The sequence below is a fragment of the Glycine max genome, chromosome 16 (genome assembly GCF_000004515.6).
Source record: "Glycine max cultivar Williams 82 chromosome 16, Glycine_max_v4.0, whole genome shotgun sequence".
In the NCBI taxonomy this organism is placed as follows: domain Eukaryota; kingdom Viridiplantae; phylum Streptophyta; class Magnoliopsida; order Fabales; family Fabaceae; genus Glycine; species Glycine max.
This window is the reverse complement of record NC_038252.2, coordinates 1,186,078-1,247,025: the sequence shown is the minus strand read 5'-3', so window position 1 is coordinate 1,247,025 and position 60,948 is coordinate 1,186,078. Positions and strand designations below refer to the sequence as shown.

Genomic DNA, 60,948 nt, shown 5'->3' with positions numbered 1-60,948 from the left:
AAACATATGGATTAGTTAATCCGTATGAGTTATACGGACTAAATAATTCGTATAACTCATATGAATTAGGTAATCCATATGAGTTATACACAAATTAAGTAATCCGTATGTGTTACACGGATAGCAAACATAATCCTAAATCACGAAAAAAAAAAAAAAACCCTTACCATGATGGCAGAAAAGCATGGTGGTGGTGTAAACGGCCTGAATAGAATCAATGGAGGTTGACGATAGCAGCGGCGCGACAATGTTAATGTAGGGACAAAGGAGGAAGAAGCTGCGTTAAGCAAGGGTTTTTAAAATTTAAATGAAGGGTATTTTTGCCACTTCATTTAAATAACCGGATACAGAGACAATATTACTTAATGCACCTATCAACAGCTTAGACTATAAAGTATAAACAACTAATAATTAAATATCTTGTATTAGAACAGAAGAATTTTAATTTATAAGAATTTTCTGCCGCTCCAAAATTCCTTCCAGCTTCGTTCCACCGTGTATGTTCGTTGCTGTTTGCTCGATCCCCTCCAACGTGTCCCTCCACCCAGGCAGGGTTTCTATTTCACTTTTCCTTCCACCGATACTACCAAAGAACAAGGAGATCGCAATCGCAATTCTTAATTCTCACACGCACTTTCGCCAAATCGAAGTACATTATTGATTCCTTCCGTGATGAGAGAGCCCAGAGATGGAGCCAATAACAAGCCCTCTAAAGCCGCCGCCGCCGCCGCCGCATCACCGCCTCAGTCCTTCCCTCTCATTCTCGACGTCGACGATTTCAAGGTACGTACCTTCGCTTTTTCACTAATTTCAGCTTAAACAGAATTTCGGTTCCGATTGAAGGAGCTTGTTGTTGTTGCTGCTGTGTTAGGGAGACTTCTCGTTCGACGCGTTGTTCGGGAACCTCGTCAACGAGCTTCTTCCGACGTTCAAATTGGAGGAATCTGAATCGGACGGCGGAGATGCTCTCCCGAACGGCCATCTCCGCGTGCCATCCACCGATGGGTCCAAGTACTCGCAGGGGATTGTGAGTCCGTTGTTTCCTGAGGTCGAGAAGCTCCTGTCGTTGTTCAAGGATTCTTGTAAGGAGCTGCTTGAGCTTCGTAAACAGGTTTGTTTGCATACTTTATTTAGGATTTGTTTTTTTTGAGAGTTTAATTTGGGTTGAGGTGTTGATTTTATTGTTGTTGTGTTTTTGGTTGGAAGATTGATGGGAGACTCTACAATCTCAAGAAAGATGTTTCGGTTCAAGACTCTAAGCATCGGAAGACACTTGCTGAGGTTAGTCTCGAATCTACTTTGTTTGTGTTATACTATAATTTGCAACCAAATGTGTGGATCATCTGACATTGAAGTTGTTTTAGTTTAACTACTCGAGTTCGAGCCTAAGTACGTAGTTGCATTAAATACTCCATTTTGCCACCTATAGTTGTCTTATCTAATAATCTAGTTTGAGTAGAATTGTCTCCTGTAGAGCATACCATGTGGTCTAAAAAAATTGCAATTATTTTCTATTGTAAACCTTATGAAATTAGGGGAGGGGGGAAGAGGGGCAAATATATTACCCTAGTGATATTTGGGAAATTTTTGTTTTCTTTTTGGTTTTTCTATTTGGAAGAATGAGGTTCTTCTATGACTTGCTATCTAGCTAGGCCTGAATGAATGATCAGTTGGAAAGTTTGAGTTGAGATGATATGTTGAATTTTTGTGCATTTGTTTTTGTTTCCTTTTCAGCTAGAGAAAGGTGTGGATGGATTGTTTGACAGCTTTGCGAGGTTGGATTCACGAATTTCAAGTGTTGGTCAGACAGCAGCAAAGATAGGTGATCATCTCCAGGTAGAGAGTTCTTCCATTAGTCTACTATGTTTGATGGATGGATTTTGATCTCACATTTGTTTGTATTATTATGTTTTATAGGTTGGTCGGTTACTCCTTTGTCTTTGAAATATAATCTCTTTTCTAATTTCTAATTCTGTTATATTTTTTCAGAGTGCAGATGCTCAGCGAGAAACTGCCAGTCAAACAATTGAGTTGATAAAAGTAATACCAGTTTGTTCATTTTTTTTTTTTAATTTTACCATCATTTGTGTTAGGAAATTTACCTATGGTTAATTAATTTCTGCAGTACTTAATGGAATTCAATAGCAGCCCAGGCGACCTGATGGAGCTTTCACCTCTTTTTTCTGATGATAGCCGTGTTGCTGATGCTGCTTCGATTGCCCAGAAATTACGTAAAAATGTTTTACAACTCTTTAACCAAATTATGTCATTGCTATGCTAATTATGTTAATTTTCAGGGTCATTTGCTGAAGAAGATATAGGAAGACATGGAATACCTGTCCCATCAGCTATGGGAAATGCAACTGCTAGCAGAGGATTAGAAGTAGCAGTTGCTAATTTACAGGACTACTGCAATGGTCAGTATTTTACAAAAAACTTGAACCATAACTTATTATTAATATTCATATGTTTCTGTCAAACAGAATAATTAAGAGAATCAAAGTTGTACACATTTTCTGTTAAAAGCTGTTGCAATATAGTCAGTTTTTTCTTCAGGAATATTATGACTGACAGTACATTATTCAATCTAAGATTTTTTTAATCTGCGAGGTTATTTACTTTCTATTGAGCAGATAAAATGGTCAGCATGCTTTAAAAGCTGATTAGCTATGTCTAGGTGGAATATCAAAACTCACTTTGATTTATCGATGATGTTGAATATTTCTGTGGTTATTTAACAGGTTCTTCCTATTAGGTGAATAGGCCATAATTAGGCTATTGGTCATGCTAAACTTCTTTATGATCTTCTGACATTTAGTGTATTTTTTTTAAACGACATTTACTGTATTTGTTACAATGACCATGTAGAATTCTGAATAAAAATTTACTTTACTGAACAATCAGGAGCTCACATTTAATTTTCCAGAGGCACTTTTTCCTGCCTTTTTGTGTTCTGCTTTTATCCATGCTGTGCATTCCTTATCTTGAAATGCTTGTGTCTAGATTTAAGGACATCTGCTTTGGTCATGTCTTATCTTTCTTCAATATGGTGTGAGCCAAATGTAAACAATACTCAGGAATTAAATCGCATGGAGTTTTTGTTTACTACATTTTTCTTCTAATTAGATCTGTAGCAAATGACTTAACCTAGTCTTGAGGAACACAATTCAATATTAGTTCAATTCTACCTGTCCCTGTTACCAGGGTTCATGTTCAGAATTTTTGTTTTCTTCTGCCTTTTAAGAATATAAGAACTTTCTGATCCTTTTGGAGAAACTGACCTTACATAAGGGTAAGACTAAAATATTTAGTTGCAGTCCATGAATGTTAAAACTCTGACTTCTTGGTTTCTTTAGTAATAAATGTTTGATTATTCTTTTACCATTTCTGCAGAACTGGAGAATAGATTGCTTTCTCGGTTTGATGCAGCATCACAGAAAAGAGAATTGACCACAATGGCAGAATGTGCCAAAATTTTGTCTCAGGTAATAAAGTTTTGTTGTACATAATTACATTTGAGTGCACCTACTAACATATCAAATGTTGAATTTTTGGTAAATTAGTGCAACTATTTAACTAAATTACTATTTGTAATGCAGTTTAACAGGGGTACAAGTGCCATGCAACATTATGTGGCAACACGTCCAATGTTTATTGATGTGGAAATAATGAATGCAGACACTAAGCTGGTTCTTGGTGACCAGGCTGCCCAAGCTAGTCCTAGTAATGTTGCTCGTGGGCTTTCCTCCTTGTACAAAGAAATCACAGGTTTGAATAATACTTTCTGCTCTTTGTAAAATGAAAATATTCTTGGCAGGACAATGGTTGACAGTAATTTTTTACAGATACTGTTCGTAAGGAAGCTGCAACAATCACGGCCGTATTCCCTTCACCAAGTGAAGTTATGTCAATTTTAGTTCAGGTACCAAATAACATGGTCTTCACTAAATATTGTGGCTTTGAACAGGTTGTATATTTTATTGTGTTCACAAAAACCAATGTTCTCATAATTCTGCATGCAGAGAGTTTTAGAGCAGCGAATCACTGCCCTTTTGGACAAACTGTTAGAGAAACCATCTCTTGTCAATTTACCTTCCGTGGAGGAAGGTGGGCTCCTATTAGTGAGTACAATTAACCAATTTCCTTCATTATTATCATCCAAGTGCCAGTTTTGACAGCAGGCTGATGCCAATATACTTTGTATTTGATTTGAGGTTTCAGTATCTTCGAATGCTGGCAGTGGCGTATGAAAAGACCCAAGAGCTAGCAAGAGATCTACAAGCTGTAGGATGTGGTGACTTGGATGTTGAGGGTAATGAATTAACTTTAAATATGCCTGTTTTTCTTCATTGCATATTGGTGAACTCATCTCTAAAAGGAACATTGGTTTGGAACATAGATGCAAATGGTACTAAAAGGAAATAAGAAATCTTATTGGTTGTTTGTTAGATGTATTTTTTGACAATACTTTAGTACACACATGGTTTTGTAGTGAAACATGACGACAATTACATTTTCATGATTTGCCTACAATATAATCCAGTTTTGTGTCAGTTGTTGTTAGGGATTTGCTATTTAGTGTGTGTTTGGTTAGCTGTTGGAATGGGGCAAAAGGACGTTCAACGCCAATGACAATTTTTTCCTTCTCAGTTTGATGCTTTTGAATGTTTGAATGCCCATTTGCAGCATTTCAAATGGATTCCCAAACATAGCCTTAGTAATAAAGTCAGGGTGAAAATTGAGAATGGTTTTGAATTGTACTTTCTTACTTGACTGCTTGCTTTGACAATAACTTATGTTTGATGGTGTAATGTGAGTGGTAGTCTAAGTGCTCTAGTCTTGCCTCATGGCAACTTTCAAGCAGGACATTTGACTCTATTAATTTTATGTACCTTACCCATCTTATAAATATGTGGTAATGGCAGATATGCTTCATTCTTGTATTATTTATTTCATTCCCTCTAATGATTAAAAACCAGTTTTTAAATAAATGTCAATATGTCTTATAGTCACACGTGCTTTGTGCTGGATTAAGAATATTCAAAATGTTATTAGGTGACTTTATAAAAAATTCTCTGATTATTCAGGTCTAACAGAGTCCCTATTTTCAAGTCACAAGGATGAATACCCTGAATATGAGCAGGCATCTCTTAGGCAATTATATAAAGTGAAGGTTTGTGATTGTTTCAATTTTCCCCCTTACATGCGTAATATGTAGAAAAGTTGTGATGATTCAAAGAGTACAACAAAGATCGCCATTTATAGTTATACAGCTTTGATCATAAAAACTATGCTAGAATAATGGACATCAAATCAAACCTGATTACTACAAATAAATAACTTGACCTAGCAACTAATGAAGAAATAAATCTAATGAAATCTGTACAAGAAATAATACATGTGCGCCATATTTTACAAGTTACAACACTTTTCCTCAGGCTAGTGAATGGGTGTTTATTGTTCTTGTTCATAGCTTGCTAGTAAGATCTTGGAATTGTTCTGTGGGTGGCCCCTTTGTTAGAACATCTGCCAACTGACCTCTAGAAGTTTGTCTCTAGAAGGCTACTGTCTATCTTTTCCTTGATGAAGTACCACTTTATTCCTACATGTTTTGTCTTGTCATGCTGAACTGGATTATGAGAAATGCTAATCGAATTTGATGTTGCAGAAAAGCTTCATAGAAACTTCATACTTAATTCTGTGGTCATCAAGTATGATTTTCATCCATATTAGCTCACAAATCCTTTAGGCCATCAAGTATGATTTTCATTCATGGCTTGAACCCATTTCTCAGGTTTTAAGGCTTCTTGTACTGATTTGGGGATTCACATATTCCTTTCCATTATTTGAGCATTTAATTGATCTTCTAAACTGAGTTTTAACCATATGAGAAAAGTCCCAGACCAATTGAAACACCTCAAATTTGTCTTTCATCAAGTAAATCCATGTAACCCAAATATATTCATTCATAAAAGAAACAAGCCATTTTCCACCAGAAATTTTAGAAATAGGAGCTGGTCCCCAAGCATCAGAATGATCAAATTCTGAAGGTTCACTGTATGATGGTTTTTGGCAGATAGATGCACATCACAATTGAATGACTCAACGGACTCTAAAATAAACAAATGGGGAAACAATGACTTAAGAATTGCGATTACTAAATGGAGGATGCATTAGACACTCATGTTGAAGCCAAATTTGGGAAGCCACAAACTCAAAACTTGTCTGATGACATGAGGTGGACACATTTGGTTCGGCGCTGCTTTTTGTTTCTTTGCATTGCAAATAATATAACCTAACCCATTCCTTAGCAATTCCAATCATCTTCTCTGGCTAGATATTGAAAGACCCAATAGGAAGGAAATAATGTTACTACAACACGGATCACTAGTTATACAACTTTGATCATAAAACTATGCTAGAATTGTGGACATCAAATCAAACCTGGTTACTACATATAAAGAAAGAAGGAAACCTTGACCAATCAATCCTAATGATGGAATAAATCTAACTAAATCTGTGAAAAAAAGAAATAATGCACACACTTCACATTTTACACATGTTACAGCAACAATTAGTTTTGATTGCAAAGGCTTTATGTGGCTAAAAAATGCAGATGGAAGAACTGCGAGCTGAAAGCCAGCAGATTTCTGATGCATCTGGGTCAATTGGACGCTCAAAAGGAGCTTCAGTAGTTTCTTCTCAACAGCAAATATCTGTTACTGTTGTAACAGAGTTTGTGCGTTGGAATGAAGAAGCAATCTCAAGATGCAATCTCTTTGCTTCCCAGGTAATTAATTATTTGCTTCTCTGACTGGAATTTCGGAAGTTTCTTTTTTTTTTTCTTTCAAAAGTATCCTCTGCAGTACTGTAGTTGCTTTGGATAACTGCAGTAAGGATCTTTTGCCAAGTAAGGTTTGTTTAATTGGATTAATGAAGCCTAATGTGTGAAGTTGTTTCTATAGGCTTATGCTTTTTCAAGTTTCGATTTTTCTTCCATCTTTTTTGTCTCAAAAAAAATCTAGTTTAGCAAGTGAATGAGTATATTTGTATGTTTAAATTCATTTCACGTCGATAAACTAATTGTATACGGAAATAGTTAATTATGATTTGGACAAGTATAAAAATTAAATAGCTTTTGTATACTAATTCTAAATGTGATTTTTATTTCATTTTTTTGTATTATAGATTATCAACATGTTTTTGTAATAATTCATCATTCCGTAATCTTTCCAATTTGTTTTTGTTTGGCACTTACTAATGTTTAGGTAGTTAAGATGCTGATCTTTTGATTTGAACTTAATATTAAAATCCTTTGTAGAATAATTGAAACTGTTGTTCTTTTACAGCCTGCTACACTTGCAACCCATGTTAAAGCAGTGTTTACTTGCCTGCTAGACCAAGTAAGTTAATGTCACATTTTTCAGCATTCATATATTTGTTCCTTCAGTGTTTTGGAGTTCATTCTTCTGGGGCCATCCTCTGTCTCTTTTGCAGGTTAGTCAATATATAGCTGATGGGCTTGAACGGGCAAGAGACAGCCTGACTGAAGCAGCTAATTTGAGGGAAAGATTTGTGTTGGGTACAAGTGTTACCCGTAGAGTGGCTGCTGCAGCTGCATCTGCTGTAATTACATGATTTTTTTGCATGCTCTTGTTAAAGTATATAGTACATATGAGCACATTTCACCATACATATTCAAGATTTATTTGTTGATATGCAGGCAGAGGCGGCGGCAGCTGCTGGTGAAAGTAGTTTCAGATCTTTCATGATTGCTGTGCAACGTTCTGGAAGCAGTGTAGCTATTATTCAACAAGTACAATATTGAGCCTTGATTTTTAATTAATATTTTTTGCTATAAACAAAACCCTATAACTGAAATGAGTAATTCTCTGCAGTACTTTGCTAATTCTATATCTCGGCTTTTGCTCCCCGTTGATGGTGCACATGCTGCTGCTTGTGAGGAAATGGCTACAGCAATGTCAAGTGCAGAGGCTGCTGCTTATAAAGGACTACAACAGTGCATTGAAACTGTCATGGCTGAGGTCAGTTGTGCCTATAATATTGTGTGTGATAGACTAATAAGCAGTGCTCGACTATATTAAACATAATGGCTACTCTCTGTCTGCATAATTATCCTTGTAATTATGGGCTTTTTCTGGTTCAGGGTGTTTCCTGTATTTTTTCTTTTTCTTTTCAAGTTTGAATCCTAGCTCCCAAACTCTTAAAATTCCACTTTAAACCCCTTGGCAGGTGGAGCGGTTGCTTTCAGCTGAACAAAAGGCTACAGATTATCGATCACCTGATGATGGAATGGCTCCTGACCACCGGGCAACCAGTGCCTGCACAAGGTGGATGTTACTTGAAATTCAAACTGCAAGTAGTATTAGTACTGATGATATTGATATTTTCTGTGATTTATATCTCTGCATGTATGTGAACTCAGTTGTTTTTAGTTTGCTGAACATTTAAAATTTTATGATTTCATTCTAGATGTGTATTTCTATCTAGCAAGGTTTCAAAAACTGAATCAGTTCAAGGATTCAAGGTCCAACCAGGCTTGTTTAGATGCATACCGATAAATATATGACAATATATAATCAATATAATGTATGTTAAGTATACAAGTAGGAATAATTGAAATATACCTGTAGCACTGGTTCACTGGTTTCTAAGCTTCTGCTTTTAGAGGGTTGACCAGACTAGTCAAAACACCAATTCCTGATCTCCCTTGCTAATCTGGTTGGTTTTAAAAACAAGCAAGGCTATATAGATTATAAACACCAACTCCTGTTCTCAATGTTATTTTAGGGACCAAGTTTGAATCATTTTTAACATAGTTGACTGGGATGGATTTCATTTCATATAATCATCGGATAATGCATTAGAGTGATGCTATCAATGTTTATTTTTCAAGTTTATCTCTCCATCTTTGTATTCCTAACTAACAAGGATATTTGGTTTTCTTTGTCAGAGTTGTTGCTTATCTTTCTCGTGTGCTGGAGTCTGCATTTACTGCTTTAGAAGGCCTTAACAAACAAGCATTCCTGACTGAGTTGGTATGATATTGTATTGCTGATCATTGGATATATTGATTTAATGTCTTATTGGATCAAATAGTTGGCTGCTTGTACAGAATCAAGCAGATTGGTGGATGATCTTTTCGTAAAATTCTTGGATCTTATAACAAACTATCATTAGTGGAAAGTTGTTTTAGTAGATGACAGTCTATATATGGGTATTATTTATTAGAGAGAATCCTTTAGAGTTTATCATAGTTTTAATGGGGTAAAGTTTTTTTTTTATATTATTATCATTGTTTACTTCCTTGTTTGTGACAGTTCTGTCCCTAATCAATGTTTTAGTGATGGAGAAGGGTCCACATAGTGATTCATTTGTTTTGTCTAAGAAAGAGCTTGCCATTATCCAATATAATGTCAACCCAATTGTCTTGGGCAGTTAATCTGGTTCAAGTGACACTGATTTGCTTCTGCCAGAAATTTTTTATTGCTTTCAAGTTTCAACATTATACTTTCATCTACTTATATTTTAATCTTCAAATTTTTCAAAATTTGGAATCCGTTTAGTCCATTAACTCTTAATGTTGTCTTTTTTTTGGGGATAATATCATTTGAACTTTATCTTTCACATTGATGATATGTATTATGGACTCTGTTCATACCACTTAGTTGAGCTATGTTTTTAGACAAAGGTATGGCAAGAAAATATAAAATGAAATTTGACTCGGAAAAAAGTTAACGGTGCATTAGTTCTACAACATGTTTTTCACTTGCATCAAGTGATTTGATTTGTACTAAATAATAATTTTGATGTGCCATGTTAGTTCTATTGCCTGCCTTTCATTTGTACATCATTATTTTACCAGGTGCTGAGATGGTTATGGTGAAATACTTTGCATTGGTTGGGCTCTTTGTCCTAATTTTAATGATAACATGATAACTTTTGTCATTTTAGGGAAATCGCTTGCACAAGGTGCTACTAAACCATTGGCAGAAGTATACTTTTAATCCAAGGTAATAGACCTGGGTCCTGCATTCCTTACTTTATCTATCTTGTTACCATACATATTACTGTAATACATACTTCTTTGACTTGGAAAAAATGTTCATAAGCTAATCACAAATTGATCTTCCTCAATGGTCTTTCTTTTACCCTATGTTTTGTAATGGTTGAACTCTTTTAGCCACATCTATTTGTGTGTTTTAGCTTTTAGGACAAGTGTTTTTGTCTCCAACTTCTTCAATTTTTATGCTGGTGGTATTTTGTGAACTTTATATACTTACTAGTTCTATAATATCTGCTGATTGTTGTGTGTCCATGAATCACTTTGGAGTGGGGGGTTGCGACTGAAGCGTGACATTACTGAATATGGAGAATTTCTGCGTAGTTTCAATGCTCCGTCTGTTGATGAAAAGTTTGAATTATTGGGCATGTAAGTTTAACAACATGCAAATCTTTTCAAATTTTTTCCTGTCTCCCAGTTTTTACATACTAATTTCTTAACACTTTCTATAGAATGGCCAATGTATTTATTGTTGCTCCTGAGAGCCTTTCAACTTTGTTTGAGGGCACACCCAGCATACGGAAAGATGCACAAAGGTATAACTACATTGGATCTGTAAATGCAATAATTTATGTTTTATGGTCTTGTTATTATTACTAGTATCACCACTACCACAGCCACCAACATCATTATAAGTTGACTAATGATGGTATATGTATATAAAAAAAGATCTTTTCCTATTTCTGTTCAATTTCCAGAGATTTCATATGTTTAGGTTCATTGTTCGTATTGTTTCCATTTTTCATTAGGCTATTTATGTTACAATTTTTTTTTTTTTTTTGTGTGTGTGTGGTCTTATGAGCTTATCTTACACTCGTAATTTGTTTCATAAAGCTTTTTTGGGGTGAGAATAATCGCCAATTTTGATATTAGTTGTCCCTCCACACAAACACTTGACACTTAACCACACTTTGTGGTTAGCCGCAAGGTAATTTGGTTATTTAAGATGACAACTATTAAGGGCTCCATTAAGATAAGTGGATCAAATGGATGATTGTTCAATCAAAAACGGGTAGAGGAAAACTTTAGGAAAAACTTGAAAATGATCCCCCCCCCCCCCCCCCCCCCCCAAAAAAAAAAGAAAACCCCCCAAAAAAAAAAAAACAAAAGGTGGTGGCCCAGATTGCTGGAAAAAAAGTTATTTTTTCCGCTATGGACCAAAATTATTAAACTTCGGGGAGAATACAAGGGTGCCCAACTTGCGTCCAACTAAGTTCCTTGTGGTCTTAACAAAATCCGGCTTGTGATCTAAAATCTTCGGGGATGACTACATTCACCTGTTTATTGGCTATGGGCACTGACGCTTGAACTGAATTCATTTGGTGGTGTTAGAAGAGTGATTAACAATTTGTTCTATACAAAATTATAGGTTATTCAATGGCCGTTTTAGTAGAATTGAGTGTTCTTTCTTGCTGAATATTTGGAGGCATGAATAGGAAGGGAGACCATGTAGATTTGTATTTTATTTTATTTTATTTTATAATGCATAGTTTTCCTTTGTGAATGTAGTTGTATTTTTATGTTTGCGGAGTTGTTGATTTTTGGTGCTAAGTGGATCGTGCTTAGACCGAGTAAATATAGCCAATACTTGGATACGTCGTGTAAATTAGTTTCACCCTGTTGTTTATGGAATGCATGTTTCATTATCATGGTACATGCTAGATTGCTAGTATTTGTTAATCAGGCATCTCTGTATTATTTTGAGCGCAAAAGAACACTCATATATCTGAAGGAAAAATGACCGAATAGTTGTGGGTTGAATCATTGACCTCAGATGTGTTCGAAACTAATTTCTGAATTCTGGTTGAACCCAAAGGTAGAAGAGGGGAGAGAAGAGTGCCCAAGTATTCCATTCTATTGAAAATATGAGTGATGAAAATGCAAGTTATAGCCACCCAAACTACCTAACCACTAGCCAATTGACCGTTATAAAGAGGAAGAGTCGAACCCATGTTGCTCATGAAACATCTCCGCTGAGTCTATATGACTAGACGGAAGTTGCTTGTGCTTCTCGTTGATAACCTTAGCGGCCAAGTACTAGCTTTAACCGGGAAGTCCATTATTATTGAAACATCTTCTAGTGCATCAACAAAAAATTGTGATTTCTAATCAATTTTAGTCAAGAGAATGTGTTAAAAAAAGTGTGGTAAAGAGTGTATTGTTAGCATTTCTCTTCTCTTATTGGGAGAGCTACCAACATATTTTTTGTTGAAATTTATTAAAAATTACAAATTGAAGAAATACATTAAATGATAAGTGAGTCTTTTGTGATTTAATAAATCTTAACCAATTAAAAAAATGTTTAAAAGAGTGTATTGTTAACATTTTTCTATGAAAAAATACAACGATATAACAGCTTCTTTTTTTTGTGAATTTCAACGATATAATGACTGTTACATGTATTTATAGGATATAAATAGAACTGCTTGAATAAGTAAAAAAATGCAAGTTACAACCATGGTAGCTGCCTAACCACCTAGCTAGTTAACCGTTGTAGAGGGGTATGCGTAGATGGTATTTGCGCAGAGTATGTACATGTGCATATCTTTGTTTGAACTCTACACCTTATGCTTTATAGTCTCTAGAGCTTTGGGAGCTATTGAGATCCGACAATAATGTATCAAATAACTCCATTGGATTCTTTGGTGCAAGAGAATATTTTTTTGCTTTCATAATTCTTTTTTCCTTCTCTCCTTTTACTTATTCTTATCAACCTGTTTTTTTTATGTCCTGTCTTCTATATCTTTTTTATTTTTTAATTTTCGTGCATCCCTTCAAGAGAATTTGCCTATGGTGGATACAGATTATTAGAATTTATGTACGGATCTTTGTCCGAGAACGTAGATAAATGGGTTAGTAGGTTTTCAGCTTGTGTTTATTTGTCAAAAAATACCTTGAAACTTTAGACTCATGACCTTATTTATATATTATTATTTTATTTATTTCCTATCTATACTTTCTTCCACACTAGTCCTCAAGTCACAAATGCCTTGACTAGTTGTGACTTATCTTCGATCTTTAGCTTGAGTTTTACAGTATGTTTGTTTGAACGTTATATTAATATCACGGTAGAGATTCACGTTGACTTCGAAGCTCGTAGACAATGTGTTGAGAAAAACGTGAAGTGATGGCAGTGTCACTGCTCATCCAAACATGCTGTTAGAGGTAATAGGTCCTACTTTCATTTATTACCTAAGTTTGTATCCTTTTTCTTGTGTTTTTTAAAATACAAAATCTATTTTCATTTCTTGAAAACACTTTCCTTTTTCTTCCTTTTAGGCCTTGCTTTCTTTGGCTGGGTGAAATATATTTTTGGTCTTTTTAAAATCTGAAAAGTTTGGTATTAGTTTATTTAAAAAAATTCTGCTTTTTGCCCCCACTAATCTAAAATATTTGGAGGATAAAACATTGTACATTTCAAAATTTAAAGAACAAAAATAGACAAATTATTAGAGAGACTAAAACTGCAGTTTTCAAAATTTAGAGAAATAAAAAACATAATCACTTAAAGATGCGAATAAAAGAAAATCACTTATGATTTCTATGTTGATGGTACATCAACGGTGTCAGCATGTTGATATAGCACAGGAGAATGAAGGATTGCCATTTTGAACTGCATGACGTGCAGTTGCTGATTGAGTGAGTGATATTCAATGACCGTACTTTTCAGAATTGTCACCGACACATTTTTATTATGGATTAGAATTTATTAGAAAAAAATACAAAATTATAAGTGATAATAATTAAATACAAAGTGAGTCTCACAAAATTATATAATTATAAAATGTGTTTAAAATAATGTATCATCAAAGATGTCTAACTTAATTGATCGAAAAGTTAAAAAAAAAAAAAAAACCTTAGTTAATTGAGCATATGAATATATTCGAATTATTGTAAATATCTTATATATATTTTCAATTTCTACACATAAAAAGAAAAGTGTATCAGAGAGTTAGTTACTGGCCACTAAATTATAGTGAGGTGTTCTCCCACATTTAAAAAAGACTCACTTCAATGTGTCATTCACAAAATTGATACCTAGAACCTAGAAGGCTAAAATCAATTGATTCTACACATAATCAAAAGGGGGAGGAGATACTATTTATAGGAAGTTGAATTTCCTGTTTACAGCATAACAGACCCTTCGGCAATAGTTTGACCTATAAATAAAAGTTCTCTAAATTCCGCAAAATATTCGCTGGTCTGGAAATGGTGAAATCAACAACAAAAAATTGCTAATGTTACCTATAACAGAACCTCATGATTAATTGCGTCATTACTAGAGCAAACAAAACCAGAAAAAAAGAAAAGTAGCTAATACAAATTGATCGATGGGGTATGGGAACAAAGCAATATGAAAGTGAAAGTCTCAATGTAGCACGAAATTAAAGTTACACTTCGTAGCTAGTCTCCAATAAGAAACAAACAGAGCAAAAAAGTCCTATTTTATTTTATTTTATTTTATTTTGACAATTGTATCGTCCTTCAAATTACAAATTGTTCTAATGTTTGAGAACAAAAAGAGATACACATGAGGATGGTGGTACCAAGTCAAAGCGCAAATTACGGTTTGAGTTGTACAAATTTGAAGTTCTTTCCAACTAATTAATCGAAATAATTGAATTCTAATAAATATAATCAGAATTTAAGAGGCACTATCTCCTAAAGTGAAAGAGACAGAGAGATTGCCGAAATTGGCGTAATTGTTAGCATGCCAATGCATGGAGGGAACTAACGGTAAACGTAATAAGTGTCTCTCATTCTTTATTTGGTTGTTAATTATTGGTAAGTGTTGAACTTTGGTTAAATCCCTACTTAGTTTTTTTTTAAAACAAATCCCTACTTAGTTGGCTGATTGAGATTTGATAATATCTGCATATATAGCAGAATTGTGATTGTGATATTTGTGTTTTATTTTTTTATGGCTGCATTACCGTTTATTTGTGAATAAATAATACATTGGTCTTCGTCAAAAAAATAAAAAATACTTTGGTCTAGTTTAATTATTTGCATGCAGGAAATCCTTCACATATCGTGTCTGCATAAACTCTTGCAGAATCAATTCCTTATTCATTCAATCGTAATTTTTCTCTGAACCAAACAGATTCGTTACATATATTGATACATATGCACATTAATATGTGTATTTGATGCTTCCTAAGCTGTATTCTTCACTTTTTAAAGTATTCAAAACTGTATTACTAACATTTTAATTAAGGGATATAATATACAGTATGTTTTTTTAAAATTTCTTTTATAAGTAACACTTTGCCTGATTATAAATAAACATTATACACCTTTTTTTATGATGTCATAGTAGAGGTATAAGTTGGTCAATATTAATATTCATAACTTTTGAGTTTCGAAGCTTTGTCTATATATATATATATATATATATATATATATATATATATATATATATATATATATATATATATATATATAAGGTTTTCTTTACAGAAAATAATCCTATTTGAGTTTTGTCAAATTATGATGAATTATAAACTATTTTCTGAATATTTAAATTAGAGCAATCTTATATCAATTAATTTATATGTTCTTCGGATGGTTGTGTTTATTATATTTATTTATGTTATACCCATACAATGTACTTGAATGCAATGTATGCAAATGGATTGATATGACCGTATGAGTTTACAAAAAAATATATACACCAAAAAAAATAATTATTTTTATTAATAGTTATAGATAGAAAGAGACTAAAGCTTCACTCTAAGTTTACTAACAAAAAACTATTTATTATTAGTATTTATAAAGTAAAAACCTTTATATATTAATAAAAAAAATCACATATGTTAATAATTAAAAAGAAATAATATATTTAAAGTAAAAAATAAAATTTAAAACTTATTTTAAGTATCGATTATCGTTGAACCAGCTAAGAGAGAGAAAATGATAAAAAGTGTGCATACAACGGTGTGTTGGCTCATACCCTCATTCTACTTTTTCAGATACATTCTCTTCTTAATTCAAAACTAGTTGTTACTTTACTAATTTACTAATTAACTTGAGCGTCGCACAGTTTTTGCAAATAGCTACCATCTCTCTCCCTTCAATCTCGACAAAGCGATGACACTATTAACTCTCCATCCAATTCAAACATCAGTCAGTGGCACACTTGTAGTATATAAATTTTGTGCATCACTGCAAAGTGTAAATTAAACCTTTTTAATTTATATTTGGCAAATAGCTGGTAGTTAAAATTTAGAAATTAAAAAAATAACTTATTAAATTATAAGTATTTGATAAAATTAATTGTTGAAATAATTAAAAACTATAAAATAACATAAAAATAATAAAATTATGATTTATTTAAAAAAGTAATTAGGAAATTTAATAAATATATTAAGAATAAAAAAAACATAAAAAGTTAGAAACTAATCACTACAAAACAAATACGTATTTTTGACAGCCGAAATTCGTTGGTAATTCAAAATTTTTGATGAATTTTTTTCCGTTCGTCAAAAATTTCCGACGAAAATATCCGTCAAAAATTTTCCACGAATATTGTCGGTTGAAAAATCCATCAAAAATTTCCATGGGAAATCCTATTTTATAAAGAATTTATTATTTCAATTATTTTTCTTTTTTATTATTTATCATTCATAATTTAGCAATTATTTTATGTATTTATATTATTTATCGTAAAAACTTGAAATAATACATACTTATAAGTAACAAAATAGTGAAATTGATAAATCTAAAACATAGAGTAAAATAGATTATTAACTTAAACTGAAAACAAATGTAAAAGAAAAACACAATGTAATATATCAATGGTGATTGTCAATAGTAATTTTGTGTTAAGTTAGTAATCAAAATAGTCATCAAGAGAGTGCCTCTCCTAGTCATCATATTGTTGTTGCTCATTTGTCTGCTGGTCATCTGTTTAATCCTGCTGCTAATCCGGATGTTGCTGGTGAAATTGTTGTTGATGAATAATGTTCCACACTTTAAGAGGTAGGAATCGAAGAACAATTGACTAAAAAACACACATTTCCTCCTTTGATTGACTCAACTCTTCCCTCACTCGATTAATCTTTGCAGCATCTTCAACATGACTAGAAGATCATTGTGTATGTTGCATGAAGCTGTGATTTCCACATTTATAAGTATGAGCAAGGTCTTCAGTACCATAAAAAGTGTCCCTTACACTTTGGTTCCACAACCGCAACCCAACACTAACTCCTAAGTCTTTATTCTTTAGCAGGGTCTAAATTAGTAGTTGTGATTCACCAACACTTGATGCAACATCAGACCTAGCTTGAGATAGTCTAACCTCAAAACATTTTAAAGAATAAAAAAAGATGCAAGATAATGTTATCACACGTATCTGCCTAGATCTATCATCGACAAATTGACTAGTATCCTTTCGTAAATGAGTTTGTTGAAAGATTTCATCTACATATACAGATCGATCAAGCTCCTTTGACTATTAACAAACATTATAAAATAAATATTAAGTGGTAAATTAAACATGTATTATAATTTTAATGTACATACCAAGCGAATGACGTGATCCTACAAGCTAACCCATTTAATAAAATTGAATAACTAACCCATTTAATAAATTCATTAATCCATTTTCAGCAACAGACAATTTAAAGGAAAAAAAAACTATATTTCCCTTTTCTTATCTAGTTTTCATTAAAAAATTCTTATATATCTTGTTGATCTTAGAGATGTAAATATGTAGGAAGAGCAAGGAATTAAGCCCTACATAGGTAGCATTACCACATGGAGGAAGCAATTATGTGCATTGACTAAACAAAAGCTTTGGGTCAGGATTTTCTTCAAACACTGTACAAGCGTTTTCAATTTGCCAACTTTAAAATACAACTCTATAAACCTTACTTCACATAACTCATTGTATTGCATTCCAATCTTAATATCAGCTAAATGAACTTGTAAATCTTGTTTGTCATGTGGAGGATTACCATTTTTTATTGAAAAATTGAAGGTATAAATATAATGCTTCCTTTTACTCAAAAAGATATAATGAGATACATGTATGAAGTGAATGACGATGCACAAACGAGCCAAAAAGAACACGACAGAAGATGTGCGAATGAGGTGAATAGGACACAACAGAGGATGCCTAGATGACAATGATAGAGGTCGTGATGACAACTTTAGCGCGGCGGAGTGAGTGTCACTGCGACAGAGGAAATACGAATGACAATTAGGGTGAGGGCAACACAACCATAGGGCAAATTGAAATTATAAACCAAATACGAACAACAATAATGAAGAGCTTGTCATCTGGTATTCGTGAAAGGCACAAATGGGGGGAGGAGGGGGAAAAGAATGCAAAAAAAATGATAATGACTCAGACGACTAAGGTTGTCATGCTTTGTTTTGGAAAATTTTAGTTTTTGACGGATCCTTATTCCACTGGTATAATCCGTTGGAAATGTCAGCTTTCTGACGGAAAAATTGACCATCAGTAAGATCCGTTAGTTTTTTTAAAATTTCTAACGCAAATTATTCCTTCGGTACATTCCGTGAAAAAATTAAAAATTTCTGACGAAAAATATTTTATCAATAATAATGATTTTTCTTATAGTGAATATTTTTAAAAAAATATTAATTTAAGTAATGTTTTAAAAAAACGTGAAAAATTACTAAAAGTCTACTAAAAAAATTTTATTTACCAAATTATCAAATAAATTTTTTAACTAATAAAAATTAGTTAAAATATCTTGTCGAATATAATTTTAGTGTTTTTCGGAAATGACAACCTAGGGGAGGGGATTGGCTGCTTGTTAGAAAAGTCCAAAGAAAGAAAAGAAAAAAAAAATTTCCACATAATTAAAAAAAACATTTTAACACGTGGACGGTGCAATAGAAAAAAGAATGAATGCGCATGGTTAACATCATGCATTTGAAAATGCAGTGTCAAAGACAAATGTCTCATTCAAAAATGCATGGGGCCAACAATTAATCGTAACTTGCCAGCAAATTACTACGTACTCTGATGGTGTGTGTGTGTTTGTTTATTTGAAAAAGTTTAAAAGGTGATACATTCAATAATCAATATTCAACCAAACAAACAGCACCTTCATGTTATATACACTGACCAATATGCTAAATTTTATTTTTCAACTTTGGACCATATGATCGGGAGAATCAAGATACAAGATTTATGAAAATATATAAGTGTATCAAATACACTCTTTCACTTTGATGTGGATTAGCATTAATAGCATATACTGTATGCGTTAAGAATGCACGGTGACATTATTAATTGCACAAAGTATTTTGAAAAAATTAAGTGTGTTCGATCATACGATTACAAGTGAAACCAGGGATTATTAATGACGGAATTATACATGTTAAGATTTTTTTTTTTCATTTCTTGTTTTAGGCTAGAATGCTAGATAGCAAATTCATACTTAAATAAAAAAGAATTAATAATATATGTTGCAATCATAGACATAGTAAAAGTTAAAAAAAAAGAGGTGATGGAAGAGGAAATTAAAATTAATTGACTGATTACCTAATAACCAATTGAAATTATTTAACCGATTACCTATTAATTAATTACTAACTAAATAACGAAATTCAACAAATCAAATTTATGCAATATATAGCTCCATGCCAGTTATATATAAATGCCAAGGAGGCAATTGAAAAAAAAATGGAAGATAATTAGATATTCGAGAGTCAGGACAACGTGCAATTCATTGAAGTCCTGCATGTTTTGCCATAATCTATCCCCCATACACATTTTGGTTTTTGATATGTGCACGAAGCAGTAATATATAACCTCATGAAGTTTTATTTCAATGCCAAAACTTAGCATGCATGCAAGTGATCGGGGAGGGTTGATGATAGGAAATAAAAATAAAAGTATTTATTATATAGGTTAAATTACTCATTTGATTTTTATAATTTTATGGTTCTTACTTTTTTAGTCTTTAAAAGTGATCTTTTTAATCCTTATAGTTTACATTTTAATTCTCTAGTCCCTTGTAATTTAAAAATATTCTTTTTAATTTCTATAATTTATATTTTAATTCTCTTTTAGTTCCTGTAATTTGAAAATTATATAGACTAAAACCGTCAGAATGAATTAAAAAGATCACTCTCAAAACTACAGGATTAAGAAAAAATTAAAATGCAAATTATAAGAACTAAAAAGATCATTTTCAAATTATAGAAATTAAAAAAATAAAAATCATAAAACTATAGAGACAAAATGAGTAATTTAGCCTATTATATATATATATATATATATATATATATATATTAAAAATAATTAATTGTTATTTTTAACAATTATAAATATTAAGTAATTTTAGATAGCAAACAAATCATATTACAAACAGATCTTAAAGGGGAAATAATAAATGACCCGACCAAGAACTAACCGAGGTACAGCTTAACATAAATTACAAATATTAATTAAGTATAATATGTACGATACTTTTAAATTATTTTCTTAAGACAGTCGTTGTCTAAACTTTTTATTTTTTTGTGATAATTGGTCATTTGGTAGTATCCCAGTGTCCATACAAAATAAAAATTTTAATATAGTTTTTGAGAGTAAATTACAAAATGCTCCGGAGTGTGCAATCATGCTAAGTGCAGTTAAAAATGAATTATTTGATTCACGATTTTAAATAATTTGAACCTTACTTAAATTGTCCTCGGAGTCCAAATAATAATATAGGGCGATTTTTTTATTTAAAAAATCATTTTTATATATTTAACAGTAAAAATGAAATTTTGATGGATGCATGCATATAGTCTGTCATTATTTTTTAGGTCATCAAACTTAATTCATGTAACTGGCCGGATAGAATACATGAGGACTGAGGTAGCAGACTGTTTTTATTTATTTATCAAGTATTATAAATTTCATACCAGTTCTACCATAATTAACTGTATAATGAAATCCAAATATAATTCACATAATAATATTAGAGTGTTGAAAAAAATTAAAATGTATCAAAGAGCATATATATATATATATATATATATATATATATATATATATATATATATATATATATATACCAGTTACTAATATTTTATTTATAAAAATATTACTCAATAATTATGTTAAGGAAGAATATTTCCATATTCCTTCGTCATTAGCATGTGATCCTTTTCTTAACTTAGGCATCGAAAGCATATATAAAATAGGCAAAAGGGGCTCATTAAACATGCAATTAATTAATTTAACAACTCAGTTTACTACTGCACATGAACGTGCATGGTTTTTAATTAGTCTTAAACTTGACCCAACTCTCTACATAGACAGAGGGTGATCCTCTCTCTCCACACACACACACATCCTTTATTCTTCAAGTTTTTATCAATACTCTAAGATCAGCATCTCAGTTGTATACTTGTTTATCACTACTTTGTATGTATTTAAAAAACAAACAAATACTGCCACATGAACCCTTATGAGATGTACTCTTTTTTTAAAATGATAATAACAACATATAATCATATTGAGACTAGCTTTTGCATTTTGATAAAACTATAGATATGCGTTACTCCTACGTACACGCTTAGAACAAGGTATTTGAAACATTAATTTAAGTATTCAAAACAGTTTCCATTTGCACCAGTTTTCGACTGAAAAATGAATATTAATAAGCTAGACATTATCCCGTGGCCGTGGCCCTAATATACGAACTCTATCTTGGTTGTTAGTCGAGGGGAGAGGGAGAGAAGAGGGAAAAGAATTTTTCACTGTATATTAAAAATATGTTTGAGAAGTCATTTAAGTTATCTTATAATTTTTTTAGTAACTGTAAAACTTGTTTGATTGTTCAAGTAAATAAATTTTTAAATAATTTTTACTGTTTTTTTTATAGTTTTAAGTGTTTTTTGAAATATTATTTAAAGTAACATTTTTAAAGTGTTAACTTTTAGTTTTTTATATTTTATTTTCTTTTTATCCTTAAAATATTTATTCAATTTTTTTAATTCTTTTTTAAATATATCATTTTATATTTTTCAACTATTTCAACCGTTAATTTTATCGAATATTTATGATTTAATAGGTTAATTTAAAAATTATATATCAACTTTCAGCTACCATATTTTTATTTTTATTTTTCCAACTAATAATTTTACCGACCCCCCTCTCTTTTTGTATTGATTAACACCTTAATTTTTGTCATGAAGAGATTTAAGTTGGGTTGTCTACAATATTAAAATTTTATCTTTTTCATCTGTTCTTGCACACTTTAATTATAAATAGAAAGAATAATTTTGCCTTCTATTAAGCAATAAGAAATAGGGTTTTAAGATTATCAAAACATAACAAGCACAAATAACAGTTTAATTTTAATATATTATTGGTGTAAAAGAATATACATTCTCAAATAATTAAAAATCATTCTAAATATGACATTTGAACTAATTATTACAAACTTTATCAGACTTTATGTTAATTATCAATTACTAGTATTATTGACAATATTGATAATCAATTAATTCTATAGTAAAATTCACCAAAAAAATAACAATTAATTCTAAAGTAAATATTAATAATTGATAACTAACTCCTTAATAATCTTCTTCTAAAAAATCATTAATAATCTGGTGCAACCTAAATGTAGGCTTTCAAAATCAAACGTGTATATATATATATATATATATATATATATATATATATATATATATATATATAAACATTACTAGAAAAGGTCATAATGCTGCTTCTTGAAGTATTGATTGGCTTAGTTTGGATTGAAGCTAATTAGGTTGCTTTGTAGATCTACCCCTATATTGTCGCGTAGTGCTTCCCTCTTGGAAGGTGCTCCAACAAATGAATATCCTTAGACCATGTTTGGATCTCTTGGCACAAACAAACACGTCATGAGGAAGCTTCCTTTGAGATATAACTTTACCACTTTATGCATATGTATCGCATTCGTATTCATCCAATTCCATATATATATATATATCCATGTAAATGACCAAAATAAAGCCATAGTAAATGGTCCCATCCTTACTCTTGATGCCGTAGAACAATGCACTTGGCACAAGTTTCCTAGTTCACCTCTTTTCTATTTATTTATTTCCTAAGAAACAACTCTCTTATTTTAGCTAAAATTTGCGTTTAAGTACTAAGGGTTATTTTTCTCATAGTTTTATGTTGTTATAGTTTGCTAATTATATGCCTTCAAAATTGAGTTTATATGTATCCTACGTTAACTTTATTAGTCAATTTTGGATATAATTGCCCCAAATAGTAAGGCACAACTATGTATTGAAAATAACATATCGTTAGTCTCCAAAATATATTTCTACGTACACTAACAAATAGTATGGCCGCTGCTAAGTTCGATCTGTGTCCAATTTTATATTAAAAGAAGGTGAGATTCTTATCCTAAATCAAAATAATGTACAAAAAGATTTAAATTTTTAAATTTTTTTATTCATATAAGAATCAAATACATGTATTAGAAGGTTTATAATAACCAACACATGTAGTGAACTATACTCCATTGTGATTGTTTAGAATATTTACAATGAAGAAAACCATTTTATTCGAACACATGCTAATAGACGAATAATTTAATACATACGCTTGAACGTTATACAATTTCAAAAGATGAAAAAGCTGGACCATAAAATAATGAAAAAGCAGAAATATTTTTAAAATAATTATTATTCGTTCTCTGCATTCCAATTAATTAATGACAAAAAGTGAAAAATGAAGATTAAAATATTGCAACTTGTGTTGCTTTAAAGCTTTACAGATAAACTGAAATATAAAACAAAATAATTAAATGAAGAATTACACTAGATAAGAATGATAAACTCCCAAATAGGTGGTATAATAGTGCTATGTAAAAGTCTTTAAATTAAGACTTTCTTTCACTCATGATTCTATTCATTTCTTTTGACTATAAAATACTACAGTTTATATATAATAATTTTATTCGGGGATATTTATTCTCCCAAGGAACTAAAAAGTTCATATATTATTAGTAACAAATTTGTAGATAATTCGTATTAAGGGTTAATTTATTATCATATGTATAAGAAAACACTTTGATGCAATAGATAAAATTTATTTTTTAAAAAAATTAATTTCTACTTGTTCTTAATTATTATTCATAAAAAATAATATTAATTATTAATAAATACACTATTAACCATTTGTAAGAAGTCAATCTATTTATCTTATTACTACTTTTACTTTTATGTGCTATGATAATGTTATATATTCAATTACTACATAGAGTACGTTTTGTTTTATGAGTAATTACTACATAGAGTGTATATGTGTTACTCACTTTTCCATAACCTTTTCCCACTAAACACTTAGCTTTAAAATTTTTGAGTCAGGACTCAGGACCATTATGTGAATGACATTATTCAGACAATAATTTTTTCATAATTTTTTTAATTTTTTTTTATCTAGCTCTTTTTATATATTATTCATTTTATTTCACAGTTTTCTCTCTCTTATTTCTTTCAAAATTGGGAATTTTTTTAAACAAACTTATTAAATAAAAATCATTTCTCTCTTTTTTTATATAAACAAATGCTAATTGTTAGTAGAAAAAATCATATCTGTAATTTTTTTTCTTTTTTCTTGTTTCTTTTTTCTTAATACGAAGAATATGTTTCATAATAATAACTCCAACGACCAAAAGGAACAACCACCTTACATAAAAGTACGAAAGTCGTATACAATAAAGGAGCGAAAGACAAAGGATAGAAAAGCAGTAACGAGTTGAAATTTGAAGACTCGTGTTATTCTTCTTTTATTTTTCTTTAATACCTTTTTCTTACTCATTTATTCATATTTTATGGATAACAATAATTAAATGTCTATCTCATTTTTTGTGCAGATTGAAATAGAAAATAGAAAGATGTGGAAAGAAAAAGAAAAGATAGAGAGAAAATTAATAAATATAATAAATAATATGATAAAAAAAGGAATAAAAAGAAAATGTGGTAAAACTAAGATTATATATATATAGTAACCCTATTTTATTCATAGCATTTCATATATTTTTTTTCATAGTACCATTTTATAATTTATTTTTCATAATTTTTTCTAATTAACAGCTCCTACTCTTTCACGCTTGTCCGTTTTCTTTAATATAAATCTCTTACGTGTATAATATTTTGTACAAATACAACAAACCCTATCATTTACTTCAAGAGATTCATGTTACTACATACAAGTTTTTTTTCTTCTTCTTCTTACATATCCAAAAATGAGATTCATGTTTATCATTACTCAAATTCTAATTAAAAAATTAACAGGAACTCTAATCCGGCATTATAAGTAATTGGCTTTCCCCTATCTTTTCCATACTCCATCTTTCCCTCCTCCTCCTCTTTCTTTCCTCTTGGTCTTAAACCATGACCAACCCAAAACTAGGTTATGCCGGAATCTCCGATTCCGGCAACCACATTCCCTCCTCCAAGAAAAACCACAAGAAGCTCCTTCTCTCTCTATTGGCCACCCTCCTCGTGGCGGCCTCCGTGGTGGCCATTGTTGCCGGAGTAAAAAACAAAACCAAAAACTCCGACAACTCCGACACCACCAGCACCTCCCTCTCCCTCTCCCACCACTCGCACGTGATCGTTAAGAGCGCCTGTAGCTCCACATTCTATCCCGAACTCTGCTTCTCCGCCATAGCCTCTGAGCCCAACGTCACTCACAAAGTCACCAACCACCGCGACGTCATCCAACTCTCCCTAAGCATCACCTTCCGCGCGGTGGAGCGCAACTACTTCACCGTGAAGAAACTCCTAACCAAACACGACCTAACGAAACGCGAGACAACCGCGCTCCACGATTGCCTCGAAACCATAGACGAAACCCTCGACGAGCTCAGAGAAGCACAACACGACCTCGAGCTCTACCCTAACAAGAAAACTCTGTACCAGCACGCCGACGATCTCAAAACCCTCATCAGCGCCGCCATAACGAACCAGGTCACGTGCCTCGACGGTTTCTCTCACGATGACGCAGACAAACACGTGAGGAAAGAGTTGGAGAAGGGACAGGTGCATGTGGAACACATGTGCAGCAACGCATTGGCCATGACGAAGAACATGACCGACGGTGACATAGCAAACTACGAATACAAGATGAAAGTGGAAAACACTAACAGCAATAGAAAGTTATTAGTGGAGAATGGTGTTGAGTGGCCGGAGTGGATTTCGGCGGCGGATAGGAGGCTGCTGCAGGCGGCGACGGTGAAGGCGGACGTGACGGTGGCGGCGGACGGGAGCGGGGACTTTAAGACGGTGACGGAGGCGGTGAAGGCGGCTCCGTTGAAGAGTAGTAAGAGGTATGTTATAAGGATTAAGGGTGGGGTGTATAGAGAGAACGTTGAGGTGGATAAGAAGAAGACGAATATCATGTTCTTGGGTGATGGAAGGACCAACACTATCATCACTGCTAGCAGAAATGTTGTTGATGGTAGCACCACCTTCCACTCTGCCACCGTCGGTAAGTTCATTCATCCTTAATCACTGCATTGCATAGCATACAATACAAACTAAGTAACTGTATATAATAATCAGTTAATCGATCAAGTTAGGTTGATCTCATTGTTAAGAATAAGACTTTATTGCTATAAAAATATGAGTTTATATTTTAAAAATACGTTCAGAATAAAACAATCTCGTTTCAGATTTTCAAGTTATTACTTCATCTTCAGAAAGCAAACACGCTATTTATTGACTTGTGAGTTGATGAATTTTGAATCCCTACTCATCTTAAATTTTCATCAAATAAAATTTGGTCTTTATTTATTTATTTTTAAAGGAAAAATAATGTAATGGGGGTATAACGGCCAAGTGGATTTTTAGATTAATGTCCCTACCATTTGAGAATAAGGTATGAAGTATGGCATACAAAAAGATATTTCACATTCGACAAGATCATACGATCTCTATCTTTGTTATATATACAAATTTATTCTTATCTTTTTCGTATAAATTGTTATATATATATATAATGCTATGCATGTGGTATCGTCAGAAAATGCTTGTCCATTGATATTAGCAACATATTTGCTTTAACAATGACAGAACGGAGAGGAAAGAGTTAAGTGCAGGACTGGGGTTTCTGACTACTACCAAAAACAAAAACAGTCTTCAATAATAATAATAATAACTAAACTATAGTACATTTGCAAAAGTTGTCGATATTTTTCTAGAACATATATATGTGTCAGAAAATTAAGGGTGGAAAGATTGAAAAGTTATCCAGCTCCTGATTGATCCAGTAACTTAACATGGTTATTGGCTGGCCCAAAATATGGTTAGACCAACGACAACAGCACTGACCTGTGCTTGATATCACATAAATAAACAATGTTAATTAACTCCTCTAATTTCGGAATGTTAAGGTCCCAGCTGGAAGACAACAGAAACAACAATTCCGGGTCAGATCGCAGTGTAATCCTAGTTTCTCATTATTCATACCTTTTACTTCTTATAATTTAAAAGTAGTTTTTTTTAATATTTTTAATTTATATTTTAACTTTTTTTAGTTCCTAAAGTTGTAAAATTGATATTTTTAGTTTTTATATTTTATATTTTAATTTTGTTTTAGTCTTTATCATCAAAATAAAAATAATAATAATATTTATAATTAACTATAAAAATATTAACAAATAATTCATAACTAATTTATTGAAATATAATTTATAATAAAAAAATAATTGATAATTTATAATTAATTTGTATTTAAATATTTTTATATATTTATTTTGTAATAAAAATTAAAATATAAATTATAGGAACTAAAAAGAATACTTTCAAATAATAAGAACTAAAAGAGAATTAAAATAAAAATAATAAAAACTACAAATATATCATTTTTAAATTATAAAAAGTTAAAAATTAAAAAAAAATTAAAATATAAATTATAGAAACTAAAATTAACGAATACGCATTAACTATAAAATTATACAATCAAAATGAATAATTAAACTTTTGTTTAATCATATCAACGATTTAGAAATCTATTTTTCAAATCAACAATCATTTTCAATAAGAATTGGTCAGCATGCACATGGGTCGCTCTGCATTCTTATTAAATCTATTTTGTCAAATCAACAATCATTTTCAATAAAATTTGGTCAGCATGCACATGGGTCGCTCTGTATTCTTATTGTTATAACTATTTTTTTGGTCCTTTGTAGTCTTGCTTGCATGTCTGCCATAGCTAGTAGTAAGCTTGCGAGGTTAAATTAATTAATTCCCATGTCTTGGTTTCAAAACTTTTAAAATAAAATTTCGATAATTTAAAATCTCATAATTTTCTTTTTCACTTTTTTCCTTTTCTATTTGGGTTTTCAAATTTTCTGAGAAAATGTTTCTGTCTACATTTTATACATATTGTAATATATAGTTGAAAATTAAGAAACATTACATGAATTAAAAAAATCAATAATATAAAATAAATGTTAGGTTTATATATATATATATATATATATATATATATATAGATCTGTAAAATGCTATCTTTATACATTATTACTTTTTTATATTCTTAATTAAATTATATTAATCGATACAATTATTGTTTCCTAAGCTTATGAAAACATATAGTCTTATAAAGAAATTAAATTAACTAAACTATCTATCAAATCATTGTCCCACTGTTAACTATGGTTGCCCAGACAGAAATTGACACAATTAATATTCTTTAAATGGGACCGTTTATATGTAAAAGGAAAATTTTTCTTAAATAAAAAAACGTTTAATTTTTTTAATAAAAGTTAAACAAGTTTTTCGAAAGTAGCAACAATTAAAAGGTCTTAATAATTGTTTTCTTAAAACAAAGTGTGTGTTTACTTTTTGGGGGAAAGGTTCTAAAAAATATCATCAAATAAAATTTTCAAACCTATGCATCTTTGATTGGATTGCTTGCATAGAAAATCGATTTAGGATATCTTGTTCCACTCTGAGTTTCTTTATGAAAATTGATATTCTCTTTTGTACTTTGTAATATGTTTTAATTTTATTTGAAAAATCATATTAAGATTAATTTTTACATAGAAATATTTAATTTGCATGAATAAAATTTTCTAAATAAATTATTTTAATATAAAATATACACATTTTTTTTATAAGGATGTTCTTTCTTAATGGAGGAAAAAAGGGTTGGATACAGCTAGACAAAATTTCATTTAAATTTGACTTTATATATATTATTCTAGTTCTCCTGTCTTTGTCGACATTTCTTTTCCACTTTGAAACCTGAATTTGAAGCCACGAACATTCGGTGATGCTTCCTTCTACCCTATTCGCTTCAATCATGAATTCATGCATGTTTTCTGTACAAAAATATAATATAGTCACATACTTGCATAACACATCATGGACAATCTAAGCACCCACATTGTTTTTCCTTAATATGTTTCGCTAACCTGTCATTATCTTTTGCCATATAAAACGTCTAACAATCTAAAATATGTTATTGTTTAATTATTAGTAAAATCCAACTTCTAATCTTGTCTTATAGCGTACATTGCGCATATAGTCTATTATCATATCCAACTTCTAAGCCTTTGTTCAACTCGGCCTAATTAACAATTGGCCCAAGTCTATCATTCGGTGGCCATTCAATTTATGAATTGTCGTACCCTATGAGTTGTAACTATCCAACTATTTCCTCTTGACTTGCCTCGAGAAGTCTTCCACCGGATATGCCTTCCATTTACTAACACTTGGGCAACACTATATTGCATTCAACCCATTCAACCTTAATATATATTTATGGTACTATCTCTTGTTCGAACTTATTTAACCACCATGGTTAAATATCAAATTCATTCTTTATGTAAAAATGTTTCTAAAAACAAAAATGGGCTTCACACTTCAAATTTACCAATTAAAAGAAAGTGAAATACAATTTATAAGAGGAAAACTAATGACTATGATTGTGTTTTACTTTTCTAAATAGATCAAAAGTGTATGTATACCATTCAAGGAATTCAAATTAGGTTGATATTCATTGGCACACTTCAAAATAAATGTATGTCTTTAGTCAGGAAATGAGTATGTGCAACATAAATTAAAAGGTGAACAAACCTCACACGCAACTCTTCTAGGCTCTCTGGCAAGATAAACAAATGCCTAGTACATACATGATTATTATTGCCTTTTCATTTTTGTCCCTTATATGATTCATTTTGTGTAGTCATTTTCAAGTTCCCTTTATTTTTTTGCTCATGCAGCTGTGGTGGGTGCAAATTTCTTGGCCCGGGACATAACATTCCAAAACACAGCGGGCCCATCAAAGCACCAAGCCGTGGCCCTAAGGGTTGGTGGGGACCTCTCAGCATTCTTCAATTGTGACTTCCTAGCATTCCAAGACACCCTTTATGTGCACAACAATCGCCAATTCTTCGTCAAGTGCCTGATTACTGGCACAGTGGATTTCATCTTTGGCAACTCAGCAGTGGTGTTCCAAGACTGTGACATCCACGCCAGGCTTCCTGACTCGGGCCAGAAGAACATGGTCACGGCCCAAGGAAGAGTTGACCCTAACCAAAACACTGGCATTGTGATCCAAAAGTGTAGGATTGGTGCCACTAAGGACTTGGAGTCTGTGAAGAAGAATTTCAAGACTTATCTTGGGAGGCCTTGGAAGGAGTACTCTAGGACTGTGATCATGCAAAGTAGTATAAGTGATGTCATTGACCCAATTGGGTGGCATGAGTGGAGTGGGAATTTTGCATTGAGTACTTTGGTTTATAGGGAGTACCAAAACACTGGGCCTGGTGCTGGTACTTCTAATAGGGTCACTTGGAAAGGGTATAAGGTCATCACTGATGCTGCCGAGGCCAGGGATTATACTCCTGGAAGCTTCATTGGGGGCTCTAGCTGGTTGGGCTCAACTGGGTTTCCTTTCTCTCTTGGTTTGTAAATTATGTGAAACTTTTGAGTCTTGTAATTGTTACCTATTGTTATTGTTATGTGGCAGAGAGAAACAAATTAAGTTGGCCCAAATGTTTAGAAGAAAACAAAAAAAGGAAAGAGGGAGAGAGAGAGAGATTATTGCTGGAGAGGTGGGTGGGGGGTTTTAGTTTATCTTTCACTTGTATTGGTTGGGTTTTGGAACACACCATGTTCTTCTACCTTAGGCTATTTATTGTGATAGTGCCATTGGCTAAAATAATCATGATAATAAGTGTATCAATGTAAGCCAAAGTTTTGGCTCGTTCAAAAATTGGATTAAAATAATCATGATAATAAGTGTATCAATGTAAGCCAAAGTTTTGGCTCGTTCAAAAATTGGATTTTTGTGTTATTTAATAATTGTATGTCATGCCGTACACCTCAGTAAAAATTAACTATTTATTTACTGTAGCATCAGTAAAAATTGGATTTTTTTTCATAAAAGAAAGCTAATGAGATTAAACCTAAGTTTTACATGAAAAACATCTTGAACCTTGTTACCATCTTAATTTACATCGATTGGGCAAAAAATAAATAAAAATGCTGCTGTATGTGCACTAACATAAGTTGGGTTAGAGAATGACAGAATGTTTACTAGAGTTCCGTTTTTTTTAAAAAAAAAAATGTTTACTTGAGTTAGCCAAACCCTTTTTTTGGTTGGCCCATACCCAAATCAATTAGGTTGATTATTTTTTATTGTTAATGGGCTACCAAATTACACTTTTTTGTTTACGCCACTAAACCCAGAATTTGGGCTAGAGCTAATTACAACCAGGACTGTTATCCCCACCTCAACTTTTGCTATTTTCACCCGTTACTTTATCGAAAATGGACAAGAGTGCACTCGTTCTATTTCTCTACACCTCACGGAAATACTTTTTCTTTTCTTACTTTTAAAGTATACGAAAATGCAATTTTGTAGTATGTTCATAAGATGCAACAAAATCACATTTTGGTTGCACATCAAAACCCGGATATTCAACAGAATTGTCATTCTGTCATGTATTTAAGTTTAAATTATAAAATAAAAATTAACAAAACATACTATTATATATTATAATTTATCATTAAATAATTATATAAAAAGTTTATTTATTGACTATGTATATATTATTTATTTTAAAAGTTATATTTAAAGTGTTTTTGAGACTATGAGAATAATATTGTATGTAGTAAAAAATAACAATAATATTGTATCAAAATTAACTGTTAAATTTAAAGTATTATATAGATAACGAATATTATTACTGTATAATATGACTCGCTTTAATTAAATTGGAGGAGATTAAGGACGGCAGAAAAAATGCATAATTTTCGATGATGTTATCCCATTGTTAATTTTTAATTTTTTTGTTTAATAGGAAACCAAATTTGTAATTATTTTATTTAAAAAAAAAGGGGATCTGGAGACGAAGTAGGAAAGGAAAAACAATCAAAACAATCCGTATGTGTATGGCGCGATTACCGGAATGTTGCCACTTGCTACGCAGCGTGCAATCAAGACATTGCCACATGCCCCACATCGAATAATAAATTCGCGTACAGTTTTTACTTTTTAATGATAAATATTCTCTCAAATTAAAGTTTTAATTTTCTTCCAGAGAATAATTTATAGTTTTGAATTAATTGAGGTTTGTACACCAAATTCATATAATTTAAAGGCACACTACGCTCAGTCTAGAAATTAGGTTTCCTATAACTATAACCAAAATGTTTTATCATCTTTAAAAATCACAAAATACCTACAAAATTAAATAAAATTTCTTTTTTAAAAGAATCAATCTACGTCATTTAACAATAATTGGTTGAATAGTATTTTTGCTAGTTTGACTAAAACATGATGCATGTTTTATCAAAAAAAAATAAAAAAATCCCTTTCTCCAGAACGCAAACTGTTGTGGTTTGTATGGATGACAAAAACAGCTCAGATTCTCCCTATAATGAAGTATGAAATGAAATACTAACGAAACCGCGTCCCCTTAGTCTGTTTCTGTTAGCCTGCCATAATACCATTTCCAAACAATGTACAAAATTAAGAAAATTCACAGCTTGCACAAGTTTGCGTGGCTAAACTATACCAAGTATTGATGCAAACAAATCACAAAATAACTCGTAAACCAAACCAAGAGATAAAGTAACAACCCCACCACTTAAATATATAGTAAAGTAATCCAATAGTTTGCTCTATTCTACATATCAAAATCAACATTAATTGTCCACGACGTGTTTGGCTTTTGTTTGTTAAGATATATGATAATGAAACGCGTATCTCTGAGTAAAAGTTTTTAAAAAGAAGGCTTATGCTGTTATGCAATCAACCCTCGAAACACCATGATGGTAACTTCTCGAATGATTATTATGCACAAAAATGAATTTGTTCTTAGAAGCTGATTACTCTCAATCTTAACAAAGAAGCATTGCGGAAAGTACACTTTCCACGTTCTTATCCCAAAACATAGATAAGAAGAAGAAAATAAAAGACATCCCTCTTTTATCCTAAATAAATAAAAATATATATTACCATGATTTTGTGTAGCATTTACCATGATTTTATTAAAGTAAAAACAGTAATATTCCGCGTAACTCTAAAGTGTTACACGTTGAATGATAGTACTAGGTTTTTTAAAAAATTAATATAAAAATAATGTAACATCAATATCTAATAGAGATTATTTAACACTAGAGTAAGAAAAAAAAACATAAAAATACAAGTATGAGAAAGTTTTTGATACATATACACTTATAATATAATATATGATTGTTAAAATAAGTTAGTTATTTTAAATTTAAAAATCTTATAATATCACATAAATTTAAAAAACTTACATAAACATTTACTACAGTTCTAAAGTTTCGTTAAAATGAATACTTAATTTAGTTACATTAAATTTTATAATTAAAAAATAATTTTTAATCGATAAAAATGAATCAAGTGATGATTGTGTTACTTATACAAGGAATTCATTTTTTTATGTGATGATGCTTATAAAAACTTTTAAATAATGTTGTTTAATTTTAAACAACTTTTCTCTTTTAATCGATATATATTTTTTTTCATCGAAAACGAAGAAGGCTGAGGATTTCTTACGGTGCGTGTTATCCAAAGGCACCATTTTTTAGGAAATGATCTAATAAGAAAAGAGAAAAAAGAGGTGTTAAATGAATGTCTAAAATAATGAAATATTTATTAATTAATAAATGTACAAAAAGAACATTATTTTCTCTATATAAAAACTTTTCCCTTATAAAATGCGTCCAAAACTCGAAAGTTCCATATAAAAGCAAGGCTAGAACACTTGCAAGTTCGAAAGAGCCATTTTTATTTATCAGTCACCGAAACAACTATGGATACAATCAAGTCCTTCAAGGGCTACGGCAAAGTTGACGAGTTGGAGCAGCAAGCCTATCAGAAGAAGACACGTAAGCGCCTCATAATAATCACAGTCTCTTCAATCGTTCTAATTGCGGTGATCATCGCCGCTATCGCAGGGGTTGTCATACACAAGCGCAACACCTCATCATCTCCCTCATCCGACTCGCCCCCGCAAACTGAGTTAACCCCGGCCGCGTCACTCAAAGCGGTTTGCGACGTGACTCAGTACCCTAACTCGTGCTTCTCCGCAATCTCCTCGTTACCGGATTCCAACACTACTGATCCGGAGCTCCTCTTCAAGCTCTCTCTCCGCGTCGCCATTGACGAATTATCCAAGCTCTCGAGCTTTCCTTCGAAGCTCCGCGCTAATGCGGAACACGACGCACGTCTCCAGAAGGCGATCGATGTCTGCGGGAACATTTTTGGCGACGCGCTGGACCGGCTCAACGACTCCATCTCCGCGCTCGGAAGCAGCGGCGGCGCCGGGAAGATTATCTCCCCGGCGAGTGTTAGCGACGTGGAGACGTGGATCAGCGCCGCGCTCACGGACCAGGACACGTGCCTCGACGCGCTCGGAGAGCTGAACTCCACCGCCGCGAGCGGCGCGTTGCGCGAGATCGAAACCGCCATGAGGAACTCCACGGAGTTCGCGAGCAACAGTTTGGCGATTGTCACGAAGATCCTAGGGTTGCTGTCGCAGTTCGCGGCGCCGATTCACCACCGGCGGCTGCTAGGATTTCCGGAGTGGCTCGGGGCGGCGGAGCGGAGGTTGCTTCAGGTGAACAGCAGCGAAACAACGCTGGACGCTGTGGTGGCGCAGGACGGTAGCGGACAGTTCAGGACGATCGGTGAGGCGCTGAAATTAGTGAAGAAGAAGAGCGAGAAGAGGTTCGTGGTGCACGTGAAGGAAGGGCGTTACTTAGAGAACATTGATTTGGATAAGAATACGTGGAATGTGTTTATCTTCGGTGACGGCAAGGACAAAACCGTCGTCGTCGGTAGCCGGAACTTCATGGACGGCACGCCGACTTTCGAAACCGCCACCTTCGGTAATCAGTTTACTTATAATTTCTCTCTTATTTATTTATTTATTGCATTTTTTTTATCAATTGCTATTTTTCTAATAGTATTTGAAAACTGGTGGATAATTTAGGATAATTATTCTTTCTACTTTAAGTTTCGTTAATATTCGTTTAATATTTTGACATGAATTAATTCTGAATGCATGATGAGATTAATGGGAAATGAAAATCAATTGATTGATATTTGATTGTATTTCAAAAATGTATTCATGTGGAGTTTGGTCTTTTTAACATTAATGATAAAATGTTTTATAAAAATTATTGATAAATATACAAGTCTTTGATGTACAAGAGGATATAACTTTTCAGTGATAGGGGGAGAGAAATTAGGTGAGGTATATTGAATATAGGAAGGGACGAATTTGTTAGGATTCGTTGTTATATTGTTATGGAATGGAAAAAAACAGGTTTGATGGAAAAGCATGTGGCATGTGGCATGTGGTTTAGTGCGTCTGGCGAGCATGTGAAAGCTGATCCACTCTCGCAAAATTGGCTGCCTGCCACCTCTTTCTTTTATTATTATGACCCACCAAGCATCATGCTGTTTTGTGCATCATGCATGGCCTCCCATGTGAATGTCTGCTTCACTTTCACATATGTAATATCCTCACTATCCATACATGCTGTCTTGAGTTAGACATGGGTGTAGGCGCTGACCTGTTTTATGCTTGAAACTATTTAATGTTGATGCATAAAAAGTTGACATATCGTCCCTCATGTTAACTTAGTGAACATTTAATTTGCAAAATCCCCCAATTTGTTTTCCACATGGGATCAGTGAACATTCAATTTGCAAAATCCCCCATATGGGATTATTGAACATTTAATTTGCAAAATCCCCTAATTGGTATGCCACATAGGATTAAACCCACATTTGTTGACTATGTCATATGAATCTTTTTTGATACAGCCTATGTTATGAATCTGATACAATAGTTCAGTGTAAAATCTTCAACCTATTTGAATGCATTGATACTACTACCTGGTACTAACTGGAAGCATGTTATTTTTTGCAGCTGTGAAAGGCAAGGGATTCATTGCCAAAGACATAGGTTTTGTGAACAATGCAGGTGCATCTAAGCACCAGGCTGTGGCATTTAGATCTGGTTCGGACCGTTCTGTGTTCTTTAGATGCTCATTCAATGGCTTCCAGGATACCCTCTATGCCCATTCCAATCGCCAGTTCTACCGTGACTGTGACATTACAGGCACCATAGACTTCATATTCGGAAATGCAGCTGCAGTGTTCCAAAACTGCAAAATAATGCCTAGACAGCCTCTACCAAACCAGTTCAACACCATCACAGCTCAGGGCAAGAAGGACCGAAACCAGAACACTGGAATCATAATCCAGAAATCAAAATTCACTCCCTTGGAAAACAATCTCACAGCTCCCACATACCTTGGTAGGCCATGGAAAGATTTCTCCACCACTGTGATCATGCAATCTGATATTGGGTCATTCTTGAAGCCTGTGGGGTGGATGAGTTGGGTCCCCAATGTGGAACCTGTAAGTACCATCTTCTATGCTGAATACCAGAATACTGGGCCTGGAGCTGACGTGTCACAGAGGGTCAAATGGGCTGGGTATAAGCCCACTCTCACGGACGGGGAGGCAGGGAAGTTCACTGTGCAGTCCTTTATCCAAGGCCCTGAGTGGTTGCCCAATGCTGCTGTGCAGTTTGATTCCACCTTGTGATTTTTAATACTACCGGCCTCATAGAAAGATATCAACTGCTAATCATATTTTTACATGTCTTTTAATCACACTCTTGTAACATGTATTACACTCTATACGCATTTTTTTGACCTACTTTTGAATGGTTTGTAACATTCTTCTAGAAAATCTCTTCAGAAAGATATGTCAAAATTTCAAATGAAAAAAAAAAATTAAATAGATTTTTTTATTCGTAAATGTTAATTATTAATTTATTAATTTTTATTAGCAAACAAAGATCAAATACATAATTTTTCCTCATTCCCCTTCTTTTCTATCACTGCCTAACTTTATATCTTCATTTTCTTTTACGTTCAAGATGCGGATTTTATTAAAAAGAAACAAATAATGAAGACGTATCATTATTAATTATGGAGTCCAATTGACATATTGACTTCAAGGAGATTGCTAATGTTTGAATATAACCAATGGCATGTTATTTGGAGCATTTTTATTGGCCTAGCTCTCCTAAGTTACACGATTATAGTATTTCGTAATATTTTTTAGTATCCACAAAGATAGCCTATGTGTGAGCAGCTATATTGAGAGTTACATATATAATTTACTTTAAAGCAAATATGTATATTTTTAGTCTGTCTAAAAATTATTTATATCATTGTATTCTTTTTAGAAGAATCATTGTATTTTTCTAAAATTAGGAGAGAATAAATTTTATATTTTTAAAAATTCAATTCATTTATCTATATAAAAATATAATGACCTTACCCGCATTTAACTGAAAATCATCAAAACATAGAAACTAAAAACACATTATTTTAATTTTATTTTTTTTACACAGGCAATCTTTTCATGCGTAATCGCCGATAATGTTGTATAGGGTGGCAAATCAACCACGTCTTTGTTATACGTAGAATTGAACGGTTCCAATCTGATACACAACAACAAAAGTAAGATGACGCCATCAATATATCCCTTCTTTGATTGCAGCTTGAGGGAAATCAGATGGCAACTCCAAGTCTCCAACCCCAACAAGTGCCATTTTTTTCATCCTCTAGCAAGCAAATGCAAAATCAGACAAAAACAAAACTTGGTCAAGGGACACAATTGTCATGTTTGTGAGGGAAAATAAGATGAAGACGAAAAGGATGAAGTTATTAAAAAAATTATTAAACTAGATGACAATGAGAGGGAGAGAGGAAGATGAAAATGCAACATTATATTTCTCACCTTTGGTTTCATGGTGAAGAAAGAAGAGAGAAGGGAGAGAGTAGAAGTTCAAATCTTCAGCTAATAAAAATCAATAACTAAACATTTTTTTGATAAAAAAATATTTTATTTTTCGGATAACAAATGATCATAAACTTTTAGTGTGACACATAGATGACAAAATCACTTGCAAACGCAATAAATTCAAATTTTCAACTTACCCCATGTAAAAGATCAAAATAATACTACTAATCATTAATGGTACCCGATATCAATTCTCCCCATAAAAAAATAATAATAATACTACCGATTATTAATGGTACCAAAATTACCTTTAAGAAAAGCAATTAATTGCTTTTATTTCAATGTCCATTTAACTATTATCTATATATGACTCTATGTAATAGACTTAAGTGAAACATTAGTTTAGAAACCTTAGGCCATGCTGATAAAAAAAAAACCTTAGGCCACATATGGGACAACAAGTCCCTTTTGTTTCTTGCTCTCGATTGTATGTTATGCTCCATCTCTTTAAAAGTCTGACATTAAATAAAAATCAATATCAAAGATAATTTATAACTACTCTCCACAAGAATTAAAGTGACAATTATTCAAGTATGGTGAAATACAATGTAGCATACTTAAGTGGAAAAACTACCAAAATACTTAAGTGGAATAAGATTAAATAAAAATTAAATTATTGGATTATTCCAATAAAGATGCTGTAGGGAAGTCAGATGAATCATATTTTTCAGTGTTACACGGGTGGAAAACTGTCTAGATATCATATTATTTGACAAATGTAAATCATAGAACCCTGACTGCACTAAAAAGTAAAAGCAGTAGAAGTTAACCCTGACAAAAGTTGTGAAATGGGTTTGGAAAATATCCATTTTGAGCTTCACTATAAGAATGTTGCAGATTGAATTTCTGCGACGTCTAAGGGATTTACAGATTTTCATGTTGTTCTTTTCAAATGTAGAGTTTTACTTTCATATATCTTAACTTTTTGGTGAGTTTTATTAAGAACCAGTAAATATTGTTGCTTATTCATTAACAAGGACATCAATATCTTATGTTGGTGTCAAAGTATTTCATCATATTTTAAAATGTATGTTTCAACATATCATAAATGAAACGAGTTAAACTCTTTCAGTTAAAAAATAAACAAAACCTCAGCTAAAAGCATCCATTGTACCAAAAGATTAAATTAAAAGTTAAAAATTCAAAATGGAAGCAACACTTTTGACTTTTCATCTATTTGAGAAGAAGTTAAGTGAAGTATATTTGACTTAAATATATATAAAATTATAAAATTTATTATTATTTTGGGTCCTCATAAAATTAGTAGTTTTCGGGATATACACTGGTCGAGTGGAATAAGATTTTTTTGTAGACAGGGATCAACCTAACTAAATTTCCTTTGACACTTCCAGTAAGTAGTAACTGGAATGAGATTGTCTTAATTATGTTTTTGAAGAAAATAAAGATAAAGAGAAAGGGATGGTTGATGTAATCAATAAGTAGAGTATATATTATAACTCTGGTAATTTTAAGTCATATATTTGTTTATTTCAAGATACAAGCACGCGCCCTCTGTGTCTGTTTTTAACATCGCATCTCTTACGAGTTACGATCATCAAATCCAAATCTGTCTTTATATATAACCCTCACAATGCGGAAATCTGCTGCAGACAGATTCAGGCACCTTTTCAACCGTTCACTCATTCTTCTGCGCCACCGTCACCATCACCATCCCTTTCCTTCTTCTTCTTCTCTCTCCCCATTTTCTCGCTCTCGTTTCTTCTCCTCTACGCCGTTCTCCATGGCTTCTGATTCCCCTTTTCCTGTCACCGCTCAAAACATCAACCCCAAGGTTTGGGTTGCCTTCAATTCTCTTTTCAGACCCACCCAGTTTGTTGTTTTTCGTTTTTTACTTCTGGTTGTGCTAAAGTTGCAAGCTTTAGAGTTTTTGATTGCGTTTTTTTTTTTATCTGGGCATGTGTGATGTCGAGTTGATGTGTATGGTTTTGCTTTGGTTTCTTCTTATTTTAGTTTGTGCATGATGTGTAACGTGTTTATTTGGCAAAAGATCGACCTTTGATTAAATTATTGCTTTGTTTTGGTTTGCAAGGATTGCTAATTATTATTATTGTTGATCAGCGACTCGGGTTTGACTCTGATCTTTTTCTCCGTTGTTTTCTGTCTTGTGGTGTGACTGATGACTGAGTAATAACTCGTTTTTCTACTATTATATGCCCATTTAAGTATATAATTGTGTTCAACCCTAGAATTGGTGGTATGAATAGTAGAAAAAGAGATATGTCTTATTATGATCATACTTCCAATTGAGGCTAATTTAACATAGTTGGATGGTTTATTCTATTTAATGGATTCTTCTTATTAACAGTGCTTTATTTATTTATTTATAAAGTGGGATTGTTTGCCTGAATATTTTCCCACTAATAGCTGGTTATGATGTCACCGATTTTTACACTTTATTTGCTGATTTGAAACTAATGTTTTTTGTTGTCTAGGTTCTGAAATGTGAGTATGCTGTTAGAGGAGAGGTTGTCACACTTGCCCAGGTATTGTGATTCGGCTGTACATATTGGAACAAGTCATTCATCGAACAAGTATTCTTGTCTTGGTTTATTCCAAGATAGACATTTTATACCTTAACATTGACAAAAGAAAGTTAATAACTGTTAAACTAAGTTCACAGTGCTCTTCTGACGCTAAATTCACAGTATGGCTTTTACTGGAATATAGCTTGAAATTGTTCACTTCAGAATTTTCTATGGGCAATTGTTGTAATAGTCTCAGCTTACAATGCCTTCATGTTGCAGAATTTGCAAAAGGATTTACAGGCCAATCCAGGCTCTCACCCATTTGATGAGGTACTTTTCTTTTTCATCTTAATATCTTAATATATTCATATGTTCAATATGTGCATGATGTCCATGTAAGGGTTGAACTTGAACCCACTGGATGTGCATATAGGAGATTGCCTTATGTTGTACTTGTAATAGGTTGATTCCACAACTTGAATGTGTGAAGTCCCCATCACACGGTGACAACTCCAACGGTTGTGCCAAGGGTCTTCTTCTATGATTCCTTGTTTATATCCATAACTCACTGGATCAAATGTATTTATTATGATGCAATATAAATTGATAAAAGTGTAGTTGTATGAGCTAGCTATTATAGTATTAACATTTCAACTTAGCTTGACATGCTGCTATTCTGCATCTCCTTATTCATAAGACAGTTTGTAATTGGAATGGGGAATCTTCCTTGGGGGTTTGTTTGAAAAACTGATCAATGAAATGAACCAATTCTGCAGGACAGATTTTAATAAATTTTATAAGAAAAAATAAATACAAGTTGCCCCCCATTTTGACATCTCCCCGGTACCCCTGAAAAAGAAAGCTTGAGGGGGTAAAGTCTATCTGTAATTTCTCCTGCCACCTTCAGGGCTGGACAATTTGCATGTGACATACTGCACCTCTACTTCATGAAGCTGTTATTCTGGTTTTTTTTTTTGTTTCTTCCCCTCACTTTTCTTTTATCTGAAAATAGATACTTTACTGCAACATTGGAAATCCTCAGTCTCTTGGCCAGCAGCCAATAACTTTTTTCCGAGAGGTTTGCCTTTTATAATTCTGTTCAGTGAATGCAGCAAAATTCAAATTAAGCAATGCTTATTGCGACTATCTCATCTCTGCCAGGTTCTTGCATTATGTGACCATCCAGCTATATTAGACAAAAGTGAAACACAGGGTTTGTTCAGGTACCAGGATAAAAAAATAAATTAATTATCAGCATCTAGATAAATAGTTTCAGTGGAATGGCAAACTGTCTTAAAGATTTTCTTGATGGAACAAATAATTAGACTATGAATCATATGCCTGCAGTAGCTAATATAACTAACAATGGTTTAGAAGCATTGTTTTCAATTTGATTAATAGTGTATAATAGATTTCCCTCAATCTATGAGCATAGAATTAAGAAAATATTAAATGAAAGGATGCAAATTGAATTTGAATGTGTCAATGATATCTTTAATTTAGTTTTGCAATGCCATAGTCTATCCTGTGGAACAAAATAAAAGTTGCTATCATTACTGATAATTTGGTCTAAATTGTCCTTTGGCATATTGCAGTACCGACGCAATACAGCGAGCTTGGCAGATTGTGGATCAGATTCCTGGGAGAGCAACTGGTGCCTATAGCCATAGTCAGGTATTAATTGGGTTATCAAATTTTGGCTTATTTCTTTGCTATTCACAGGCAGGGCCATGAAATTATTCTTATTTCCATGTCAGGGTGTCAAGGGCTTGCGTGATACAATAGCTGCTGGAATTGAAGAGCGTGATGGTTTTCCTGCCAATCCTGATGACATTTTCATGACAGATGGTGCAAGCCCTGCAGTATGTCTCTACTCTACCTTAGTTATTTCCTATTTGGTTTTAAGGATGATGGTGTAGACTTTGTTTCATTTGAAATTTGAATTTAAAAGCCATCATTTCTATGTTTTCAGGTCCATAATATGATGCAATTACTCATTAGATCAGAAAATGATGGTATTCTGTGTCCCATTCCACAGTACCCTCTGTACTCAGCCTCAATTGACCTCCATGGTGGCTTCCTGGTAATGTTTTCTCCATACAGTTGCATAATGCATAGTTTAATTTGGTCACTATATAGAAGCACCCTATTTTGATGATTTTATAGGCTATGTGCCATCTTTGAAAGGACAAATAAGAGAAATGGTCTATGTATATGTGCATTATTGACATGAAACTTTGAATATGAACTATATCTTGTTATAATGCTTAGGTTGGATTATCAGCTTAACTACAATATTTTTTCTAAAGGTACCTTATTATCTAGATGAAGCAACAGGTTGGGGGTTGGAAATACCTGAACTCAAGAAGCAATTGGAGGCTGCCAAGTCTAAGGGCATCAATGTTAGGGCTTTAGTTGTTATAAATCCTGGCAATCCAACGGGGCAGGTGAGCTTGAAGGAATTATGTAGTTTTAGGTGATGTTTCAAAGAGCTTACGTGGAGCTTGATTGGGTTAATGAAGATGACTTATGACTCCGATATAAGCTCCTTTTACTTTATTTCAATTTTTTTAGTTTATTTCTATGAGTTTTATGCTCAAATTTATGTATGTTATAATCTCATGTGATGAAAGCTTATTTAAGCTGTACTCTTAATATAGGAGGATGCTTACTGCCTAGAACGCGTGAAGCTTTGTTGGTTAATTTGATAACTTGGATTTTCTGTCATGCCTCCAGGTTCTTGGTGAGGAAAATCAGCGGGATATAGTAGAATTTTGCAAGCAAGAAGGTTTGGTTCTTTTAGCTGATGAGGTAAATGAACTATTCTTCAAAATCTTAGATATTCAATTAAATTGATTTTAAATATGTTGTAGTTCATGAACCTTGGAAATGACAGTTATTAGATCCTATCCGAACTTTTTTATGATGTCAAAATATATATCGGAAACTACTGCTTTGTTGAAGCTTATATGGCATGATACTATTATATACTATTCTGATGGATGGAGTTTATTTTGAAGGTATATCAAGAAAACGTTTATGTTCCTGAGAAGAAATTTCACTCTTTCAAGAAGGTATCTCGGTCCATGGGATATGGTGAGAATGATATCACCTTAGTATCTTTTCAATCAGTCTCCAAAGGTAAGTTGGTACAACAATTAATTAATTAATAACAAGAGAGACTAGACTTTTATGCTAATTAATGATCCATATTGATGGAAGATGTGTTTCTCTTTGTCCTCAGGCTACCACGGGGAGTGTGGGAAACGAGGAGGTTATATGGAGGTGACTGGGTTTTCTGCAGAAGTGAGGGAACAAATATATAAAGTGGCATCTGTCAACCTTTGCTCTAATATCTCTGGTCAAATTCTTGCTAGCTTAGTCATGAGTCCTCCTAAGGTTAACTCCTTGCATCTTTAAGTATAATTTTCTTGTGTTGTGGGTAGTAATTCTTTAGTTTGAATAGTTAAAAGAGCATTGAACACCCGCTTGGTTAGAGTGCCAACCTAGAATTAAAATATCAGTAGCACCCTCGTACTAAAGAGTAAAAGAGTGTACATGGTTAATCGGAAGGAATTATACTCAATTGAAGCATTGCCTTTCAAGAACAGTAACTTTGTATTTGTCAACGACAACTATGCATTTAGTCTAGGTCTAGAGTGACATGTGCCACTCCTGTTAGAGCTTTGATATCCCATGCCTTTGGCATGTTAAACCAAAATACACCTAGAACCTTTATAATATCCCTTGTGAAATAAGAAGGCAAACATAATACAATTAGCAGTGTTATATTTTAAACAGAATTATTTGTTCACAATAAGGAAATGGGTTTGGTATAAAACTTCACCATTTCTGTCATTCCATTACTGGTTTGGTATTCAATGGATGTCTGCAGGTTGGAGATGAGTCCTATGAGTCATTCAATGCTGAGAAGGAGAATATTTTGGAGTCCCTTGCTAGGCGTGCCAAGGTTAGTTACCTAGCAAATAATTTAAGATAGTAAAAGCAACCAACAACATTATAACTTTGATTCAAGAGTAATATTTTAGAATTTTTAAGGTGCCCTTCCTCCTTGCCCCCCCATTGGAAGTTTGGATTTGCTTAACATAGTGGTATACTTTTTCTTTGGGGTCCATACACTTCACCAAAGTTAGTTTTGAAGAGATTCTCTTACACCATGAACTGACCACCATAGCCCCTAAAATATTTACAAATTTTACTGGCCATTTTTCCACTCTTAGAACCTTTACCAATTTTTTTGCTTTCTATTGTGATTTATTCTGAACAGACACTAGAAGATGCATTCAACAAATTAGAGGGTGTAACATGCAACAAAGCAGAAGGGGCAATGTATCTGTTCCCCCAAATTCGCCTGTCCCAAAAGGCTATCAAAGCTGCAGGAGATGCAAATACAGCACCTGATAATTTCTATTGCAAACGCTTGCTTAACGCGACAGGAGTAGTTGTTGTTCCTGGTTCTGGTTTTGGACAGGTTAGTTTATGTACTAATTATGACAAATTTATTTACTGATATTGAGCAACAAAATTGATGATTGCATTTTCCATCCTTTTGGTAATTATAAACTGATTGTTTGTGTCTTGCAAGGTTCCTGGCACATGGCATTTTAGGTGCACCATATTGCCTCCAGAAGAAAAGATTCCGGCCATTGTCACCCGCTTGACAGAGTTCCATGAAAAATTCATGGATGAGTTCCGTGACTAAGTCCTAGTTGAATTTTATCCGTCATTTTTACGGGTACCCAATTGATATTTGATGAGCGATGGATTTTGTAGTTAGAGAAAATAGTCTCTTTTTGTTTTCTGGAATAAGTTTGTTAACTCCTTATTATATTTGCATCTTGAATATGCAAGGCGTGAAAAGATATTTGGTTTTCTCCATTCTTATACTTCCTTGTATTAGGTCCTATATCATCTCTTTTTAATTGAATAAACTTCGTATTAGAATACCAATAACAAACTTTTTTCAGCACGTTATTTTATGGTTAAACTTCATGTTAGTTTTACTAAAAGAATAGGCTTGGGTTATTTAGTGGAATTTATATGAAGTTTATTTAGTGAAAAAGAAGATACAAAATGTATTAATTTCTTTTATTTTTCTAATATCTTGCAAGGATATGTAAAATGATATATGATTCTTTTTTGTAACCAAAAAAAAGGGAAATGAATGAGAATGGTACTTCTCTTAGTAACGGAATTGTATGAGTATGAACGAAATACCCGTACAACATAGTTCAATGCAAAACAGTTGAGATCAAAGGCCGAAATTGAAATGTGCTCAGTAACCTGTTTTTGGTGTGAACTTTTGATATTATTCTTTAATAGTTGTTGTGCTGTATAATCTGGATTTTTTTATCAAAAAAAAAAAAAGCTGCTGGTTCAAATTGAATAAAGCCTATTCAAGTGTCATTTTAGGATGAATTGCAATCTTGTATAAAACGCGGAAGGGAGTGAGTTGAGGAGGAAGAGGCGAACAGTAAAAGGAAATTGAAATTAGGAACACAATTATAAAGATATTTTGGAAAAAAAATAGTAGAAATAAAGGGAAATGGGAGTATGTTTATAAATTTAGTAAAGTATATTTAACAATCGCCACATTGAACTTTATGGTCTTAACCAAAGCATATGTTTATTTGAAATGGTATTGTTTTAAGAGTTGTTGAATTTTAAAATCTTTACATATATATTAAATTATAAATTGTTATGTATAATAGAGTTGTTGAATTTTAAAAGTCAAATATAACATACTTTCTTATTAGTTCATAGTGTAATTTTTTTTATACTAATATTGCATAAAAATTAAATTCTTATTTTAATTCAATAATATAAAAATGAATAAATAAATTTGATTGAAATTATAATATTTAATATTACTATTGCATTTTTACATGATTTTTAATATCTTTTATTTATTAATTTCTAATAATTATTCTAATGACAATAATCATCAAAACGGTAGGAAACTTGGAAAGCATATTAGTTTTCTTTTTACCATAAACAAAAAATTTAAATATATTTTTTATCTCTTAATTTTGGCTAGTATACCTAGAAAGTATCACTGTTATTTTTGGTTCCATAGTGTTTTTTTTTTTACTTCTTCAATTAAAAAAAATCTCTTTTTAATAAATTTTTTGCCAGATTTTTGAGTGCAAGAGGGATTAAAAACAAGATTTTCTAAAATTGAGAAAAAAAATTAAATATAAGGGAAAAAAAAAATAAGAGTAACTTAACTTTGAAGGAAAAAAAATATATTAAAAAAGATTAAATTTAAAAGGTTGGAACATGTGACCCCGTGTCCCATTAGAGACAGGATCTAGTTTACTAGTTCACGTAACCTTATATGACGGGAGATATCTGAAAAAGTAGTAGGGAATAGGGATACCCTTTACTTTACTTTACTTTATTAGTATTTGCTTGTCAACTTTGTATTTTTCGACCTCCTAAACAAACTAATCCAAATACAAAACGACACAAGCATCACAAAAAACAACAAATCCACATCACCTTTCCCTTTGTAATTTTCAGGTTTCGAAGCTATTGTGTAGTCCCATGAGTTAGATATACTGTGTGTGCACCTTGCTTGGACTTATCTAAGTGGCTATGAATTTCTGATTTCGAAAATATTTTCTTTTTAAAAATATTAAAAAGGAAATGAAATATATTCCAGGCTCAAGATATCATGCAGGGCAAGTGTTAAGTGATGATCCATTTAGAATTACTATATTTAAGGAAAATGCTAATGAACCTTTTTGGAGACTTGTAACAAAATAAAAAAAAATGCTAATAGATCAGTGAATACTTGCATGAATAATGAACAAATGTTTCACTAATATACTTCGTAATAAAAAAATACTTATTTTATGTTTCTTATAATTAAAGAAAACATATACATGTTTTTTTTTTTTTATAAAGAACTAGAGATAGTAGTACTACATAAAAATAAAGCTTTTTGAAATTTCAATATATTAAAATTTTGCTTTTATTAAATATTCTTTATCCTTAAATCCTTAACAAGTCTCTTTTAACACACCTAACAACACTATTTAATGATGGTTGTTATTGCAAGGGAAGCAACCACATGAACTGGGCTTTGAAAATTGTGAGTTATGTTTATGAATAATCTTTTGAGCTTGTACAGTGGCCTTCTGGATTTGGTCCAAGTGTTGTTGTCTAGCTTCTGCTCTCCACTCCTCAGCTTTCCTGTGAACCACTGACATCCTCTTCATCAACTTTTCCTCTAGGCTTGATTTCATCTTCTGTATTTTCACCTAAGGAATATTTTCAATAAAGCATGCTTAGTTTCAATGACATGGTTTTGAACTTTGAAGTTGAAAACTTGCTTGGTAATCTGTAACAGTACTAAATTTAACATATTCATGTTTTAATTTCAGTGTTTCAATGCTTTTTGGGAACTTAGAAACAATTTATTAACAATAGAATGTTGAAAAAGACAATATGCCAAAGTTTTCAACTTTGGAATTTGTTTTTATTATGGTCTATATATAGAATAGTATATTGATTCCCTATCTAACTCCATTGTCCAGCTGTCCAAGTTCTAAACCAACTACTAGTATGTCACAAAAGTATTTTTCTAGCCTTTGTTGACAACCCAAACAAGTCAGTCACACGAGAAAAACTCTTCAATCCTCCGAATAATTATGGAATCTGTAAGGTGAAGAGTGGTGCTCGAACCAAATTTAAAATAATCAATCATTTTATTTTGAATTCAATAAAAGAAAAAAATTATATACTAACAAGATAAAAAGTTTTACACCATTATCAAATGAGGACTCAAAATATATAATAAAATTATTAACTTTTATGATAATTACTTTTAAAATTATATCAATGATAATTTGTGATTGAACGACCAACCACCATTAAACTCATTAAATTGTCAGTTTAAAAATAATTGTTGTGTTAAGTTGTTTTATAAACTTTAAAAAAACAATAAATAGATTCAAAAGAGTAATAATTTTACAAAATTAATTTTATATCACCATTAATTAATTTATTTATATTGTTATTCGCTATTATGAGAGATATAAGTGAAAAAAAATAATATTATATTGAAAAGCTAAAATGATAATTATTTAAGGATAATTTTTTTATACGACAATAATCATTTTTCACATGTACCTCACAGTTTGTACTTTGTATAGGGTAAGATCTGATCATCTGAATTAGTGGGATTCTGGGTTTGCACATTTCATTCTTTATCATGTGCTGGTGGGCATTAATGCTGGATATTTGTATTTATGGTAGGACACAATTTTGTAGTTCCCCTTTTAGCACATCTTGTGCAATCAATGAATTTTCAGTTGTTGAGCAAAAACAATTAACATTCAGAACTTAATTGCTATTCTTTAATTGTTTTAATCGTCCAAATATTACACATGACATATATTGTGGGATAATTATTATAAATTTCATATTTTCAAGTTGACATAACACTAGCCAACTTAGAATACCCCAAATTTCTCACGAATTTCTAAATGTAATGTTCACATGTGCTCCATAATATAATACTAGTAAGTATTATGAACATTATTGCTGCTGGGTTTCAGTTTTTTTAATTAAGAGTTTGATGATTATTTATCCTCAATTACTAGTAAGAGTGAAACATGAAGATAGAGAAGTACTAATTGATTGGAGGAAGACTCAGAATTGGACGGTGGACTGGTCAAGAAAATAATAATAAAATGTGTGCATGAGTTGGGGGTGGCTCGAGGAATAGGTCACCAACATGCCCGGCAAAGGCACTGGCGTTCAATTGTGGTCAAAAGTTGATAGCAGGAGCTAATGCATAAAACTCGTTAGTACTACATTACATAGTGAGGATAGTATTGAGTTTTCTATGTGCTTAGGACAACAGGCTACACCATGTGCATTTACACAGTAATATGGTCTTACAAACAGTTGAAAATGCTTCCAAAAGTGTAAAGTTCCAGTAATGGATATCTTGTAGTACTTTACAAATTATTAATATTTCAAATTTCAATGCCAAAAGCAACTAGTCAAGTACCCAACAAATGGAGGGCCGGACATACAACCAGCGGGAAAACTGCCTTTACATATTGAAATTAAAATACTGGGTTGAATATGTTTTGGTATTGTAAAATGAAACAAGTTTTAACTTTAGTCTCTAATTTAATTTTCATTTCTCTAAAATTTGAAATTATCATTCTCTGTCTTCGTAAAATAAGTAAATTTTAGTTTTGGTCACTCTTTCTTTTAATAGCATTCCTTTCAAAACCAAATTAGTCATTTTACACACAAATAATTAACCTCATGTGATTATTATAAAACTAAATATATTGTTTTAGATTTTGGGGAGACAAAAACTAAAAAGAAATACTACCCCTAGTCCTACTCAGCATCAAAAAGCTTTTAAGTGGACATAATCTCGAGATTAGAGTTTAACTTATCCTGATATTTAATATTTAACTTGAGAGAAGGGCTTAATCTGCTGTCATTTGGATAAACATTCAACAATACGGCTATTACCAGCTATTATGACTTAGAAGTTAGAATAGCATTTAGTTATATTATGCTATTACATCTATGACTCAGAATAGCATTTTTATACTAGTTACATTATTGGTAACGCACTTTCGATAGTATTTTTTCTCTTTATCTTCTTTTATTATACCACTCACTTTATTTCACATTTCTCTTTTCTACCTATTTCTCTTATTGTGCAAGAAACTGTACAGATTTGTTATACAGAAGATAATCTATGAATGGCAATAAAATACCTCAAGCTTTCTTGACCTGGCCTCTGCTTTAGCATTTTGGAGGTTTACCCAAGCTTGGATTTTTGCTTCTTCTCTCTGATACCTGCAACAACTCAAAATCACAATTCAGTAATCAGTTCCAGCCATACATATCAGAACAAAACTACAAACAAGAGAAGCACTAGCAAAATATCTTAAAACATTCTCTACTACTTGCCAAAATTTATTAAAAATTACAAAAATGTAAAAGTCTTACTCTACTCCTTATTTTAATTAGCGTATTTATGATATTGAAAATGTGTGAGAAGTGTGTTATTAACGCTCCTCCCACATTCAATACACTGAAACTATCAAGGTTGAGTTACTACCTAAGACAACACTTGGTCTTCTCCTCTTCTTCCCATGCAGCAGCAATGCAGTCTGAATCAGCCTTGTGGCTACCATTGTGCCTCAAGCTTTTAGATATTTCCTTTTCTTCCTCCTCACTTGAGCTCCAATTTAAAGGGACTAAATCATACTGTGTTCCTAGTTGCAGCTTGGAAAAATGGCACTCCTCAAGCTGAATAACATCAAGAGTGCAGGCACTGCTAGCCAAGGCCAATGGTCCTGACCTACTTGCAGGAGTGTTGTGGCGAGGCGGCGATGAAATCTTGACTGGGGTGTGGCATCTTGAAGTTGTGGAACTTCCAAGAGGAGTCATCTCAGTCCCAATGTCTCTATGTTGAACCACTTCTGTGCAAGCATCTTGCATTGCTCCACCACCTTGGTTCCTAAACAAGAACCCTTCTTTAGCCGGCTCTAAATATCTCAAATTTGGCAATACAGGCTCTATGCTGTCTGTGAACTTATCTGCATTGCAATTCACTACATTAGTAAAATTGTATAGTCCATTATTTTTATTATGTTCCATTCAATTTCAAATACACCCCAATAGGATGATGATATTTGTTTCTCAATTTGAAAAATGTTACTCTAACAAAATATTTTGCATACCCTCTATACTAATGATTGAAATTTAGAAAATTTTAAAGGTCTCACTTCTTATTTAACCAGTATGTTGCTATTACATAGCTTTTAATCTGATACATGAGATATATGATCCTAGGTTATGCCAGAAGTTGCAAACAGAATCAGCACAAGCTACCATCATGGCTCATCAGCTAAGAATACAATGAAACTGTAAGAAATTTTAATATTCAACCTACCCACAATATATAAAGTCTTTGAAAATAAAAGATTATAATAAAGACAAAAGGGAAAAGAAACAGGAAGATAACGATGGCTAAAAGGGTAGATTGGAAAAACTAAAGAAGAAAAGGAAAAAAGTAGTTATAAAGTCAAATTTTGAAGTTTAGTCTGTGATATCCCACCTTTTAGTACAATGTCTTTAACACCATTGAAAGAACCGAGTGTGTTATGGTGGTGGTCCAAAGAAGGAGACCAAGGGAAGTTTGGTACAGCTTTGGACGAAACCCTTTCTTCTGTGACCCTTGATTTCTCCGAGAAACCTTCCATTTGCTGCTTGAAGCCAACAACATCATCACCACAATGTTGTTGTCTGGTTGTGATCTTTGAGGAGTCTGAAACTGAAACCTTCAAAGTGGTGTTGTTGTGAGCAGGTGAGTCATGGCAAGAAGTGCTCATGAGCCATTTCTCTGCATCATCCCATTTGGAAGGAAAGCTCTTTCTAGGAAGGCCAGAGCTGAAGGTGAAAACTGGTCTACCGGGTGTGGAGGGAGAATCTAGTAGCCTCCTCTGCTGTGAAACAGAGTGGCCTCTGCTTTCAGCTCTGCCATTTGGCATTGGCAAAGGTAAAGGCAATGACTTGACAAACTCAGAGGTTTCCTTCAGGTTGAGCTTGCAAAGTGGGTCAGGGAAATCATCTGCAAAAGGGTTGTCTTTGCTTTTCCCATACATGCTCATGTTGCTCTCAGTGAGTAGTGCTACCTGAGTCACAAAAAGGAGAAGAAGAGGAAAAAGTGAGAATGAGAAATGAAATGGTTTCAAAGGACATTGTTATCATTAAGTGTAGGAGGAGGATTGTTACCCCATGTGGTGCCAATGTAGATGGAGGTTGAAAGAATTTGTGGCTGGGGAGGTCCATGGCATGGCACTGTGAATTTGATGTGAGAGGAATGGGAATGGAGTGTTGTTGTGATTAGTAGTGTGGTTCGGTTATTTGGAAATTTTGCATTAGTTTCAGATGATGTATTGAAGAGAGAGTGTGGGTCAGGGGAAAGTGACCGTGGAGGCAGAGGGAACAGAACAGAAGACTGAACAAGGAAAAAGTGTGTTAGACTTGGTTGGAACCGGGGTCTATAATAATAAGTACACCAATGACTTGACTCACATGAAAGGAGCCAAAAACACAGTTCTGTCCTGTGTCTTCACTCTTCAGGCCACTATGTGCTGTGTTGTGTGTCACGGCTCACAAACCCTCCTTAGTCTTACTCTTTCTTTTCCTATCTCGAGGACATGGATGGGAAGAGGAAGGGAACGAAAGAGTACATCATCAACACAAGAGTGAGCTTTAAGTCTTCCAAAGGAAATAATTTAAGAAAGAAAGAACATCAAAATGAAACAGACCAAGAAAATTGCAAAATAGAATAATATCAAGATGATATAACTTATAACTAATTATACTATTCATATATGTTTTTTTTATTATAAAATTTTGTTTTTATCTCTGTCACATCAATCATCCTATCACGGATTTTTCCCTTTGTTGTGTCATGAGAAATTTTCTTCACTAGCAATGGGTAATTAATTTGATGTGATACGTGTGCCAAATCTTCCTTAAAAAAAGTTTGAATTTATATTTAAATTGTGTATAAATTGTTTCTGATTTATAAAGAACTATTTTTTTCTTAAAAATATGCTATATTAAAAAAATAAAACTCCTTGCGTGAGGAAACTACCATACCATATACAGTAATTTTTATGCTCTTTGATAAATGTACCACTATTTATTTAATGTTTTTTATGGAGTCTTACGGGAATAGTTACAAAAATATAAACACTCTCCTACATTTTAGTTGTCATTAGTTTATTTTATGAAGGTAGGAATCTCTCGAGTTTACTAGTGTTGGTGTTGATTGTGAATTTCGATCCTGTTTTTTAGTTTCGGACTAGGATACCGTACAATTTTTTTTCCTTTTCACTCAGAATTCAGAAAGCAGAATCAATTTATTCATGTTATATTCTCGGGCAAAACAATGCAGAGTAAGAATTTCCATACTCTAAGAAGTGAAACTGATCTATGGTCAATATATCAGAATCATTAGATGAAACTCAAAAAAACTCAAATTTTGGTTTCAGGGAATTGAATTCAAAGTACAACTCATAATGTGAACCAGATACTCTTCGTCTACCTAATCTAATTTATTAACACAATAACTGCACTAATTTTTTTACTAGGCTAAATCTAAGTCGTGTCTAGTTCCTACTTCTTGGGTCAACCAAGCTCTATCATAGGCTTAGTTTGCATGCCAAATGAATTATGTTATTTCACTTCTAGTGTTACAGCTTCTTCCTTAGGGTATCCAAGACAGTCGCCTTTGTTTAATATTGAAGGTAAAATTGCATTTAAAATATCAACTAGCATAGACTTTCATGCTTAGTTTAAAAGATGTATTTGTACAAGTTTTACAAAGGTAAATAGCCTGTTTTTCTGGCTCCTAATAAATACTTGAAAGGTACTGTAAATTATACCAAGGCAAATTAAACATGTAATTGTACACCCTTGACCCCTTCTCTTCATCTCATTTAAAAGATGTATTTGTGTCACTTCATCCATGGACATGGATGTTATGGAAATAGATGTTCATGCGGGGTCACATTACCTCTCGATTAGTTGGCTAATGTCAATGGTTTTGAATCTCATACCAATTTCCTCTTGTGAATGGCATTTCTATTGAATTTGAAGAAGAGTTACAAATTGTGGTATGGAGCAGGACCCAAGACTGAAAAAAGTCAATGAGACTTATCTTCATTCTATATTTTATCAGACTCCCATTTTGTAGCTGCATCACAACTAGTTGTTATTTATGTGGGTGCTAGTTATTCCAGATGCTCTCCAAATCTGAAAAAAAAAAAAGGAGGTTATTTGTATTCCTTGGAACCCTTCCCCTACAAAACCATTCAATATTTCTTGGCCCGGGGGAGGTTGAGATGCCAAGAATCCTTCCCGCATGAGCCATCATACTCATAGCGTTGAATTCTGCAACAATTCACTTATAAGATAATGATTGTTCAAATTTTATAGGCGAGCTAGAAGTAACTATAATTAAGACAATTTTCCAAAACACTAGCTTGGAGCGTGGCAATGGAGGTGATCTAACAATGAATATTTAAGATATACTCTATACTTAGGGATGTCAGTGGACGAGTCAGGATGATTTTAGGCATTTAACCCTTCCTATCCCCCACAAAAGTCAAGACTGAGTATGGATATAAAAGAAATGAATTTAAAATTTTAATACTCATTCACAATTTCGTGATGTTTTATCTGATATATGCACATGTAATCTACTGAACTTTTTTTTTTAATTTTACTTTACTTATATATTTTAAATAAATTATATATTAAATTTTTAATTGTATTTTAATTCCAAAAATATGTAAATATAATGGATTGAGTTATATTTTTATTTAAATGTATATTTTAAAGTTTGTCATTTAATTATTTAACTATTAAACCAATTGATTTATATTTGCAAAAATTATAACAATAAAATCTTTAATATTTATATATACTGTGACAAAAGATGTAACAATGGCATGCATGAGTACTGATATAATTTGACACTTATTATCATTCCTATTTTCGCTTAAAAACTTCGGGTATTATCATATCCATATTCATATCCGTTCAAAGCGGATTTTTTTTTTTTCAAAATCGGGGTGGTAGTCACTGGTGCAGAATTATTTGCCATGCATATCTATATTATACTATGTTAGAATTTGAATTTAAGGTCTAACCAAGCTCCTTTTAATCCATCCATTGTCATTTTTTTTATTATTTATGAACGGATATCCAATCAATCCTTATAAATTGCTACAAATTGTTTTTCTAAAAAAAAAAACAGACAAATATTCCATTTTGTGGTGGTTAAAAGCCGTCAAAATTATAAATAAAAAAAATCTTACAGAGTAAAATGGTGTTCTGAAACATAAATTCTTTATATATGAACAAATAATCTGAGATGAATTATTCATTTCTTTAATTTTTTAAAATCTACCCATTTGGTAATTAATTTAAAAAATTGCAACATTTTGATTAAGAAAATTAAAAAATTTACTGTAAATATATCATAGAAAAATAAATAAAGAGTAATTTAACTCTAGATTTTATAAACTAAAAATAAGTCGCGAAAATCCGTCGAAAATTTATTGCAGCAGGACCAGGAACCTTTTCAGCCATGCACTTGTTCAGTGTCAGCATTTGCGTCCCCTCTTTTCCAAATTCAATGGTTTTCTCTCTCTGATTCCTTCTGATTCCTCCTTCCCTGTAAGTAACCATCCGCAGCATCAATCCTAAGGTTTGTGTTTTCTTTTCCTTGCTTTGCTGTCTTACAAGCTTTTGTAGATTCTATTTTATGTGTTTGTCTGTTGGAAACTAGGAATTATCCCACTTTTTTTCTTTTTTACTGTTGGTTATGCTGCCACCAAATTTATATTCTTCATGGGCATGTCTGAATTATGTTTTTTTTTTGCCCCCTATAGACTATATAGTACAATGTGAGTGTGCTGTACAATGTAATTTACCTGTTTTTTTTTTTTATCAAACAAATGTTAATTTGTTATAAATGTTGGTTTGTAATTTACCTGTGCATATATTTTTTTATTATTTTCACATGTATTTTTTTAGAAACAATTCTATTTGAGATATTGTTAGACACTAGACGTGAAGGAACACAGATTCAAACCTTAATTTGACATATTCATGGAAGTGTAATTTAGCTATGCGCATTAGAATAAGGACTTTCATTGAAAAGCTGTTCTTGTCTTGGTAACTTTTCAAGATAATAAACATTTTATTCCTAGCATTTACAAAATAACTGTTGAACTTTTCTAACAATCATACTAATTAACAGCCTGTGCTTACTGGCTTAAATAAGTGAAGTTGTCTTTGCTGAATTGATCTCTTCAGAATTTCACTTAACCAAGTATTAGAGTAGTACTTTCAATTTATAATGTCTTACTGTTGCAGAAATTGCGACAAGTTTTACAGTTCAATTAATCCTGGTTTCATCCATTTATTGAGTTAATTTCTTTTCTCCCCAAGACCCCAACTCCGTATCTTCTAGAGCAGAACTTTTTTCGTTGCTAATTCTTGATATGATTTTGTTTAAGATTAGTTATTTATTTTTACCATTAACTCCTGGATTAAATAGAGTGTAAATGGGGCAAACTAAATGGTGTAGTTGAATGAATTGGCTACTATTATTACCATTTCAACTTAGTTTAGACTTCTTGCTTCTAATATGCATATGTTGATGCTTGAGTATTTTTCTTTTTTACTTTGTGAATAATTTTTATTTGCATTTATAATAGTTTTCCATTCTAACATTCTTTAATCATAAGATGGTTTATAATATGGAATAGGGAAAATAAAGCAGGTAGATTTTTATCATTTTGGTTATGGAAGTTACTTTATCACATGATGACAGAAATATATAATGTACTTTTTCTATCTTTGTATCTCCTTTTCCCCAAAGGTTGAGTGGGGTAAAATCTATCTTTAGTTAATCTCTCACCTCCAAGTTTGCATACTTATGTTATGTGACATACTGCACTTTGTTTTTCATTAATCTTTTATATGAAAATAGATACATCACTGCAAGTCTGCAACCCTGGAAAGTGGAAATTCTCAACTTTTATCCTAGAGGTTTTTTTTTTTCTTTTCTTTTTTCTCGTGTGTGTGTGTGTGTGTTGGAATGCTTACTATGATTAGCTCATCTCTGTCTTAGGTTCCTGCATTATGTGACCATCCAGCTATTTTGGACAGACATCTATATATACCTAATTATAGTGGATCAGAAAACTGTCTCTTTTCAATTTTGTGATTTATTTCCCAACTTTTGTACAGTTTTTCATTTCACTTTTACCCATCTAGATTTAGCCAAGAAAAATTTCTGAATCTCTTGTCCAGATTGAACAAATGTATTATAAAAAATTATATCCTTTACCAGAATAGGATCTCATTTGCAAGAACTTAATCTGGATTCTTATCTCTTTTTTAGTATATCTCTTGTTGTCAATTAAGTTTTAAGTACATTTTTTCGGTTCGTTTTATTTTGAGACAAACCCATCTAGTTGCCTATTCTCTTGCTCGGGCTTCAAGATTCTTTGCTTGTAACTAAGTTTATGATTTTATTCCAACCTTTTTTGAATCCTTCATTATGAATGAAATGATGAGTTTTCTTCCTTAAAAAAGTATATTTACTAATTTTTAACTCTAATAGTAGAACAACCTAACTCAAGTTCTTAACTTATTTTTAGTGGGTCTCGTTTTATTTCTTAACTCACACATGAACTTTCATTTTAACTTGAAATTTAATGGTTAATTGAGCAATTTTGCTTGTTGCTTATATAAGCATTTGTTCTTATATAAGATGTCTAACTCATGTGTTCTAATAATATTCTCAAGTTGCTTCATTTTAAGAACTAATATAAGCATTTGCATTAAATTTGCTCTAATTAACAGTTAACTGATTGTAAATAGTAAAGCAGTGAGAGCAATATTTTTGCAAGGTGATTAAGATGTACGTACGTTTGACTTTTCTCATATCCTATTGACACAAATTTAAGAGGGAAATATTTAAATGAAAGGATGAAAAAATTGAATTTATATTTGTCAATGAAGATAAGTGCTGTAAAAAGTTCTTTCATTGCTGAAATCTACCCAGTGAAACAAAAATAGCAATAGTTGCTTTTAAGTGTCTCTATGTTCTGTATTTAATTTTTTTCATCTCATCTTTGTAATGACCGTTTTTCCTCTATGGTTGTCCTTTTGACAATATTGCCATGCTGACGCCAAATTGGATCAGAATCTAAGAGAACAACTACTTTGGTATTTTCAGTATCATACATGAGATGGGCCATGAAATTGTTCCTATATTCACATTATATTAGGGACATTTGTTTCCTGCACTCCCACTATTGAATTCAACACTTCCGATTGAAAAACTCATTTTAGAATACAAATCTACATTCCAGAATGAGTATTTCGAAACACAATGAGAGGTGCATGATACAAATAAGGAAGTGCAGGATTCAAATGTCCATATCAGGGCACCAAGGACCTTATACAATAGCTGCTGGAATTGAAGCTCATGGTGTCTTTTCCCTTCAGATCCCATTGACATTTCTTGACAATGGTGCAAGCTCAATGGTAGCCTTGAGCTTTATTTTATTCTTAAACAAATGCTCTGACATTGTAGGTTTCTATTTTATTTAAAATCTGAATACACCTTTTCTCAATGGTCAGATCCTTGTATATAAAATGATGATACAATACAACTACTGATCATAAAATCTAATAGTGTGTTTGGTTCTATATTTTAGATGTGATTTTTCACGTTTATTGACAGCATGTTTTTGTCTTTGTTAGAAGCAACTCTAACCTATTTTTGTCAAAACATCTCTTTTATTATTTCTATGTTAAAGTGCATGCATTTATAACGCATAATATTAATACTATTAAATTGTGCTGGTGAGCAACCTTTTTGAGACCTCTTAGCGTGTCCAATAACTAACTAGTTGAATGTTGCGATTGAATAAAACTGTTAGCAGTTTAGGCCTGTACAATAATCTTCTAGATCAATGACAATTCTAACATGTCATTGACACCCTATTCAATAATATTGGGTTCCTCTCTGTTTACCAGTTTTGTTTATAAAAGAAATATTAATACTATCATTGATGCATGAAATTTATTTAGCATATACATCAAGAAATCGTTTATGTTCCTAAGAAGAAATTCCACTCTTTTAAGAAGCTACCTGGGTCCAAGGAATATGGTGCCAAACTACAAAATCTAGCTCTGGAAGGGAAACAGACACCTAAAAAATTGAGGTCATTTGAAAGCTCTGGAAGGGCCCATCGCCCATGGTTTATGTGATTTGTCCTCATTAAGGGAAACCTACTTGTCAATTGTGGGAATATAATAACCATGGTTCAATGTTGCACATAGAAAAATGTTTAAAAAAGGAAAATTGCAATCAACTAATAGAAGGAATCTTTTGTTCTCGACTTGCCTAGGAATAGAGAATTTGAATCTGCATTTCTCACAAACTTGATTCATTATTTCTTGCACGTAAAATATACAATCACTATCACACACGTCAGAATTAGTATTTAATGTAGAGTCGGATGCAATACGCATTAACTATTGCGTTTGGTCTACAAATTCCCTTCCAACCTTAAGAAGCCATGTGGAGAACTGAAATATTTAAGTGCCTTGCATTTTTCCATTATCCAACCACTTCAGACTTCAGTGCACAATACAAGGCCAATCAATTTGCTCCGTACAGCATTTTATTACAAAAATTGGCTTTCATATTCTTACACTCTCACATCTAACCAAGACATAAACCCAGAGGTGGTATCAATATATTAGTTAAAAAATTATAAGGATAAATTTTTTGTTGAAATGTTTAAAATTATATTATTTATAACTTTTTTTTATGACATTTTATGATTTATAAAATAAATATTTTTTCTTTTAGTTCTTTAATTAATACTGTAAGGATACTTATTAATAAAATTCTTAAAATATAAAGTCACAACCAGTTAAGATTGATCTAATTGATAAAAAATAAATTCATATTTGATAAGGATGTGGGTTCGATTGTTACTGCGTTATGAGAATGTGGATTCGATTGAACCTTGAGACTTATCTTACTCCTAACGAAGCTTAAGATCCAATTTATCTTTGTTTATAAAAACAATTTAACGTTACATTAGCTAGTTTCAATATATAATTGTTTTATTTTTCTCTGTCACAATAGTTAAGTTTATTTTGATAAATTTAATATGTTGACTATTTCTTCTTTGGAAATTAAAACATTATCTTTTGCTACAATCCCGTAATAAAATAATTATCTGGAACTCTTGGCAAGTGATGACTTCTTTTTTTTTTTTTTTTGAGGAAAAGGCAAGTGATGACTTAGCCAGTATGAATATAAATAGGAAAAATGAAAACATCGATCATGACACCGATACTTGCAATAAATTTCAAAAATTGTAAGACATAATTGC

The 60,948-nt window shown here is 32.3% G+C and overlaps 5 protein-coding genes across 5 annotated transcripts; 4 read left to right on the top strand and 1 right to left on the bottom strand.

Moving 5' to 3' along the window:
- Positions 1-415: 415 nt before the first annotated feature.
- LOC100788897 (exocyst complex component SEC10b) lies at positions 416-10,775 on the top strand. The gene is made up of 23 exons (XM_014768997.3): positions 416-783; positions 872-1,111; positions 1,207-1,281; positions 1,735-1,836; positions 1,990-2,040; positions 2,126-2,231; positions 2,298-2,417; positions 3,394-3,485; positions 3,600-3,768; positions 3,846-3,922; positions 4,023-4,121; positions 4,222-4,312; positions 5,088-5,173; positions 6,617-6,790; positions 7,350-7,403; positions 7,498-7,626; positions 7,724-7,816; positions 7,899-8,045; positions 8,254-8,351; positions 8,975-9,059; positions 9,976-10,034; positions 10,355-10,453; positions 10,537-10,775. Exons 1-23 carry the CDS (start codon positions 673-675, stop codon positions 10,682-10,684), a joined length of 2,505 nt encoding a protein of 834 aa, XP_014624483.1. The 5' UTR covers positions 416-672; the 3' UTR covers positions 10,685-10,775.
- A 14,618-nt stretch (positions 10,776-25,393) lies between these two features.
- Positions 25,394-31,357, top strand: LOC100776623 (pectinesterase). Its single transcript, XM_026126181.2, has 2 exons — positions 25,394-26,555; positions 30,298-31,357. The coding sequence occupies exons 1-2, from the start codon at positions 25,457-25,459 to the stop codon at positions 30,987-30,989; spliced, it is 1,791 nt and encodes a 596-aa protein (XP_025981966.2). The 5' UTR covers positions 25,394-25,456; the 3' UTR covers positions 30,990-31,357.
- A 2,828-nt stretch (positions 31,358-34,185) lies between these two features.
- Positions 34,186-37,317, top strand: LOC100784642 (pectinesterase 3). The gene is made up of 2 exons (XM_003547864.5): positions 34,186-35,443; positions 36,493-37,317. Exons 1-2 carry the CDS (start codon positions 34,366-34,368, stop codon positions 37,173-37,175), a joined length of 1,761 nt encoding a protein of 586 aa, XP_003547912.1. The 5' UTR covers positions 34,186-34,365; the 3' UTR covers positions 37,176-37,317.
- A 2,604-nt stretch (positions 37,318-39,921) lies between these two features.
- ALAAT1 (alanine aminotransferase 1) lies at positions 39,922-45,837 on the top strand. Its single transcript, NM_001250624.2, has 15 exons — positions 39,922-40,236; positions 40,898-40,948; positions 41,210-41,260; positions 41,943-42,008; positions 42,092-42,153; positions 42,526-42,604; positions 42,688-42,792; positions 42,903-43,013; positions 43,240-43,377; positions 43,667-43,741; positions 43,951-44,071; positions 44,175-44,329; positions 44,826-44,900; positions 45,219-45,422; positions 45,537-45,837. Exons 1-15 carry the CDS (start codon positions 40,036-40,038, stop codon positions 45,651-45,653), a joined length of 1,611 nt encoding a protein of 536 aa, NP_001237553.2. The 5' UTR covers positions 39,922-40,035; the 3' UTR covers positions 45,654-45,837.
- Positions 45,838-47,859: 2,022 nt separating this feature from the next.
- Positions 47,860-53,249, bottom strand: LOC100776089 (uncharacterized). Its single transcript, XM_003548333.5, has 5 exons — positions 52,733-53,249; positions 52,056-52,632; positions 51,054-51,534; positions 50,707-50,788; positions 47,860-48,216 (listed from the first exon to the last, which is right to left on the bottom strand). The coding sequence occupies exons 1-5, from the start codon at positions 52,787-52,789 to the stop codon at positions 47,992-47,994; spliced, it is 1,422 nt and encodes a 473-aa protein (XP_003548381.1). The 5' UTR covers positions 52,790-53,249; the 3' UTR covers positions 47,860-47,991.
- Between the last annotated feature and the right edge of the window lie 7,699 nt (positions 53,250-60,948).

Excerpts from the sequence above, each read along its gene's own strand:
- LOC100788897 (XM_014768997.3), top strand. The coding sequence starts at position 673 with ATGAGAGAGCCCAGAGATGGAGCCAATAACAAGCCCTCTAAAGCCGCC. Across the intron at positions 4,313-5,087 it reads TGGTGACTTGGATGTTGAGG|GTCTAACAGAGTCCCTATTT; the intron begins GTAATGAATTAA and ends CTGATTATTCAG. Across the intron at positions 7,627-7,723 it reads CTGCTGCAGCTGCATCTGCT|GCAGAGGCGGCGGCAGCTGC; the intron begins GTAATTACATGA and ends GTTGATATGCAG.
- LOC100776623 (XM_026126181.2), top strand. The coding sequence starts at position 25,457 with ATGACCAACCCAAAACTAGGTTATGCCGGAATCTCCGATTCCGGCAAC. Across the intron at positions 26,556-30,297 it reads CTTCCACTCTGCCACCGTCG|CTGTGGTGGGTGCAAATTTC; the intron begins GTAAGTTCATTC and ends TTGCTCATGCAG.
- LOC100784642 (XM_003547864.5), top strand. The coding sequence starts at position 34,366 with ATGGATACAATCAAGTCCTTCAAGGGCTACGGCAAAGTTGACGAGTTG. Across the intron at positions 35,444-36,492 it reads TTTCGAAACCGCCACCTTCG|CTGTGAAAGGCAAGGGATTC; the intron begins GTAATCAGTTTA and ends TATTTTTTGCAG.
- ALAAT1 (NM_001250624.2), top strand. The coding sequence starts at position 40,036 with ATGCGGAAATCTGCTGCAGACAGATTCAGGCACCTTTTCAACCGTTCA. Across the intron at positions 44,901-45,218 it reads CCCTTGCTAGGCGTGCCAAG|ACACTAGAAGATGCATTCAA; the intron begins GTTAGTTACCTA and ends TATTCTGAACAG. Across the intron at positions 45,423-45,536 it reads CTGGTTCTGGTTTTGGACAG|GTTCCTGGCACATGGCATTT; the intron begins GTTAGTTTATGT and ends GTGTCTTGCAAG.
- LOC100776089 (XM_003548333.5), bottom strand. The coding sequence starts at position 52,789 with ATGGACCTCCCCAGCCACAAATTCTTTCAACCTCCATCTACATTGGCA. Across the intron at positions 52,633-52,732 it reads CTACATTGGCACCACATGGG|GTAGCACTACTCACTGAGAG; the intron begins GTAACAATCCTC and ends TTTGTGACTCAG. Across the intron at positions 48,217-50,706 it reads CCAGGTCAAGAAAGCTTGAG|GTGAAAATACAGAAGATGAA; the intron begins GTATTTTATTGC and ends AATATTCCTTAG.